Source organism: Papaver somniferum, chromosome 8, assembly GCF_003573695.1.
Source record: "Papaver somniferum cultivar HN1 chromosome 8, ASM357369v1, whole genome shotgun sequence".
Classification (NCBI taxonomy): domain Eukaryota; kingdom Viridiplantae; phylum Streptophyta; class Magnoliopsida; order Ranunculales; family Papaveraceae; genus Papaver; species Papaver somniferum.
In genome coordinates, this window is record NC_039365.1 from 18,388,518 (window position 1) to 18,460,606 (window position 72,089).

Below are 72,089 nucleotides of genomic sequence, written 5' to 3' on the forward strand. Positions count from 1 at the left end.
GAAAACAAATACTACGTTCCTCTTGATGTAGATCCGTATATGGAGTATTTGTTAGATGGTAGAGAGGTTTTAACCCAAAGTGATGGTCAATCTCAATCAATTGAATAAATTAACTAACAAAGTGAAGAACCAGTGGCTGAAAATGACCAGGTATACCTCTAAATTAGTTCCAATTAGTTTTTTGTTGCTCTGAATTATCTCGGACGTGATCTTATTGTGTTTGGTTAAGTCCGAACCTTTTTATCAAGTAAACATACTTTGTGTTGTATTGTCTCGATCTCATATCCATAGACGATCACACGAAGTGTGAACCGATTAGTTGTATTGTCTCGACTCAGTCCATAGACAATCACTTTCGGAGAAAAGACTTATCGATAGGAAAAGTTTTAGATTGAGGTATATTTGGGTACCCTCGTCTTTTTAGCGTCTATTATCTTGTCACTTATACTGAGTATGCTAAACAAAAAGGAAATCATTTGTGGTCACTAGAGTCTGTATAGGTTATCTAACGGTTATATGATATATTTGGTGTGTAACATAGTATGGGGCATACAAGATAACACTAGATACTTCGTAATTAAAGATTCAAGGGGTACAAAATGGGGTGAAGGTGGGTTTTTAAGAATTGCAATGAGCAGTGAATGGATTAAGGGAGTTGGGGACGTGAACTCTAGGTGTTGTTTCCTATTATCAACAATTAATTATAATTCTTGCTATCTTTGTTATTTGGCATCTTCTATCATATTATCACGTGCATTATGTTTGACTGCCTCCGCATATCTTACTGGAACTATATTTGCTCATTCATTAGTGTGAAACTCATATTTTTTCTCCATTAAAATTCGTTTTTTTCTCGTATTGAAGGTGAAAAGGCGAGGGTACACAAATATACCTCAAGCTAAAACTTTTCCTTCCTATAAGTCATTTCTCCGAAAGTGATTGTGTATGGACTAAGTCGAGAAAATACAACTAATAGGCTCATACTTCGTGTGATTGTCTATGGATACTAGGTCGAGACAATACAACAACGAAGTATGTTTACTTGATACAAAGGTTCGGACTTAACCAAACACAATAGGATTGCTTATCAAGTAAATAGGAATTAACGTTTGTGTAATTTACTTTATTTATAATAAAACAATTATAATGCGGAATATAAAGTAAATTACACGGCAAGATTTTGTTAACGAGGAAACCGCAAATGCAGAAAAACCCCGGGACCTAGTCCAGAATTGAATACTCTCAGGATTAAGCCGCTACACAAAATTACACTAACTTCGTATAGTTGAGACCAATTAACTAACCCTATAGTTCACCTAGTTCCTTCTGTATTCCCAAGCCTCCAACTTATAAATAAGTCACGTACTTGGAACAATTCCTTTGGTTCATTCCAAAAAGTAAAGGAACAACAAATCTGTTTGGTATCAACTCAATTCAACCAAGTGATATCAGTCGGACAAAGGCTCTTCCGCTTATCTCAACATAAACTCCTTCGTCAGGTCCTTAGATCTATCTTATGTTCAATCACCCAAAGGTAATCGTTTAAGATTAAGCCAACAACACCTTTAATCCGAAGAATTCTGTTGATGCTGATCTACTCAATTAATCAATCCAATCTACCACAAGGATAAACCGATTATTAATTGGATCCTCTTTTACCGAAACAAGTATTGTGCACACCAAAGATTATAAAACCCAAGTAATATCTTCGATATCTTCTTTGTCTTGAAATCTTCTTAAATCTTCAATAAAAAACCCGCACACAATCACTTGAATCTATTGTGATCAATCACGCACAGAACGGAGTTTGTTAACAATGGATGATCACAATATCGTCTTTAGAATTAACAACAGACTAAAGATCCCTGTCCAAACTCTGAACTAGTTTGAGTGAATCTTATATCAGAAGAGAAGATTCTCAAGAATAAATAAACTAGGTGCAATCAGTTTTCAACCACCGTTAATCAATCAAATCAATCGAAAACAAAAGATAAACTGCAATTATCTAGTTTCCCACCAACGGTACATGCTAGAGATTCTCAATCCCAAAGAAGACTTTAAACTGAGCGGACGTAAGACATTTCGCCTAATTAGGTTATTCTCCTCTCCGAATAGGCGGCTACACCAGTAACAACAACAAAAGAGTAAATCTGTTGTTATGAAGGCTTAGTTTGCTAGAAAGACAAACTTCGAGTATTTATAGACAAGGAAGTTTGGACACCAAGGAATTTCCAAAACCGAAAATTGTTAGAGCATTTCTCGGTCGAACTCGCATGCGTTGCTATCCCAAGCATGTTTGTCAGCGTTAATGATCAAAACTCTAAGTCTTGATTCCTAGTATATTATAGCTAAGTCTCGGACTAGGATAGAAAGTGTAGTTGAGCTCAAAGACTTCATGCCGATTCATCATACAAGAATAAGAACTACTCAAAGAACCGGTGGAACTTCTCGACAAAAAGGTATGCGAAGACTTGAACTTATCTGTCACTCAAAAGTCTATCTACTCTATCTCCTACTTCTTGAGACAAAAAGTCGCATGCTATATATAGACTTAGATTATATAGATTTGGTATTTCGATCCGAGTATACCTCGCCTATCTATATCTCGAAATATGTTGGTGAGCGTTTCACTTCGACCATGTTTATCTTTACTTAGTGACGAAAGTCATGATATATTTGAATCACTTTGAAAATTGCTTTGACGATAAATGGTGTAACAACTATATAACGTCCTCTAAGAATGTTTCAATGGTTGGAATGAGAGTTTATATTACATAAACAATGATGGACATAAGTATTTTTGTGGAAACAAATATGTGCATAAGTCATATTCCTTGAACCAAAGTTTGCGAACTTTAGTGATCAAGAGAAGACGGAAGAATGGCTTGTTGCCAAGTCTGCGAACTCAGTCCGCGAAATGCCGAACTTCTCATCTCGAGAAATTCTTCTGGAGTTGACAAACTTTTTGCGTGAGTACCAGTCCGCGAACCAGCGGAAAGTCTTTCCCGAAATTTTCTGCTGGAGTTTGTAAACTCTTCCCGGTTGCTTAAGTCCGCGAACCTAGTGTGCGAACTTAAGAAGGTTATATATCTGAAGATGATTTCTGAACTTAAACTTATAAAGACTAAGGAATGCAATTTGCAAACCGTGTCTATAAAGTTCATGAATCGATTCGAGTGAATCAAATCATCTTTGATTCAATTGTGTCTTGTGTAGTACATAAGATTTCCTTGCAATTGAACAACTCTCTAACTAGTTCAATTGAGTCATTTGAACTACTTATGGTGAAGAAGAATATGGTTGGTATGAAATGCTCATATGGCTAACCTTTTGGTTACCTATTGTTGAACCAACAATGTACACGTTTGGGTACGGTTAAAAAACCTAGAAGCGTGTATTTCATTTGTGTATAACAAGCTAAGTTTTTGATCTAACGGTTGAGAAGTATTAGCTTGAATCTAAATCAGGTTTTCATCTAACGGTGGATATTGTTTGCTTTATGACCAAGGCGAAACCCTGATTTGAAAGATTATATAAGGGGACATCTAGTATTGTGCAAAACTAATCCCCACACTTCACGTGTGATACTAGTTTGCATGCTAGAGGCGTTTCTCCTTTAACCTTTGGTTTTATTCTTTTAAAACCAAATTAACAACTTAAAGACTTCATTGGGATTGTGAAGCCAGACCGATACTACTTTTATCGTAGTTATGTGATCTGATCTTGGATCTTCTATCGTACGAGTACAATCAGATTTATTGGCTTGAGATTGATATCTCCGATAGGAAAGATATAAAAAGTAATCACAAACATCTTCGTCTCATTGTTTGTGATTCCGCAACATCTTGTTTCGCTACAATGCGATTAAGATTGTTGTGAGGTGATTGATTTATCTAGGCTGTTCTTCAGGAATATAAGACCGGATTATCAATTGGTTCCTGTTCACCTTGATTATTATCAAAAGATGAAACAAAAACTTTAGGATTTTTCTGTGGGAGACAGATTGATCCTTTGATATACTTGTCTGTGTGAGACAGATTTGTTTATTGCTAAAGCTTGCGATTTTGGGTCGTAGAAACTCTTAGTTGTGGGTGAGATCAGCTAAGGGAATCAAGTGCGCAGTATCCTGCTGGGATCAGAGGCGTAGGGAGTACAACTATACCTTGGATCAGTGGGAGACTGATTGGGGTTCATCTACAATCCAGACCGAAGTTAGCTTGGAGTAGGCTAGTGTCTGTAGCGACTTAATACAGTGTGTGTTCAATCTGGACTAGGTCCCGGGGTTTTCCTGCATTTGCGGTTTCCTCGTTAACAAAATTTCTGGTGTCTGTGTTATTTCTGTTTCCGCAGTATATTGTTTTCTCTTTATAATTGAAATAATACAGGTTGTGCGCTAGATCATCAATTAGAGTAATCCAACCTTTGGTTGTTGATTGTCATTGATTGATCCTTGGATATTGGTCTTTGGTACCATCCAAGTTATTCCTTGTATTTGATTAGTACTCGCAGTTTCTGTTTGAGGAAATCAAATCAAGAGAGAGAGATATAAACTCGTTGATGTTCTTTTAATTGATTGAGTCTAGTTGATTCTCTTAAAAGTATATTCGAGTTTGTCCATACAGATTGCTAAGCGAAATATTGGGTGGTGTTGTTAGACCCCCGCATTTTCAAAAATATTCTCAAGATATTCATTAAAGCACAGATTCGGTTTTCATAATTCCTGGAAATGCTCTGTCCAAAAATAACGATCGAAATCTCTCGGAAAATCTAATTAGTAAATGCACATTACTAATTCTGTAATTTCCCTACAAAATGAAATTAATAACCTTAATTAAAAGATTCTTAACTTACTTATGTTTCGATCCTGGGATTCTTTCCCCTTAGAAGGAATATCTTTGAACAATTAAAGAAATAAACATTCACAGCACGTGTTCAAAGTTTGTGACATCTTTACTTTGTAAGTTCTCTTTCACACTTACAACCTTGAAACCGATTTTCCACACTTCCAAACAAGTTTAGAATTGGTTCATCTGACTTTCAAGAACTATGTTATTGATCAAACCAACATTCAATCATAATTATGGGTTTACGGTTCTAACAAAACAAGTTTCGGTTCTACCTCCATGTGAGTACAGTGCATAGTCACACTAGCTTTCCAAAAATTAGGTTGACTAGGTACTAGGATCCGTTCCCCACATATATATGGTATCTAACTTATATGTGTTGCACATGTCTATAGGATCGGTTCCCCTTTTCCTAAAAACGTGTTGCACATGTCCATAGGATCGGTTCCCCTTTCTGCTATAAACCTTGCTGCACCCCATACAAGGATCGGTTCCCTTTGATGTACTGCACCGCTTACAAGGATAGGTTCCCATTTCCTTTTAATTGGTCATACATACAAAATCGGATCATACCACAGATGATTACTTAATATCGGTTTTACTAATAAAAGTTATACCAATACATAAGTCAGGCCTTTGTGAATAGTTCTACCAAGAACACAACAAGTTGTGAGCGGTTATACTCTATCACACATATTGGTTGTTCATAAGATATGAAATGAATAACAAAACCAATAACACCTGGAAATTTCCTTTTCGGTCCACAAACAAGTTTATGAACTTACTTCCTTAGAACACATGTAAACATTGTTCCCTAGGATGAAATCCTCACCTCATTCCCATACATAATCACAATAGCATTCAAATGATTATGGAAATGTCTTATCTACAAAGTTTAATGGTTAAGTAATAAACCTCGTATTGTATTCCTTAATTCTATGTCTATCTAGAGTTCAAATATGCTTCGCAGTTATGTTTTCAATATACACGACTTGAAATATACGTTAGGGAATGAAACAGTACAAGTCAAATATCACTAACCTCGAGTGGAAGGATGATTGTTGTCGTTGTAGCTCCTTGCTTCTTCATATCTTCAAGACTTCGCAATACTTGTAATGTCTCATATCCTAATACTTTCAAGCTAACCTATACGAAGTTGACTCTAGTACATAATCAAGCGACTTTTAACATGAGTTTTGATTCACTAAAATATGGCAACCAAACTTGACATACCAACGCTTGGTGGGTTCAACCGATCAATGCTCTAACAATATCCCCCTTTGTCAATTTTAGTGACAAAATTCTTACATCATATGGATAAACAAATTACAAGAATTCATTACAATCCGCTTGATTCCCGATTCAACATCACAGTAAAATTGCTTATATTCAATCCTTGAAAATACCGTTGTTGACATTATAATAACAAAGCTAATACTCCCCCTAAGAAACATAGGTAGATATTCAATCCGCACGTCTTTTTTATACCAATTTATATGACATGTCACTCCCCCTTAGTCTGTGCTTTCACTCTTTTGTTAGATAAAACATTCAAGTACCATTGTTCTTTTCCCTAGCGATGCCAATCAATATAAAATCAATGCCAGCATCACCTGTTTACTCCATATATTTCTCCCCCCTTTTGTCACAAAAATGACAAAGAAACGAAAAAATAAAGGACAACACGAAAAGAATCTTACAAATCTCAGAATAGACTTGCAAACCTGTAGAGTTAGACACGAGGGTTCCACACATCACGTTCTGATAACCAAAGTCAAAACCGAAACTATAAGTTGTCTTATTTTGATATGTTACCAAGGAAACAATTGTCCGAAACAATTTTTCCAATTTATTTTAGCAAACCAAAAAACAACTAAGCACATTAGTCCCTTCGCTAAACCGATTGTTCAAAAACAACCGCTTAATTCGATAAGACCAAAATAAAGATAAAATCCATTTTTCTCATCAGGTTATAATTATCCATAAACTTAGACCTTTCAATTTTAAACAAGACAAGTACTAGGTTAGTTAACTAGCATTCCTTGTTTAGGCATTCTATTAGACTTGAATAACCGAAACCTCACTTTGATAAGACAAACTAAGATCAGAATTAACTTAGTTTTTTATCCGGAATCGAATTGGACTAAACAACTCATCCCGTACAAAAATTATTTCGTTAAGCCATAAATAATTTATACAAACCAAAATAAATCAACTTGCATAATTATTCACCTCAACCGGAAGCAATTGAAACAACATAGACATTAAAAGCACAGAAATTGCACCGTAATTTTGTAAGCCTAAACAATTGATACCATACAAAATCAAGATAACAATAGTTTTTCTTAACCGGAACCAATTGAATCACACACACATCAATTGTACCGAAAATTTGTAAGCCTAAACAATTGATATCACACAATAAAGCAAGATAACAATAGTTTTTCTTAACCGGAACCAATTGAATCACACATCCATACACACATCATGGAATAAATATCAATTGAACTGAAATTTTGTTAAGCAAAAGCAACAAACATATATATATAAACTCAGGCTTTTCTTAAATAGAAAAACAATTAACTAACAAGATTGTTACCTCAAATTTCGCATCCACTTCTCCAATATGATAGCATCTTCGTCCAGGGAAAATTGATATCGAAATATCACCATGTTGTCATCCTTATGCATAAACAAAAGAATAACAACACACCTCAACCTTTACCAGAGAAAGGTTGAAAACCGGTTTTAACAATTGCAAGCAAAAGTTGAAAATCGTCGAAACACATATGCTTTTATGCTAAACCAAAACCGATTCAACATATTGTTTCTACCAGAACCCCTCAAGATCCTTTGATAAAGCCTACCTACTAGGGATAGAACTTAATCCCGCTAAATCAAAAAATCACCCAAACCATAAGGGTTCACAATATATGAGATCGAATATTTAGGTAGTATAACCGAAATCAAACATCCCATAAACATACATAGCAATAAGATAAAATCTATTAACCACAGGCTATGTAAACCGAAAACTATCACAAGAAAAATTACTAATTAAATAATTTTATTCATAATAGTTTTATTCATAATAGTTTTATTCATAATAGGCTTTACATAAAATAACCTAGTTTCAAATAAGAATCCATTTTCATCTTTGCATTGCATGCTTTACTAGAGAATTCTTTTAGAAGAATCTCAATTTTTGTTTCTTCTTCTTTAGAGAAATCTAAATTTCTTTTCAACTCTCCAAGGTCTCCAGGCCATCTATATTTTGCGATAGATTCTTTGTATCCAGCGATATTTTACTTAGCATAAAGAAGATCATCCTTGAGAAAATCTCTTCTTCCAATGAGTTCTATTGTTCCCTCAAACAAATTTTGAGCAAAAATTGTTGAGAGTGTGGTCTTGATAGGAAAGGAACAATAATCGGAACAGATTCCATAAATTCTTTTCTCATAATATGTGCAGCTAGACTCAAGAGTCCTTTCAATCTTTTCCACAGATAACATCACACTGTTCTTTTTCATCTACCATGAAAGGAATTATGTAAAGAATTTTTGAACAAGGCAAGATAATACAAGAGCTAATTATTTTCGAAACTTCTTCTGTCAAGTCTTCCTTATTTTCTTCAAGAGGTGAAAGCATTGTAATACAATATTACAAGGTGGCTAAAATCGGACCTACTTATATTCCTTGATTTAGACCAAAAAGTAAAGTTTTTCTTTTTTGATTCCGAAGAATAACACTTTCCTTATAGAAGGGAGGAAACAATTACTATAGTTTTATTTTGGAACCCTGTTTGGTCCCTCTCTTGTTTTTCTACTTTGTAGTAAATCATCAAAAGATATTTTCATATTGATATCACTGGATATCTTTAGATCCTGTTTGAGTCTAACTACTAGACTTTCATAGTCATCTTTGTTTAGGATTAAAACAGGATTGTCCCTTTTGGACTTTGTTCTAGATGACTTTCCTTTTGATACCTTTTCAAATTTTGGTATCAATTTGTAGGTAGATTTTGAATGAATGTTCTTTATTTCTAGAGACATTGCATCTTTCCAGCTTGAAACATCAGATCTCATATCCTTATTGAAAGAGGTATTACCCTTTACATTATTTCTCCTCTTAGGATTGTTTCTTTTTGAATATGATTTTGAATTTTTGTAAAATTTCGTTTGTCTCATCGGACAACGTTGATCTGAGAGTTTTTTTAAAAGGAAGTTATCTAACTCTTTTGAGACATATGATAGAGCATTCTGCATCTTTCGAACCATACAGTCCCTTTGCTTATGACCTTTTTCTCTACAATGAAAACAATGCTTATTGAAAGGCGTGTAGTTTTTAGGCTTACCTTTATGAGAATTTCGGTCAGGATACTGTTTATTAGTTGGACTCTTCTTCTGTTTGTATTTGGAAACCTTTTCTGGTGGAGTCTCACTTGAGCACTTAGGTGAAACATATACTTGTACCGGTGGATCTTCAGGAGTAGGAAGACAGAAAACCTTTACGAATTTTACTTCTTTGTTGATTGATGAAGTATCAATTCCATCACATCCTAAACCTCGTTTGTCACCATGATATCTACCTGAGTCTAACATGGAAGATAAGTTAAATGTGCTATCATTAAGTCTTCTCAGCCTCACAACTTTTTCATCTAGCATCTTGATTTTTTCAAGAGCCTCAGCTAGTTGATCTTCAAGAGGATTTCCTTTCACAGAATCAGACTCATGTTGAACATTACTTGTTGTATGTTTAGAATTAATCAATGCTTCTGTCTCAAGAAGTTTTTTATTCAACAAGAAATGTTTCCTGTTGAGATTCTCAAACTCAAGGGTTTTTGAGTGAAGACTTTATTTGTAGTCTTTAAGAAGATATCTGGAGGTATGATATCCATAGAATAAGCCAGAAAAGACTTTTCTCAGTTTTCTGTTTTCTCTGCGGAGAGGAGCAAGAAGTCCAATCACATTTGAAGAAGATAGTTTCTTTGTAGAGACAGCCTCTAGTAGTGAAGAGTATTCAGATAGATCTTCTTCAACATCTTGATCAATTTCTGAATCACCATCTTCAGAAATATCATAAAGTTCCTTTTGAAGGAATGTTTGCCAATCACCAGAGTCTACATTGTAGAGATCAGCTTGATCAGTAGATTTACACAGTGTGTTATCTTCAATATCGGACTTATCATCTTGACTTACGTTAACTGAATCATCCTTTGGATTCATTCTTATAGGTTGGATCGCACCAACACATATTGTTATATATTTTCGTGTTTTCCTGCTCTGATACCAATTGAAAAGGTGAGGGTACCCAAATATACCTCAAGCTAAAACTTTTCCTACCTATAAGTCCTTTATCCGAAAGTGATTGTCTATGGACTGAGTCGACACAATACAACTAATCGGTTCACACTTCGTGTGATCGTCTATGGATACTAGATCGAGACAATACAACAACGAAGTATGTTTACTTGATACAATGGTTCGGACTTAACCTAACACAATAGGATTGCTTATCAAGTAAATAGGAATTAACGTTTGTGTAATTTACTTTAATTATAATAAAACAATTATAATGCGGAATATAAAAGTAAATGACACATCAAGATTTTGTTCACGAGGAAACGGCAAACGCATAAAAACTCCGGGACCTAGTCCAGAATTGAATACTCTCAGGATTAAGACGCTACACAAAATTACACTAACTTCGTATAGTTGAGACCAAGTAACTAACCCTATAGTTCACCTAGTTCCTTTTGTATTCCCACACCTCCAACTTATAAATAAGTCACGTACTTGGAAAAATTCCTTTGTTTCGTATTCCAAACTGTAAAGGAACAAAAAATATCTTTGGTATCAACTCTATTCAACCAAGTGATATGAGTCGGACAATGGCTCTTCCGTTTATCTTAATATAAACTCCTTCGTAGGGTCCTTAGATTTATCTTATGTTCAATCACCCAAAGATAATCTTTTAAGATTAAGCCAACAACACCTTTAATCCGAAGAATCGTGTTGATGCTGATCTACTCAATTAATCAATCCAATCTACCACAAGGATAAATCGATTATTAATTGGATCCTCTTTTACCGAAACAAGTATTGTGCACACCAAAGATTATAAAACCCAAGTCAGATCTTCAATATCTTCTTTGACTTCAAATCTTCTTAAATCTTCAATAAAAAACTGCACACAATCACTTGAATCTCTTGTGATCAATCATGCACAGAACGAAGTCTGTTAACAATGGATTATCACAAGATCGTCTTTAGAACTAACAACAGTCTAAAGATCCCTGTCGAAACTCTGAACTAGTTTGAGTGAATCTTATATCAGAAGAGAAGATTCTCAAGAATAAACAAACTAGGTGCAATCAGATTTCAACCACTGTTAGTCAATCAAATCAAGCGAAAACAAAAGATAAACCGCAATTATCTAGTTTCCCACCAACGGTACTCGCTAGAGCTTCTCAATCCCAAAGAAGACTTTAAACTGAGCGGCCGTAAGAGATTTCGCCTAATTAGGTTACTCTGCTCTCCGAATAGGCGGCTACACCAGTAACAACAACAAAAGAGTAAATCTATTGTTACGAAGGATTAGTTTGCTAGAAAGGCAAACTTCGAGTATTTATAGACAAGGAAGTTTGGACCCCAAGGAATTTACAAAACCGAAAATATTCTCAAGGTATTCATTAAAGCACATATTCGGTTTTCATAATTCCTGGAAATGCTCTGTCCAAAAATAACGATCGAAATCTCTCGAAAAATCTAATTAGTAAATGCACATTACTAATTCTGTAATTTTCCTAAAAAATGAAATTAATAACCTTAATTAAAAGATTCTTGACTTACTTATGTTTCGATCCTGGGATTCTCTTCCCTTAGCCGTTAAGGAATATCTTAGAACAATTAAAGAAATAAACATTCACAGCACGTATTCAAAGTTTTGACATCTTTACTTTGTAAGTTCTCTTTCACACTTACAAACTTGAAACCGATTTTCCACACTTCCAAACAAGTTTAGAATTGGTTCATCTGACTTTCAAGAACTATGTGATTGATCAAACCAACATTCAATCATAATCATGGGTTTACGTTCTACCAAAACAAGTTTCGGTTTTACCTCCATGTGAGTACTGTGCATAGTCACACTAGCTTTCCAAAAGTTCGGTTGACTAGGTACTAGGATCGGTTCCCCACATATATATGGTATCTAACTTATATGTGTTGCACATATCCATAGGACCGGTTCCACTTTGCATAAAAACGTGTTGCACATGTTCATAGGATCGGTTCCCCTTTCTGCTATAAACCTTGATGCACCCCATACAAGGATCGGTTCCCTTTGATTACTGCACCCCTTTCAAGGATCGGTTACCCTTTCCTTTTAATTGGTCATACATACAAAATCCGATCATACCACAGGTGATTACTTAAGATCGGTTTTACTAATAAATTTTATACCAATACATAAGTCAGGCCTTTGTGAATAGTTCTACCAAGAACATAACAAGTTGTTAGGGGTTATACTCTATCACACATATTGGTTTTTCATAAGATAGGTACTTAATAACAAAACCAATAACACCTGGCAATTTCCTTTTCGGTCCACAAACAACTTTATGAACTTACTTCCTTAGAACACATGTAAACATTGTTCCCTAGGATGAAATCCTCACCTCATACCCATACATAATCACAATATCATTCAAATGATTATGGCGATGTCTTATCTACAAAGTTTAATGGTTAAAAAATAAACCTTGTATTGTATTCCTTAATACTATGTCTATCTAGAGTTCAAATATGCTTCGCAGTTATGTTTTCAATATGCACAACTTGAAAGATACGTTAGGGAATTAAACAGTTCAAGTTAAATATCACTAACCTCAAGTGGGAGGATGATTATTGTCGTTGTAGCTCCTTGCTTCTTCACATCTTCAAGACTTCGCAATACTTGTAATGTCTCATATCCTAATACTTTCAAGCTAACCTATACGAAGTTGACTCTAGTACATAATCAAGCAACTCTTAACATGAGTTTTGATTCACTAAAATATGACAACCAAACTTGACATACCAACGCTTGGTGGGTTCAACCGAGCAATGCTCTAACAGAATGATCTTTTGTTCAATCAATATAAACTCATTTTTTCAAAGAAAAAATTAAAACGAACATTATCGAAATAATCGATCTCAGTGAACAAGCTCCGTCCATGCGACTCTACGGGGAGAAGCAACTAGACAGTTTGTTCGATCTTTACAACTATTCTAAAGTGTTCAAATGTTTGGATCCCAGAGAATCAAGCGTGTAGGAAGAATCACAATGATCAGAAACCATAAAACCAAAGATCTTCAATCTTCAAATTAACCATTGCACAAACAAATTTATTACTACTAATGATCAACACATACATAACGAAAATTGTTAACTTTGCTTGATCAAGAGTTTTATCAATATAGCTTGAATCACTAAAACTGCAATAGTTAATTCTCGAACAAAGTTGAATGGACTCATATCAGAAGGGAAGGAACTTAGGATAAACAAGTTTGATCTATCAAGGATAACTATATCGTTAGTCAATCAAATCAAAAATAGAAAACTAAAATAACTATACAATTTAGTTTCCCTCCAACAATACTACTAAAAGATTCTTGATCCCAAAGAAGAATTTAAACGAAGGCAAAGAAAGAGATTTCACCTAATTATATAAATTATGAAAGTTTCTTAAAAAATGGTGTATTTTTCTCTCACCAATTCTAAAAAATGGCGATGATCACTAAAGCAAAGCATTCACCATCTAACATGCTATTGTACAATAACGAAGCATGGGTTTCTATTCTTTACAATAAACCATTACCACAAAACGGATTTTCCATGTACAAACGATATTTTTTCAATTGTAGTTTTAACCTATCAGTTTTTTTTTTATTGTTGATAGTTGATATGCTCAAACGACTTGGCTGACTCGGAGCTCTGCAAATCGGTGATCGACTCAGTCAAATTTTTCCTTCATCTTCATCGTTTTCTGGGTACTAAACTTTATTAATTCAGGTGGTTTTCTTACAAACTTCTCTAATGATTGAAGTTATATTGCTCTATCCTTGGTAGTTGTTATTTTTTTCCAGGTTAAATCAATTTTTATCATGGAAAATAAAAATGTGGGTGAAATGGATTCCTCAGTGGTAGATCTGGTGAATCCTTACGAAGGTAATACATCAATTGATATTGTTCAAGATATCAATGGTGATAGATATGGTTCCTGGAAATTTTCGTTAATTGGTAGTCTCGATTTTCTTCAAATCAAATTTGCTTATGTTGTAGTTCTTTTGAAGAAACAATGAATCAGTCCGAACAGCTATCTTCACCGTTATGTTTCCGCCTTGAAATGAGGTTGCCTTGACTACCATGTCTCCAATTTGAAACTTTGGGCGTCGTGTAACCGCTTGACTCTTGGTCTTGTCATCTTCGATTGCATCTTCAAAATCCTTGGTGAAGCACTTGAAAGGCCCAGCGTCCCACTCACATCTCTTAACAATGTCCGTACTGATAATCGGACCAAGTCCCCATGACGGGATAAGAGAATAAGTGACTGGTTGTAGAGAAGGTTGTTTGACCAGGCTTACTTGTGTTTGGAATCTATGAGCAAGCGCCAGCGGGCATTCTCCGGGTGATCGAGATCCATTGGTAAGTTGTTGATACAGCAGCAGGTTGGACGGTTTGTTGGAAACTCTTTCGGGTGTCGACACTGGAAGAGGGGATGCTCCCAAGTTTTCTTCATTGTCAAATACCCACGAGCGCCCCAGGATCATGTCATAACCTAGTTCATTGATAATATGGAATTTGTTATGCGTTATAACGTCTCCCACCTTGATTTCGAGGTTAATGTAGTTGTATGCGTTCATTGCTTCTCCTTCCGAATTCTTGACCGTGGTTTGGTAGTGGGTAGCCTCTTGCTTCAAAATTCCTGCAGCTCTTAGAGTCTTGATGGTAATGATATTGAAGTCAGAGGCTGCATCGATCAATGATTTGTCAAGCTCAGTGCCCCTTAGGTAGGTCGTGGTTAGCAGTCCCCAGTTGTGTTTTTCAGCGTTGTCTCCTAAAAGATCCGGGGATTCTGGCATAGGTTTCGTAACTGGAAAAAGTCGTTTGCCCGACACAACACGATTGAGGGCCGTGAAGATGTCTTGACGCTGCTTCTTGTAAAGGTAGATAATTTCGCACACATGTTGCATCATGGATTGTACAATTTCGTGCACAGAGTCCCCAGAGATCCCGCAATTTCTGACTGGAAGTGGATCTCTATGTACTCCCTCATTTCCCAGCTGAAGTTCCCCTGCCTCTACCTTCTCCTTGAAGATATGTTTTAGTCTGTTTCATGTCGCTGGTCGGGTGGTGAACAAACTGGTGATAGCGGCAGTATTTGGGGTGCTCCATCTCTGCCTCGGTCGGTGGGCGTCTGGGGGTGGTAATCTAATGACATCATCCTGGATCCATGCCTCTAAGAGTTCGATCACTTCCTCGAGAGAACGTGAAACCCAGGACGTTTCCTTCAGCTTCATGACGATGCATGGGAGTCTTATCGGCGGTCCTCCATGACGGAGCCGCCCGTTGTGCTGGTACCGCGCGCTTAGGCTTAGAGCTGGCAAACGGGCGGGCCGGGGCTGGCTTGTGACCAACCCGCGGGTTACGGGTTAATACAAGCCTAAGCTTGCGGGTTGAAATTCTTCACGGGTGGTCATTTCTCCAACCCGCGTCCGTCCCGGGTAAAGCTTGCGAGTTCACGGGAGCTCACGGGTTAGCTGGTTTTTGTTGAGTCAACTCGCCAGAAATCGATTTCTGGGCTATTTCCGGCCACATTCATGCCATCTAAAGCTCCTTCCCAACCTAAGTACTTAATTTAACATTCATCATTTCATCTAATTCATTTGATATTTCGATTCAAAAACTCAAAATTGCAAAACTAAACTACTTTTGCATTTAAAGGATTAAAGGAACACAAATACTAGTCATTAGTAGTTTAATACTTTAGTTACAGTACTTCATCAGTTCATGATGATATTTTCAACAAAGAAAAAAATCCTCCGAGACTGTAGCAATACCATTGTTTGTAATTTGTATCACCAAGTGCGACAATAAAGATATTAACAACCACTTCCTGCACAAAATATATATTGTGTGGTTAATCAAAAAAAGTGTTAACTGTCCAAAAAAACATCTCCAATCTCTTTTCTATGCAATATTTGGAGACACTGGTAAGTGATAAATAACTGTCTGTCCAAAAAACATTCTCATATTCCATGTCTATCTTTGAGTTGCTCCAACTATTCAATATGAATATGTAATTTCAAGAAAAAATAAACCAAAAAATGAAAAGATTCGAGTCAAAAACATGGAATTTGCATAATTACCCCGCTTTATATTGAAGAAGTACGCATACTAATTAGACACATAAGAACTTACTTCCTCCACATCCTCCACTGCCCCATCCTCCACTGCATCAGGTTCAAATCCTAATACATCTTCTTTAATAATCCCATTGTTCTCATCCATATCTTCTTTCCTACATGGATAAAAACAACCAATGTTATATATAAGATTTAGACATTCAACTAAAAAAAATATTACTGATTTTCTTACCAATTCCATATTCCCAATCACGAGTTGTTATCAACGCCTCAGCATTTTCAGGTAATAAGGAACTGCGAAATCGATCAATTACCCTTCCTCCAATGCTAAATGCAGATTCTGAAGCGACATTTCAAATAGGAATTGACAAAATATCCTCTGCCATTCTTGAAAGTACCGAAAATCGTTGTTCATGGTTCTTCCAATAGTTTAGGATGTCGAGTGGTGAATTTAGACAACCCCTGTACGACTCGCCAAGATATTCATCTAACTCTGACAAGTCAGTAAGTACATCACCACCACGTTCCTGTGTTGCAACATATTCCTGCATGAAACAACCTAGAAGTGAGTGAACTATGAATATAACTGGGCACCACTAACATGAATTAGAGTTAAGTAAGCTTTAAAATTACCTGAAAAAAAATCACTCCCTTCTTCGGCAGCAGAATTCCCACCATTTTGAATACCCAAATTCTGAGTTGCACAACTATTGGAAGCTCTTGAACTTGACAAGGTGTAATACTCATTAAAAAGTGCTGTCATATTACTACGCACTTTATTAACTTCACGTTCTAATTCTCTCACCTCAGGATACAACTTGGAGTAAGTAAATTTCACAAAATTCATTTTCGATCTAGGATCTAACACAACTGCCATAGCCAATATAGGACTCAACTCCTTCCAATAACTATCAAATTTTGCTTGCATCTCTTTTACCATGTTCCTAATGAATTCAATATCATTTCTACTTTCTTTCTTTAGTAACACCTGAACTTGACAAATTCTTTCAAAATACAGATTGGAAGTAGGATACTTACTACCAGAAAATATCTTTGTGAGATCATGAAACACCTTGAGAAACTTTGTGTCTACTTCAATTTGTTCCCATTCTTCATCAGTTGGACAGTCTTCATAGTCCGAATCTACCAACTTCAAATGAGAGAAAACTGGCTTATACAGGATACAACTATCTAACATAAGATAAGTTGAATTCCACCTGTATAAAACAAACATTCAGTGAGTATATAATAAACATTAATACAATTATCTAACTTCATAAGTTATAACAGAATAGAAGTGGAATCCCACCTTGTCTTTACGTCTTGACGAATACCCCTTTTTATTCCAGACATTCCTAAAGTATCAACAATGTCCAAGAACTTTTGTTTTCTTACTTGGGACTTTTTAAGGGACTTCACTGACACTCTTATCTTAAGCACGGCTGGATCAATCTTCTTAAGTCCTTCTTTTACAATAAGAGCTAAGATATGAGCACAACAACGCACATGAAAGAATTTTCCATCGTTCAACAAGATCTTCTTTGCAACAAGTCTACTCTTCATAATTCCAGCACAAGCTCCGTTATTTGCAGTATTATCCAAGGTGATGTTGGATACCTTGTCTTCAATTCCCCAATCTTCTATCATAGCAAATAACTTAGCAGAAAGGTGTTCACCTGTTTTGAGGTAGTAGAAAGGAGAAAAGTTAACATGAATCTATATTGAAGATAAATAAATAAAAGTAAGTGCTTTACCTGTATGAGGTGGTGGAAGAGGACAGAAATTCAGAAGCTTCTTTTGCAACACCCAATCTTGATCAAGATAGTGCAAAGTTAAGCTTATATATCCAGTATTTGTTACAGAAGTCCACATGTCTGATGTTAGACATATCCTACCTGTAAGGGTGAGTCATACACATTAGCACATCATATTAATAAATTACTCATACATAAAAGTATAAACAAAACATATGGGTCATTAGGATTTGAAATTTTGAATCATACCTGGAGCAAGTTTCAATCTGTTGCGAATAACTTCTTTTTGTGCTTTATGTTTCTTTACTACATCGGCTTTCCCAGTATTCCTTGATATTGGTTTGGCATCCTCATTTAAATAAGTACATATATCCCTAAATTCTTTCCACTCCACCAAAGCAAATGGAACATTTCTTGCAATGAGTAGTGCTGAAAACAGATCTCGTAATTTCATCTGATCAAATTTGCGTACGCGGGTAGACAACTGGCCATTGTTTGCAGATAATATCATCTTCCCTACGTCCATAGACTGATGGTTAGGGCACTTATGCCTTTTCATGGCTGAGGTTCCACCTTTTTGGCTTTCATATTTATATCCTACATTACAAGCCTTGCACACTCCCTTCTTTGTTCCATCTTTATATTTAACAAGTTTAAAAAATTCCCAAACTTGGGATCTAAGTTTGTTTTTCTTTCCACGTGAAACTGGTGCAGGACAGGCAGGTGCACAACCAACAGTTGGATACTCATTCACAGAATCTAGCATCTCAACATCATCATCCTCACCATCACTACTCGTAACATCATTATAATGGTCTTGTAACTCTTGTTCTTGTACACTTGACATACTGGAATTGATGGAGCCACAAAGAACAGGTCAAAGAGTCATTCAGAAACGTGAAAAATGCATAAACAAAAAATATAAGCAAAACATCTCATTTGCAAATTACAAGTAACAAGGTACATCATACATGTGAAGAAATTCCAACAAAACTATTACAGTACATGTATTTGCAGTCATGGACTTGGAATGTTGGATACTCAACAAAGAAACATCAAGCAAGGAAGTTCACATAATAAACCCCCACTTTGTTCTTTCAAGGTAGGAGGTAGCACACTAGCACTAGTCAGTAGTCACTACTCACTACTCACTAGGTCTTGCCAAACATATCATACAAAATTACAAATATACAATCATTGGAGAATGGAGAATTGAGATGAATGAAAATGTAAAGAAAGAACCAACTGTAATTGTGTCTGTAACACTGTATCCATGCTCTAATTAAAATAAAATATGCACAATCATGTATTCACATACATAAGCAAATCCCTAATTAAAACCACATAGTTTGAGCCTTTGAGGCTTTGAGCTAATAAAAACATCCATCCAAGATTCCTAATAAAACATAAGCAAATCCCTAATAAAACCACGAATGAAAGTAAAATATGAAACGCTATTCAAGATTCTAAAACCATAGAAAATATTAAATTAAAACCAATCTTTAATCAAGATGTTATACCTGAAGATCTTTGAGAAATTACTGCACCTGGAGGCTGGAGGTCTTCCACACAATATTAAAAAGAAAGGAACTTCAATTGAAACCTTAACAGAGAAATTGAAGAAAGGAGTTACTGGAAAATCTATGAAGAAATTAACCTCTAACAATTCAAATAGAATCAAAGTGATGGAGAAATTCAAATTACCTGAAGATTAATTTGCACCTGAAGGACTTCTACATTCAAAAAAAAAACAAAAATTAAATTCAATCCCTAACATCCGAAAAATTGAAAACAAAACAAAAAGAAATTAACTTTCGAAAACCATAACATTACCTGATGAGAATTGAAATCAAAAATAGGGTTTTGAAGAAAGGGGATTTTAAAGATACGAAGAGAAATAGGGTATGAGAAAAGGGGTTTATAGATATAGAATAGAATAGGGTTTTGAAAACATGGATTTACAGATATAAAAGAGAAATAGGGTTTTCCTTTACGGATTGGATTTTCCAGTTCCCCTCTTTCACTTTCAGTCTTTCTCCCACACCCACAGTCCCGCTTGCTTACACAGAGAATACTCAAGAGTCAAATGACTCAAATCCTTCAATATCGAAGTAGTAGCAGACGGAGAAGACGAAAGAACTTTGTCTGTGAACTGACAACTGAGGCTTCCGCTGGGAAGTGCGGACGGAGAAGACGAAGTAAGTAGGGGTTTTTTGTTTTTATACCATGGATGCATGGCAGATTGGCAGGAGAGGAGACACGTATAGACATTAGTGACACCCGGAAAAAACGAAGTGCGGGTTAACCCGTTAACCCGTGATTGTACGGGCCGGACCGGGTTAACCCGTTTTTTGACAGGTCACCATTTCTCCAACCCGAACCCGGCTTGTTTAGAAACCAGCCAGTCCGGGTTCGGGTTTTCACGGTCCGGGCACGGGTTAACCACGTGTTTGGTGTGATGCTGTTGTACCACGTGTACGCTCTTCCGGTAAGCGACTTCGAAAAATCCCTCAGACGGAGGACGTGGTTGTATTCTTGTTCGCATAGGGACTCCAGAAATCGAGAGATATGTTCACATGCATTCACGGTGTCGTCGTATAAGGTGAATTGAGGAGAAGCGTATCCTCTTGGAAGAGGAATTCTTTGTATTTCAGGCGGATAAGGGGGTTGATGCTGATGCATGTATACATCATCACTTTTGATTCGATTCCGAAGAATTTGTTCTAAATCTTCTCGCGTGACGAAATTGGACGGTTGGTTTCTCTCCAATGGGGTTCTGGCGTGAGTTTCTTCGTCTACAAAGGTATGCCCTACTGAGGTGCCGGCGCCAGGGGTATTGGAGGTGTTCCTCATTGACTCTGGATGGCGCGGCTCCTGTGGTAGCCGCTCCGTTAGGGTCTTCAGAAAGACAAGTACGTTCTTTCTGATTCGAAGCCATGTCCGTCTGGGCTCTAGCAAGAACCTCATGTCTTTCTATCAAATCAGCAATGGTGATGTAGGGGCGGCTTCCTCTGGCTCCTTCGGTTTCTCGTCCTAATGGTGGAGTAGTTGTAGTCCTAGTGATGGTCGGAGGTGCCATACTCGATGAAATATTAGGGGCGGCAGCATCAACTCTGGCCCTAGTGACTGGTGGGGTAACACCTGAAAGAGCACTTTCTGTGTTACAGGGATTAGTAGGTGGCGTAGAAGCGTTAGGGGTGGCAGCAGCTCTGGCCCTGGTGATTAGCGGTGTAATACCAGAAGGAGCGTGTTAATGCCGCTGGGAGGAGCGTTAGCAACAGGGATGGTTTCCGCGCGGGTGTTCTCAGGGTTCGTTGCTGACCCGGATTTAATTTCTACTATATCGAGTTTGGAATTGAAAGACGAAATTGAAAGCTAGAAGTTGATATTGCAACCGAGAGACTGATCTCCCACTGTGGTCGCCAATTGTTTGAGGGTGAAAGCAGTTTCTACTGATTTTGGTAATTTCGAGTGTGTGGGTGAGAAACGAGTCTAAACCCTAAACAATGTACTGCAAGGGAGTACTGATAATGTTTTTGATGATGTTGTACTAATGAGGTTCAAACTCTCGGACTTGTGAAGATTAAATTTAAAGATTTGATAAAATTATATATACAAAAATATTAACAATCGGTGCGAGAGGTAACCAAGACACTAGATTCCACTATTATGCAAAATTGAATGATAAATATTTCAAAACTCTATTCAATTCTTAAGTCCTCTTTTATCTTTAATTCACTATCAATCATACAGATTCTCAAATATTATTTGTAAACCTTAAGCATAGATTATCAAGAGATTAAACCAAGCATAACCTATCAAACTTAATAACAAATAATTAAGACAATCATTCAAATAATTTAAAACTCTGCAAAAGCAGCGATTAGGTGAATTATATAATTAAATGAAATAGTTACCCATTTATGTTGCGTGAATAGCTTCCTCCATTGCCTTGGTTACGAGGGAATTAGCCGCTCATCATGTTGGAAAACCTCTCAAAATATTTCATTGATGCTCAAAAATGGTTTACAAATGATGAGAATATGAGAAATACAACAAAACCGGGTTTGTAACAATTATATTTGTTACAAACCAGAGAACTACGACCCTCAGTGACAAAATAAGACTGCTTCAGCTGTGTCGCAAACGCTGTAGCAAATAAGTCTGCCTGATGTAGGTGTGAGTCGTTATTACTGTAGAAAAACGACTGCTGGTGCAGGTCCGTTCTTCGTTTTCTTCATGTTCATCATCAGCAGCAGCAGAAACCGAGTTTGGGAAAACTCGAATTTTTTCTTCTCTGGCTCTCCTCAGCCCCCTAGACTCTCGACACTCTTTATACTCAACCCCAGCAACCTATTTATAGCCAACAGACCCATCGAATCTCGCTCATTCACTCCATATAATTCTCTTTAACTCGGCAGTAAATAAAATATTTCTGGGAATATTTTCTTTCCTGTTTCATCTTCTCACGCATTTTCAATCCTCCAAATTACCATATTTAACTCCTTCACGCTCCAACATGCTGTGAGGGTCTTCCATGCACGCACAAAACACGTTGAATCTTCTCCAAATCACGTGAAACCCGTGATATACACGAACTGCCCTGTTTTCAACCCGTGAATTGTTTAGCTGATTCTAGCCAATTCTGGTCGAACCAAACGCCCACAGTGTGTTTAATAGGCCATATCACAACTATCTACCAAAAATCAGCCATTGAATCTCCCTAGAACAGTTCAACAATTCGATCAAAAATCTTTGAAGTGTTCTCCATTTTCCCGGCAAAAACAAAATTCAAATGGAGAAGATGACCTCCCCCTAATCCTGTACTGGGGTGAGAATAGCAGATGCCTTTTGGGGTGACCTGGGGTGCCCCTTAGTAATTGAGGTTCCCCTTATCCAACGGTGAGAGTCCGAATAACACGTGTCCTCCGGGTCTTTTACCAACTTTTCGAGCCGAATTTTCCAAAAAATGTTTATTTTCCAAAGGTGCCTACAAACACATAAAACACCAAAATTAGTACAAACTCGAGTGCCAACAATATATAGTATTGAGATCAAATTAAACACAAAAATGTGTCTATCAAGTACTTTGATTCGAGATATCAATCTGTACAAATCCGTCCTAAACCAAGAAATGGTCATTCCAGACTTGCTTCGGTCACAAAGTGAAGGAGAAGGGTTGGTCTAGGGAGGGAAGCGAAGAGAGTGTTGAGACCAGAATAGTTGATTCGTGAAGAGTAGTTGTTTGACGACTTGTATCAGAAAGTGGAAAGCTAACAGATGGGAAAGCTAACAAGTGATTTCTGAGTATTGTATTCTCCTGACCAAAACTTGTGTTTGGTGTAAATAGGTGAGACCTATTTATACAAATCGCAATGAAACGAACCCTGGTCTCGTAAAAAATGGAAACGGTTGAGTAAATTGAAGAAAATGGTAACGGGTAATGCCTGGAATTGATGTTTCCATAATTAAGGAAACGTTTCACCATTACTTCTTGTATTTACTAACCGCCTCATCCTTATGACACTTTCTTGTAACGGGCGTAGTGTACGCCGCACACTGTAGACCGCCAGACCAATACCCTGATGAACATCCCCAAGTTTATGACATGTTTTGGTCCTCATTAAATCAGTTCTTTTTAGCATTCCTATATACAATATGGCAGTTTATAAGTGGCCTGCATCAGTAATTAAAATCTGTGAGAAAATCATAAGAAATTTCATGTAGTCAGGTGATGGTGAAACTAGGAAATGCATGATTCTATCATGGAAGAAAGTTTGCACACCTTATCAGGAAGGAGGTTTAGGAATTCAGTGGCTTGAAATTATCAAGAAGGCATTACTAATGAAGATGATGTGGAAAATCATAAATTCCAATGAAGAATGGGCACTTTTCTTTAAAGAAAAATATAAGGATAAAAATCAGCAATGAACAACCAATTGGAAACTTTCATCAGTTTGGTCAAGCCTAAAATGGGATTGGGAATCTCCCAGGGATAAATTAGATGGTGTTTAGGAGATGGAAAAAACATATCTTTGTGGTGTGACACTTGAGTTGGAGATTCCCCTTTAATTCATCAATATGGTCTGACAGACCATGTAAAGGAAAATATCCATAAAAAGGTTGCTGATATTATGCATAATGGTGCTTGGAAATTCCAGTAGAACTGCAACAAATACTTCATCCTTCCAATCTACCAACTATTAGTGGAGGGAAATATATAATCATTTGGAGTGGAGAAGTAAGAGATAATTTCACTACTTTTTCTGCAATTAATACTTTAAGACATAAAGAACCATTGCAACAATTTTCGAAATTTGTTTGGAATTCTTACTTACACCCTAGCATAGCAGCAATGTATGGAAACTGGTGCAAGGTGTTTATGTAGATTGTGCTAAAATGGTAGAAAAAGGGTATAGCATTGCATCTAAATGTTGTATTTGTGAAGAAGACCAAGACAGTATGGAGAATCTGCTATGGAATTGCACATTCAGTAAGGGGATCTGGAACTGGTTATGTTCAGTTTTTAATTTCAGTTCACCTAAGTCTTTTCAAGTAGCTGAGTGCAAAGAACAAAAGTCCACTTGTTAAAGAAACTTGGATAACAGATGCCTGTGTTGTAATCAAAGAGCTCTGGTTTCAAAAAAATAAGAGAATGTTTGAAAACATATCACCAAATTCTCAGAGCTTCAAGTGTAAAATCAAAAAAGCAGTTTTTGAAGGTGGTTTCCGAATAAAAGGCAACAGATGGAATCAGAATTATGATCAACAGGTAATTGACTTCTTCAATTTGGGAACTAGAATGCCTAAATTTCAGAAAATTACAACTTTCTTTTGGAATCCGCCAAATAGAGGATATGTCTTGTTTTGTTGTGATGGTGCATCTTTTGGAAATCCTGGAGTTGCAGGTTTTTGTGTTGTAGTTAGAAATCACCCGTGTCAAGTGCTGGGGACTCTATCAGGAGGAATTGGTGTTGCTACTAATTATATAACTGAAACCTATGCAGTATAGCTGGCAGTAGAGTGGAATATAGAGAATGTGATAATCAATTCTGATTCAAAAAGCATTGTTGCAGAATTTATCAAAGAAGAAGTTCCTTGGTTTGTAAGGACGAGATGGAGGAAATCTCTAAGAAAATCAATTCATTATTCTTTTGTCATTGTTTTAGGGAGATTAACTTTTCTGCAGACACTATGGCAAAAAAGGGAGCTTGCTTGTTGCAGGTGAGAGGAAAATATGTTTAGGGAGACCAGATATCCTTGTTAGATAGAAATGCCAGAAGTTGAATACTATAGATTCAGTTAAGCAAAAGTTTGATTTTGAGTTCTGTAATTTTTAGTGAATGATTTGGTCATGGGCATATATAGTTGGCCTGATTTTCGATTTTTCTTTATTGGGCTTGTAATAACTTTTGGTTCTCTTTTTAATAAAATTGTGTGATTAAGAAAAAAAAATTATTTCTTTTTTCTATTGGTTATGCAATATGAGATGTAATATTTGGCATTATGGAAATTTTAGCTAATGTGGTTTGATCTATCTCGCTGATTTAAACAGAATGGCATGGATCATAAGTTTATAAGAAACCTTAACCATTAAATAAGGTTTTCTCTCCTAAAGATCTATTTGTTTCATCATCAACCACAACATGGATTCTTTCTAAAAAAGAGTATAACGATAACGATTTAATAATTATAATTTTTTAAGTATTTTTTTTCTCTCAATCCTTAAAGGACGAACTATCAATACCTGTAAATAATGAAGTTTTGCCTTTCTGAGGGATATTAAGCCGTTTAATATTTCATCCTGGTATATTATATCCAAAATTCGGAACCATTCCACTAGTAGTTGGAATGCAGTAGGACACTTAAGATCAATTTAGGTGCACCGGCCCTATAGGTCACGATTTTTATTTTTCCGGAGATTTATTTTATTTGTGGTTGTACCTGATAAAATCCATGGTTGTGACAATTATTTTATTTTTATGGAAATTTTATTTTATTTTATTTGATGTTCAATTTGTATCTCAAGTAAATTACAATTTTGGGACAATTTTTTTATGGCTCTTGGAGTCAGTATCTATTGTCCAACCTGGTATTCTTAACATACAGAAATTATTATGAGTATATGTCATCGACTTAATCGGGTAATACTTTGCTGAATTTCTTTTCATTTTTATAAGATGAAAATATTTCCACCATAATCAGGGGGAGACTATATACTACAAGCAAAAGTTGATGTTAATGAACTTGAATATTTCTCTCCCATCATGATCAAATTGAAAAAAGGCTGCTAGTGACTAGGAATGTCTCATTCGCTTTTATACAAGTGTTTGCATGTTTAATAGGATAATACAGTCACATCTAGTAAAATAAGTAGCATTCCATAAGAGGCTACTGGTAGTGCTTCAATTGAGTGTACCAAAAACACGATTCACATTCTCAAAGTTATTACCTCCTCATTTGAAGAAGAGGAGATTATAATGCCCGTTGGAGCTGGTACCGACAATTCTGCAAGGATATCCCCGTGAGCGCTAGTACACGGAAAAAAAAATCAAGATATACATATGCTTGAGAATTGTGTGGAATCGTAATTAGTTAATATGTTGTCGAATATTCATATAAAGTAGATACTGAAATAAATGATGGTGGTTGTGAACACCTCTGCAGAGGAATATCGACATATGTGATTGGTACAATTATATTGGATTGAAATCTCTTGAATAACACAATATTTGGATCCAAGACTTAAAACCTTAACCGTGCAAGTCTAAATTCTAAAAATTACAGGTTGGTGTAGTCTTCATGCGTTATATGAGAAATACGATCGTTGTAAAAACAATTTGAGGGTTTCACTTTTTTCCTCAAACCCTAGGATTGATTCAATAAAAAAAATTCTCCGTGTATGATGCATTTGGCGTGGTAGTCCTTGAAGGACTCGTATTGCATTTACATAAGAAATGTGATTGAGAACATATTCAAATTTGTAATCCTTGTAGGATTCAAATTATATCCAGGCAGCCACCTGACTCGATTATATCAGGTTTACAATTCTTTAAGTGTTTTTTTAAAAAGTTTTGCAAATTACCAAAACCCGGATTAGTTGATGTTGTCAACTTTATTGGTCTCTTTAAGAGTCCTTAAAAACACCAAAATCCATGTTTTAGCAGCATAAATTCTATTTTTTATTTTCTTTCTTAAATCTGCAGTTAGAATTATTCTAGCATAAACTGGTCTTTGAGATAGACCGGAGTTATTATTTAGATGCTTGTTATATGTAAAACTCATATATTGGGTTAGCATCCATATTTACGTCAAAAGTGGTACTTTTTTCCCTTTATTTCAGGTTTTGTCCCACGTGGTTTTCCTGATAAGGTTTAACGAGGCAACATCTTGATGATGTTGAATTATTTTTTCTTTTTTTTCAAAATGTTGATATATGTGCTCTTTTTCCTTCGTCCAAATTTTTCCCATTGGGTTTTACTGGCAAGGTTTAGTAAGGAAATTTAATTCAACATGGTGGTCATCCAAGGGGAGTTGTATGAATTTAGGTTATTTGGTGGATTCGAACCATTAACTAGGTCATTTTGTTTGACCAAATCAACATAGAAATCCCTCATGAATTTAGATGTTAATCTGATCCACATACGATATCACCACAAATACAGTTTTGTTCACTTATGGTAATTTATCTCCATCTTGGCACTTTGTTAAAGAAACTACATCAACAACTTCTGCAAATCACCTCGGGAAGCTAACAATCCATGACACAAGTTCTCAAGAATGGAGATTAGGGAAAACTACTATGAGAAGACTAACACAAAATAAGACTTCATCAAGTAGCAAATTTCTTCACGAAAGAACAAGAATCATCTGCATTCAAGGAATTCATTTATCGAAATTGGGAAATCTCGACTCGAAGATTTGCAAGCCAAGATTTAACTGAAGTACTTATCAGGGGGATTATCAAATTAGAAGGTATTTTACTGGACTATCACGTTGTACTCTTTTTCCTTCATCAAGATTTTTCCAACTGGGTTTTCCTTGTCAAGGTTTTAACGAGGCAACATATGCATGTCCAACTCTGGTATAAGTTTTCAGGTAATTTTACTCTTTTCCCTTCAATCAGGTTTTGTCCCTTTGGATTTTCCTGACAAGGTTTTAATGAGGCAATTACTTAGATACAGTGGTCATCTAGGGTGTGTGTTATAAACAAAAGGTTACATGTAGATGCCCACTTTAGTGGGACCCTATTACTTGGGCACCAAGTATTTAAATTCTATAAATAGATTCCTAAACCTTTTTATTCTATATATGAGTAGAATTTCTCTCTGCTTATTCTCCTTATTTTTTGTCTCCTTCTCTTTCCACAAGATAAATATATAAAATCTCTTTACAAAGTCTCTAATCGTATATTGTTTCCTAGAAAATTTAATCACGTAAAAATAATTTATTTGTCCAGTGTCTTTTATTTCTCTTATTCCAAACCCTCTCCAACCAAATGGCCAGGGGTACATGCAATCTAACTTGAGGAAAAGGATTAATTTGTTTTACCCATATCTGCTACAGTCAATCGGGAGAGAACATGACGGAGCACTTATTGCTGCAATATATGGAAAACTCGGCTGGCCAACTTCAAATTCACCACCCCGTATTCCCTACCACTGTTCAGGTTGGATAATTTCATACTTACTCATCCTGATTTTGTGACAAATCTTAAATTCTGGTGGGGCAATTTATCTTTTTTTGAAAGACGAGTTTTATCTTTGCCAAAAAATTGCAAGCACTGAAATTCATTATTAAAAAGTGGAAAAATAATACTTTTGGGAATTTGCAGTCTCATTTGGATAATCTGGAGCTCACAATATATGTGCTTGGTCATTTAGAAGAGATCCAAGTGTTAAGTGATCATGATGTGGTGGCTAGAGAGCAGGATAAAGTGAAGCATTCTTCTTTGTCTCTTACTTTAGCTAGAAGAATGGCTCAGAAAGCTAAGGAAAGATGGATGAAGGATAGAGAATCAAACTCTAGTTATTTACATCATCTTGCTTCATTCAAATATAAACACAACATCATAAATTGTTTAAAGATTGAAGGTAACTTGTTCTATGACAAGAAGAACATAGCTGATGAATCTAAATATTTTTATACTTTTTTATTCACTAAACAACATAAATCTAGGTCTGGGTTTGAGCAACTAGAGGTGCCTTCCATTTCTGTTATTGAGAGCATAAATTTGGAGTTTTATTTTTCTGAAGAGGAAGTTAAGAAGGTGGTGGATAATTTTGGAGAAAACAAAAGCCTTGGTCATGATGGCTTTACAATGGAATTTTACGAACATGGTTGGGAGGTTATTAAGAAGGATTTGATGTTGGTGGTAAAAGAATTTGAGAAATCCAGTGTGTTAGATTGGATATTAAATTGCACAAATAATACTTTAATTCCTAAGTGTAATGGTGCAGTTTCTTTACACAATTTTAGGACTATAAGCTTAATATAAATTGGACTTGGACTTGTGTACAAGATAATCTCTAAAATCCTTGCTGAAAGAATGAAAAAGGTTCTACCATCAATAACATCAGATTTTCAAGGTACTTTCGTTCATGGCAGGCAAATTCATGAGGGTATTTTGATTGCTTCAGAACTCATTGACTCTAAACTGATACAATTTGAATTAGGCATTATTTGTAAAGTGGATTTTGAGAAGGCTTTTGACAATATAAATTGGGGTTGTGTGGATATGGTGCTAGATATATTTGGCCTTGGTCATAAATGAAGAAGTTAGATAAAATGGTGCATCACTACTCCAAGATTTGTTGTACTACTAAAAGGAGAAGCTATTAATCTGTTTAAAACAAAAAAAAAGGTATTAGAAAGGGAGATCCTATCTCCCCTTTTATTTTCATTTTGGTAGTTGATATTCTTTCCTTTATGTTTAAGAAAGTTGCAGCTCAAAATTTAATTATTGGTTTCAAAGTAGCAGAACAGCGTACTGTTATTACTCATCTACAGTTTGCAGATGATTTGATTGTATTTCTCAAGGATAGTGAAGCTCAAATTAACAATATAAAGAGTATTCTAATTTCTTTTGAGACTATATCTGGTTTGAAAGTCAATTTCAAGAAGAGCATAATTGTGGGTCTAGGACAATTACATAATGGAGAGGTATGTACTGATATATTTGGTTTCCGACCAATGAGCCGCAACATTAATTTTTATCCTATTTAACACATATTCAACAAAATCTTTCCTCTTTTATGCCTTTGATGACTAGTTAGCAAACATTTTAACTTGTAAGCACCTGTTGATACATGAAAAATATTACCCCTTAGTCGGGATAGTGTGCCCTCCAAGAGGAGGCAAGTCCAACATGAGACATGGGGACTAAAGCCCAAGTCTTCCAAGAAAATGTCCATTGGATGGAAAGGACAAGGGAGGAATTAATAGGAAAGAAGGAGGTTTTATTAGAGAAGGAATGACATTAGTAGTAATTAAAGAAGTCTTAGACACATGGCATGATGTCATGAAAGGAAGGGACTTTTGGAAAGTTTATATAAAGAAGGACAAGGTACAATGGAAAGACAACTATCTCTCTTATTATTCTTAGTAAAGTAAGGTCATTTGGCTAGCTAGGGCGGGTAGAACCTCAAACCTAAATTCACCCCTCAATATTTGGCGACCACACCGGGAGGCTAGTGCCTAGATAACCAACCCAGGAGGCGCTAACTCAAGCGCGACAAAGAGTCCACCGAACGTCCCACCACTTAACACAGAGAGAGAAAGAGTAGGGATAATATCTGATCCCATCACACAAGCAAAGAAGCTAGACGACACGCGCGAAAAGGATAAGCAACAGGAAATCGAGGAAACACCACTCACCCCAACCTTCCCTCAAAGATATCAGGAGGAATTGGAAAACCACATATGAAGAGAACAAGAATTGAGAAAACTCGTGAATGTAGCGAACGCCGAGAAGAATGCTAAAGAGGCGGCAAAAGTTATAGAAGAAAAGGAAGAACCTATATCCATGACGCAAGAAGCGATGGCTAAGTACTTAGAAATGAACTACAGAATTGTCAAATAAGATAATTACGATTTCATGTCTTGCCCCTACTCCTCGGAAATTAGAGAGTATCAATACCCGGAGGATTATATTTCACCAAAGTTCAAAGTCTACGATGGGCAAAGAAATGCGAGGGAACACCTTGGTCGATTTCTGTCTACCATGAACGACCGTGCAACCAACGGAAAACTATATCTAAGGGAATTCCTAAATTCGCTAACTGATAAAGCGTTTACCTGGTACGATAACCTAAAGCCGGGAAGCATTAGCTCATGGCCAACCATGTCCACTCGTTTCCTTAGAAAGTTTTATTCAGCAAAAAGAAAGGTTACGATTATAGATCTAAGCAAATGCAACCAGCGCCCAGGCGAGGAAATAGGAAAATACATCACCAGGTTTCGGATGCTCACTCTAGATTGCCATGAAGACGTTATGGAGTAGGCGCTAGTGGAAATATGTTTGCAGGGAATGACTCCGTCCTTTAAGAAAATCCTGGTCAATTTTCACTTCCCCACGTTCGTTGAGCTAGAAGAAGCGGCGACAAGAATCACTGATTGTGTTGAGGAAAACAACTCAGATTATATCTGGCACAACACAGTTAACACCGTATCAACCGTACCAAGAAACACACGCGCCAACAATAACCGAGAAGGTTGGAGTACCCAGTCGCTTCCTCCGTCCCTACCATGTAGCAAGGAACAGATCTTAGGTCTGTTGGAGCAGTGGATATCAAATCAAGAGACTCAACTGCCGCCAACAAAGACGGACCTCAGCACCATTGAAAAAAACAACGCCAGGTACTGTCACTTCCACCGAAGAATACTACACCCTACAATGGACTGCTACAATCTGCGGAGACTGTTCCAGAAAAAGTTAGAGATAGGCGAGATCGAGATGGGAAACCCGGAGAATGGTAAGGCAGTCCAGCAACAAGTCATGATGCTCTCTGTTAGAGCATTGCTCAGTCGAACTCGCATGCGTTGCTATCTCAAGCATGTTTGTCAATGTTAGTGATTAAAACCATAAGTCTTGATTTCTAGTATATTATAGCTAAGTCTCAGACTAGGATAGAAAGTGTAGTTGAGCTCAAGGACTTCATGGCGATTCATCATACAAGTAGAAGAACTACTCAAGGAACCGGTGGAACTTCTCGACAAAAAGGTATGTGAAGACTTGAACTTATCTATCACTCAAAAGTCTATCTACTCTATCTCCTACTCTTTGAGACAAGAAGTCGTATGGTATATATATATACTTTGATTATACACATTTGGTATTTCGAGTATACCTCACCTATCTATATCTCGAAATATGTGTTGGTAAGCTTTTCGCTTCGATCAAGTTTATCTTTACCTAGTGACGAAAGTCATGATATGTTTTAATCGATCATCTTGAATATTGCTTTGACGAGAAATGGTGTAACAACTATATAACGTCCTCTAAGAATGTTTCAATGATTGAAATGAGAGTTTAGATTACATAACCAATGGTGGACATAAGCATTGTTGTGGAAACATATTTATGTATAAGTCCTATTCTTTGAACCAAAGTTTGCGAACTTTGTTGATCAAGAGAACCGGAAGAATGGCGTAAGCCAAGTCCGCGAACTCAGTCCGCGAACTGCCGAAGTTCTCAAAACCGAGAATTTCTGCTGGAGTTGACAAACTACTTGCGTGAATCTAAGTTCGCGAACTCAGTTCGCGAACCGGCGAATATCTCATTCCCGAGAATTTCATCTGGAGTTTGTAAACTCTGCCCGGTAACTTAAGTCTACGAACCTAGTCTGCGAAATTGAGAAGGTTATATATCTAAAGATGATTTCTGAACTTAAACTTAGAAAGACTAAGGAATGCAGTTTGCAAACCATGGCTATTAAAGTTCATGAACCGATCAAGTGAATCAAATCATCTTTGCTTTAATTGTGTCTTGTGTAGTACATGAGATTTCCTTGCAATTGAACAACTCTATAACCAGTTCATCTTGAAGTCATTTGAACTAGTTATGTTGAAGAAGAACATGGTTGATATGAAATGCTCATATGGATAACCTTTTGGTTAACTATTGTTGACCCAACAAGTGCATATGTTTGGGTACGGTTAACAAACCTAGAAGCGTGCATTGTCAAGTGTGTGTAACAAGCCAAGTTTTCGATCTAACGGTTGAGAAATATTAGCTTGAATCTAAATCAGTTTTTCATCTAACGGTGAATATTGATTGCTTTGTTACAAAGGTAACTTAATTGCAAACCCTGATTTGAAAGACTATATAAAGGAGACATCTAGTAGTGTGCAAAACTAATCCCCACACCTTACGTGTGATACTAGTTTGCGTGCTAGAGTTGTTTCTCCTTTAACCTTTGGTTTTCTTCTTCTAAAACCAGGTTAACGACTTAAAGACTCCATTGGCATTGTGAAGCCATACCGATACTACTTTTATCGTAGTTGTGTGATCTGATCTTGCATCTTCTATCGTATGAGTACAATCAGATTGATTGGCTTGAGATTGATATCTCCGATAGGCAAGATATAAAAAGTAGTCACAAAAATCTTCGTCTCATTGTTTGTGATTCCGCAACATCTTGTTTCGCTACCATACGATTAAGATTGTTGTGAGGTAATTGATAACTCTAGGTTGTTCTTCGAGAATATAAGAACGGACTATCAATTGGTTCCTGTTCACCTTGATTATTATCAAAAGACGGAACAAAACCTTTAATTTTTATCTGTGGGAGACAGATTGATCATTTGATAGACTTGTCTGTGTGAGACAGATTTGTTTATTGCTAAAGCCTGCGATTTTGGGTCGTAGCAACTCTTAGTTGTGGGTGAGATCAGCTAAGGGAATCAAGTGCGCAGTATCCTGCTGGGATCAGAGGCGTGGGGAGTACAAATGTACCTTGGATCGGTGGGAGACTGATTGGGGTTCAACTACAGTCCATTCCGAAGTTAGTTTGGAGTAGGCTAGTGTCTGTAGCGGCTTAATACAGTGTGTGTTCAATCTGTACTAGGTCCCGGGGTTTTCCTGCATTTGTGGTTTCCTCGTTAACAAAATTTCTGGTGTCTCTGTTATTTCTATTTCCGCATTATATTTGTTTATATAATTGAAATAATACAGGTTGTGCGTTTGAATCAATTGATGTAGTTTTGAAAGTGGTAGTAAAGTTCATTCAACTCGGACTTGATAAGATATGGTTCTAGACTTAAAATAAAAATAGAAAATATATATACAAAAGGTTTGTCACAATGTCGAGAGAGACTGAGACTCAGGATTCCACCAAATTCCATTCATGTGATTCAAATAATAATTCCAATCAATTATAGATCAAATATTAAAAATATGGACTCTTATTCTTTGTCAAAAAGTAGATTTTTGAAAAGAAATGATTGTAAATCAAAAGCATGATGTATCAAAAACACATAGACCAAGCATACACCATCAAACGAAATCACACCCATTCAGTAAAAATCATAAATCAATTAAAAATCATTGCAAATAGTCATAAAAGAATTATTATAATTACCACATGCGTGAAATAGGGCTTCCTCCGTCATCCCAGTGTCTGGGTTTAGCTCCTCATATTAATCAATTGCTCAAAATACATGTTTATAGCCCAAAGGTTGATTAAAAGATGAAATAGTGCTAAAGCAGTGAGTTTAAGACTGCCAGAAAGGGTTACAGAAGAACGATAAATTAAAAGTTTTGCTACGCTGTTGTTTGAGGACCGTCAGCCGCTGGTCGTAGTCACTGTTGAAGAACGACTGTCAGTGAGGGTCTGTTCTTCGTGTTCTTCAGCAGCAGCAGCAGCAGAAAAATATTTTGTTCAAACTCTGATTTCTTCTTCTATGGCTCTCCTAAGGTTCCCAAACTTTCGACACCTCTTCTATATGACCCAACCAATCTATTTATATCAAAAATACCGATTAAATCTCTCCAGAATCTTCCAAAATCTCTTCCTTTCTCTTCACGACAAAGTTGCGGCAATTTCGTGTTTTAGAGTTTATACGCGTTTCTGAGCTTTCCTTTTGATTCTAAACTCTTCCTTATATATATATGAATCTTTCGGAAGGTTTATAGATCTTTAGTCTCTCTAGAATTTCCTAAAACAAGTCACACACGTGACTTTCCACTGGATAAATAAATTTATCAACCTCAATCATAACATCCTCTATGACACCACGAGGTATTTTGACAGACCTATCAGCTAATTTCAATGTCATTTTAATCGGTTTCAACTTACCAAGACCTAGCTAGTTGTATACATGATAAGGGAGTAAGTTCACACTAGCTCCTAAGTCAAGCAATGCCTTATCTACTGAATAATTACCGATCACACAAGATATGGTGGGGCATCCAGGGTCTTTATACTTAGGGGATGTTTGGTTCAGAAGGATTAAACTTACCTGACCAGCTAAAAAGGCTTTCTTATGGACATTAAGCTTACGCTTTCGTGTACAAAGTTCCTTAAGGAACTTGGCATAAGCAGGCATTTTCCTGATTGCTTATAATAAAGGGATGTTAATGTTTACCTGCTTAAATATCTCTACTATTTCGTTGAAAGTCGACTCTCTCTTTGTTGGAGCTAACAACTGTGGATATGGGGCTTTGGGTACAAAATGAGACATGTCGGGAACCACATTGGCATCACTAGAAATTTTATCGGTTTCTTCAATTAGTGGCTCCTTCTGGGGCTCATCTTGGGAACTAGAAGGTGGATCTACAGTATGTCCACTATTAGGCATGGCTACCTTATTGTCTACCGTTTTACCACTCCTAAGGGTTGTGACAGAATTCACTTGATTAAATGGTTTTGCACCTACTTCATGAACTCCTCTATGGTTGGGGGTAGTCTGACTATGGAGCCTTCCGTTATCTCTCTCACTTAAGGTCTTAGCTATTTGGACGACTTGAAGTTCTAGCTTAGCAAGGCTCTGAGCATTAGTTTGAAAGTTCTGCTTGGTTTCTTGCTGAAAACTAATTTGGCTCTGTACTAACATATCCTGAGTTTTTGCTAACATCTTAATAGATTCCTCTAAGCTAGTCATTTTATTTTCTGGGCCTGATGAATTCTTAGTGTAACCAAAATCTGGGGGAGCATTAGAATTACTAAACTGACCTAGACTCTGGCCCTTAGACCATGAAAGGTTCGGATGGTTTCTCCAACCAGGACTATAGGTTTCTGAATATGGGTCAAACTTCTGACGGTTATCAAACCTAGTGTTATTATAGAGAGCATTGGCTTGCTCTTCATTATTATGGCCTTCCCAAAAAGGCTCCATTCTACCACTAGTATGACCCAATTCTAAGGCTTCTAACCTTTTTGCTATAGCAGCAATTTTGGCATCTGATTCATAGCCTCTTTCTACCCTATTAACGTTTCCTCTACCTAGAAGAATTGTTTTCTTGGGTTCCCTACTATATTCCCATTGTTGGGTCTTTTCGGCGATTTCATTCAAAAATTCCATCGCCGCATCAATAGTTTGGTTTTCAAAACCACCAGTGCATAGAGACTCAACCATGGTTGTTGTCGAATAATCTAAACCCTCATAAAGGATTTGAACTAGCCTAAACTTTTCTAAACCATGATGAGGACATTGGGATAATAAGTCATTGAACCTTTCCAAATACCTATATAAAGACTCTCCCTCCTGTTGAGAAAATGTGCAGATTTGCGTCCTAATAGACGATGTTTTGTGCCTAGGGAAAAACTTGTTCAAAAAGGCAGATGTAAGTTGTTCATATGTTTCTATTGAACCGGAAGCCAAACTATATAGCCACGATTTGGCTTTATCTTTTCAGGAAAAGGGGAATAACCTGAGTTTCAAAGCATCATCATCAAGGTTTCTAATTTTTAGGGTACTACAAATTTCCTCAAAGTCCCTAACATGGAAGTATGGGTTTTTATTTTCTTTCCCTAAAAATATTGGGAGCATCTGTAGGGTCCCAGGCCTAAGTTCATAATTTGCTTCAGTTTCAGCTAACCTGATATAGGAGGGACGAGTAGTCCTAGTAGGGTTCAACAAAGCTTTTAAAGTTGCCATTTCTGGAACTATCGGGATATTTGGGATTCTATGCAATCACAAAACAAGGCTGACTCAACCAAATCAAACCTAATTTTCTAGCAAACAAAAAGCATGATGGTTCCACTTAGATTGTTTCTAGACCAGCTTCTATTCTTTCGAAAAGGAACTCGTTACAATCTGAGCAGACCCCTATGGAATCAATCCGATTCAAAGTAAGTTAAATCGAGGCGAGAAAAGCTCAGTAAAGCTTTGATACCCAAGGCCTCACCGGTTACAAGGCGGCGCAGTCACGCATTCAACTCACAGAAACTATCATGAACTTCGAAGTATGCTCAAAAGAGTAACCAATATTTTTCGAACGACTTTCCTATTAAGCTCGTTACCCTATAGGTCCCGTTCTAGTCAAAATTTTAGGCTTAGGTTCGCGTTTGGTTTCGTTTTCCTAAGGCGGGCAAGAAGAGAACGGTGATGAAATCCGAACCCTTATCTTGTATGGCCAGTCCTTGCCCTTTACTAGGAAATTAAAGCAGTTGTTTTCAAGTCCTCAGCATATATGCAAACGAAGGAATACAGTAAACCCGCTGACATGGGATTCGCGGGTGTTTCGAAAAACTTACCTCCCGTACCAGACAGGCGAAGAACCGCTGAAGTCGACTCGGGCCACGACTCCTATGTCATGTACGAACCCGAGCGACCGAGGCGATATCGTAATCACCGTCCTTCTCTGCACACAGTTTTTATTTAAACCAACCCTTCTGTAGGGTTTAAAAATAATAATGTCCCAGTCCAAAAATAAAGTCCAAAAAGTGTCCAAAAATAAAAAGAAAAATTACAAAAAATAAAACCCTATTTACAGTTTCTAAAAATAAACCAAAATAACTATATACAAAATCTTCTTCTTCACTCTTTTCGGATTCCTCTTTTCTTTCCTTCTTTGGCGATGCTTTCCTTTTATAGCACTTTTTCTTTCCTTGTAGCTTCGCTCGAAATCTGAAAAGAATCAAAAAATACCAAAGGCGTAAAGGAGAACAAAAATTCTAAAAGAAATAAAATAAACCTAAAACCTAATACAAATCCGCGTCGGCGGCGCCAAAAATTGATGTAGTTTTGAAAGTGGTAGTAAAGTTCGTTCAACTCGGACTTGATAAGATTGGTTTCTAGACTTAAAATAAAAATAGAAAATATATATACAAAAGGTTTGTCACAATGTCGAGAGAGACTGAGACTCAGGATTCCACCAAATTCCATTCATGTGATTCAAATAATAATTCCAATCAATTATAGATCAAATATTAAAAATATAGACTCTTATTCTTTGCCAAAAAGTAGATTTTTGAAAATCAATGATTGTAAATCAAAAGCATGATGTATCAAAAATACATAGACCAAGCATACACCATCAAACGAAATCACACCCATTCAATAAAAATCATAAATCGGTTAAAAATCAATGCAAATAGTCATAAAAGAATTATTAGAATTACCACATGCGTGAAATAGGGCTTCCTCCGTCATCCCAGTGTTTGGGTTTAGCTCCTCATATTAATCAATTGCTCAAAATACATGTTTATAGCCCAAAAGTTGATTAAAAGATGAAATAGTGCTAAAGCAGTGAGTTTAAGACTGCCAGAAAGGGTCACAGAAGAATGATAAATTAAAAGTGCTGCTACGCTGTTGTTTTAGGACCGTAAGCCGCTGGTCGTAGTCACTGTTGAAGAACAACTGTCAGTGAGGGTCTGTTCTTCGTGTTCTTCAGCAGCAGCAGCAGCAGAAAAATATTTTGATCAAACTCTGATTTCTTCTTCTATGGCTCTCCTAAGGTTCCCAAACTTTCGACACCTCTTCTATATGACCCAACCAATCTATTTATATCAAAAAGACCGATTAAATCACTCCAGAATCTTCCAAAATCTCTTCCTTTCTCTTCATGGCAAAGTTGCGGCAATTTCGTGTTTTAGAGTTTCTACGCGTTTCTGAGCTTTCCTTTTGATTCTAAACTCTTCCTTAGATATATATGAATCTTTCGGAAGGTTTATAGCTCTTTAGTCTCTCTAGAATTTCCTAAAACAAGTCACACACGTGACTTTCCATATTTTGTTGTTGAGGTAAAAACCCGTCTATTGAGCCCAAGTTAATCGTTTCCGACACCCATATTAGATTCCTAGACCCATAAGGAGTCTATCCTATGAAAATCAGAGGTTTAGTCGACCTCAAACTCCTCCAATTCGCGCACAACAAATCTGCCAGAGATGTTTCTCTTTTCCCGCCAATTTCAAAATTCAAAAGGTGAAGGTGACCTCCCCCTAGTAATTAGGTTACCCCTTATCCAGGGTGCTGGGGTCCGCATAACACTTGTCCCTTGGGTGCCTTTAGTAATTTTTCTGGGATGTTTTCAACACTTTTTCGGGGTTCCTCCGGGGTATTTCTGGGGTGTCTCTGGCATACTTCTGGGGTGCTTCTAGTACGTTATCTATGGAGGTTGAAATGCCACATTTTGAGCCAATTTCGCCGCAAAAGCTTATTTCTCCAAAAACACCTACAAAGACATAAAATAACCAAATAAGTACAAAATCGAGCACTAACAATATATACAATTGGGACAAATTAGACACATAAATGCGTCTATCATCAATCAATTGGAAATCTGACCTTCCGTTGTTGATTGATATTGATTGATCTTTGGATATTGGTCTTTGGTACCATCCAAGTTATTCCTTGTGTTTGATTAGAACTCGCAGTTCTTGCTTGAGTAAATCAAATCAAGAAGAGAGATATAAACTTGTTGATATAATTTTAATTGATTGAGTCCTGTTGATTCTCTTAAAAGTATATTCGAGTTTGTCCATACATATTGCTAAGCTAAATATTGGGTGATTTTGTTGGACCGCCGCCTTTTCAATTGGTATCAGAGCAGGGAAACACGTTCAAGACCTCAAAAGTTTGTGTTTGTAGCGATCTGACTATATGGACCATAAAGTCTCAATTGACGCTTCACCAGGTTTAAAAACCAACCGTAGAAAAAAGTCTGATAAACTGGTTACTCGTCAAAAAGGGTTGGATGAACAAACCCGGATCAACTCTGGTCTTGTTGCAGAAATTGCAATTCTTAAGGATTTGATATCTGGTAATAGTCCCTTGGTGAATCTGAGAAACTCCAGTTGTTCCTCTTTAAAGAATAGTCGTAAATCATATAGTAATCAACGACCGGTTGTTGTGAAAACTGATATGACCAGGAACCACTCAGAAAAAGTTCAAGGTTTTGGCCCGTATGTGATTCTTCCAATCACCTTCAACAAGTTTTTATGTCGTTTCCAAAGAGTATGAATGTTGCAAGTAATCTTTGTAAGAAAACTAAACAACTTTTTGATACTCTGAAAGGACATACAAAACTATCAGGAAACTCTAAACAGAGAAGTACTAATAGTATGGGTTCCTTTGCTTTAAGATATACGTTTCATTTTCAATGGTTTCTTGATAGTGTATGTAGTATACATATGACATGTGATCTCACATGGTTTGTTTCGTCTATTGACTATGAAAGAGGTCATGTAACGTTTGGAGATCGGAGTTGTTGCTACATCAGCAAGAAGGGAACGATCAAACTGCCCAGTGTTCCAGAAATCCATGATGTAGTATACGTAAAAGGTATGACTGATAATGTTATCATCGACGACATTAGTAACTTTCGTCATGATAATCCTCCTGCTTAATTGCCTCCAACAGAGATAATTGAGAAAGTCAAAGAAATTCCAGAATCAGTTGAAGTTATCCCAACGGTTACTGATCCTGAAATTTCTAGTGACGAGGAGAAGAGCATTGATCAAGCCATTCCTGACGAACAACAACGTGTCCCTCCACGACATCTCTGGGTTCAAAGGAATCATGATCCCAACAGTATTATTGGAGGAAGATATTCTACATCCAAAACAAGAGGACAACTTCAAAATATGTACAATTTTGGTTGTTATCTTTCACAAGTAGAACCAAGGAATATTAATGAAGCTCTGAACGATCCCTTTTGGGTGAATGCAATGCATGAAGAGTTAAATCAATTTCAAAGACAAGATGTGTGGGAACTTGTACCTTGTCCCTCCAATATCAATATTGTTGGTACCAAATGGATGTTCAAGAATAAGTCTGATGAATTTGGCAAGATTGTCATAAAAAAGCTAGATTTGTCGCTCAAAGATATTCACAAATTGAAGGGATTGACTTTGATGAAACCTTTTCTCATGTGTCACGCCTTGAGTCCATTCGTCTTTTGTTAGCTCATGCTTGTTTTTTTAAGGTTAAGATGTTTCAAATGGATATAAAATCTGCATTCTTAAACGGAATTTTAAAGGAGGAAGTCTATGTCTCTTAACCTAAGGGGTTTGAAAACCCTGATTTCCCAGATCATGTGCTAAAACTCAAAAAAGGCATTGTATGGGTTGAAACAAGCACCTAGAGCCTGGTTTGAAAAACTTACCACTTCTCTCATTAGAAAAGGTTTTTCGAGAGGCGGAGCTGATAAAACTTTGTTTACCAAATGGAGTGGGAAAGATGTGGTTACTGCTCAAATCTATGTAGATGATATCATCTATGGATCAACTTCTGAAAATTTTGCAAAGGACTTCCAAGTCTCTCTTGCTAAGGAATTTGAATTGAGCAATGTTGGTGAATTAAAATTCTTCTTAGGATTACAAAATCAACAACATAAGGATGGAATTTACTTATCCCAAGAGAAGTATGCTCGAGACCTTGTGACAAGGTTCGGTCTGGATAAGTCTTCCCCAAAATTGCCCACTACTGGTAAACTACATAGAGATGAGAAAGGAGCAAAAGTGGATCAAAAATTGTATCGATCTATTATTGGTAGCCTTTTGTATCTTACAACTACTAGACCTGATATTTCTTTTAGTGTTGGTTGTTGTGCCAGGTTTCAGGCAAATCCAAAGGAATCTCATCTTGCAGCTGCAAAAAGGATCATTCGATATATTAATCACACTGCCGGGTATGGTTTATCTTACACTTTTGGTACTAACATTGATCTATCTGCTTATTCAGATGCTGATTGGGCAGGATATGTAGAAGATAGAAAAAGTACATCAGGGGGTTTCTACTTTGTATGACTAAATCTTGTAGCTTGGCATAGCAAGAAGCAAAATTCTCAATACCTGTCTACATGTGAGGCAGAATATATTGTTGCTGGATCATGTTGTACTCAACTCCTATGGATGAAACAAATGCTAGCTGATTATGGAGTTGATACTAGAATAATGAAGATCTTTTGTGATAACTCTAGTGCGATTCGAATCACAGAGAATCCCGTTGAGCACTCAAGAACAAAGCACATTGACATAAGGTACCATTTTATTCGTGATCTCTATGAAAATGGTATCATAAGTATGGAATTTTTTCCTTCCGAACAACAATTGGCTGATATTCTTACCAAACCATTAGACACTGCTACGTTTCAACACTTGCGGCAGTCTATTGGTGTTGTTTTGGTTCATTAAAACATTTTTATAACTCTTGCCCCTATGCTTATCTCTATCTTTTGGGCAATTGAGTTTGAAACTCCAGTAGGTTTACTCCAGTTCAGTTTCTGTAGAGTTGTTTTTATCTTGTTAGTGTCATTTTTGTTTCAAAATCCTTCTTTTGTTTCGAAATTAAGGTCGCTCTTGTTGTTCTTTCGGGAATGACATCAAATGGGGGAGAGTCTTTTTGAATTTGTGCTTAATGGTCATATATTGAGGGGTGTGCGGCTGTGGAATTTTAGAGGGGTTATCTTGTATCTTTAAACTCCTTGATGAATTCGTTTAGCTTCGGCTTTATGATTGCATCTAAATTAGTTGGTATGTATTTTTTCGTTTTGTCATGAAATGTCTTTCTCGGAAATTTCATTATGATCCCGTTCTTGTACCTTTGCCAATTTTATTGACAAAAAGGGGGAGAATTAATATGTAGTTCGCACTACAAATACATATGGTTTTCGGATCATTGTGTAAGTGGGAGTGGTTTCCATGTGAGATGGAGTACTGACTAAGGGGGAGTGATACATATCACCATAGTATTGTTGTTGAAGTTGTGATACAATTGAACTTCGACGCTGTGTAATAATACTATGACACAATATAACAATGATCTAGAACTACGTTTTCCCATTGTTATAGCTACGGATCTTCAACAGCGGTGATGTAAAACTTACAACCTTTGGGATCATTGGAGTACTTGGAAGTGACGAATATTTCGAGGAATGTTGAAGATTAGACATGTGGAATAGGAGCTACTAAAGTTTCTTTATATTTTTTGTATTCCATATGTATTGATAGTTTTGTCACTAAAATTGACAGAGGGGGAGATTGTTAGAGCATTGCTCGGTCGAACTCGCATGGGTTACTATCTCAAGCATGTTTGTCAATGTTAGTGATCAAAACTATAACTCTTGATTTGTAGTCTATTATAGATAGGTCTCGGACTAGGATAGAAAGTGTAGTTGAGCTCAAGGACTTCATGGTGATTCATTTTACAAGTAAAAGAACTACTCAAGGAACCGGTGGAACTTCTCGATAAAAAGGTATGTGAAGACTTGAACTTATCTATCACTCAAAAGTCTATCTACTCTATCTCCTACTTTTTGAGACAAGGAGTCGTATGTTATATATATATAGACTTTGATTATACACATTTGGTATTTCGAGCCGAGTATACCTCGCCTATCTATATCTCGAAATATGTGTTGCTAAGCTTTTTGCTTCGATCAAGTTTATCTTTACCTAGAGACGAAAGTCATGATATGTTTCAATCATCTTGAAAATTGCTTTGACGAGAAATGGTGTAACAACTATATAAAGTCCTTTAAGAATGTTTCAATGATTGACATGAGAGTTTAGATTACATAACCAATGGTAGACATAAGCATTGTTGTGGAAACACATTTATGTACAAATCCTATTCCTTGAACCAAAGTTTGCGAACTTTGTTGATCAAGAGAACCGGAAGAATGGCGTGATCCAACTCCACGAACTGCCGAAGTTCTCAAACCCGAGAATTTCTGATGAAGTTGACAAACTACTTGCGTGAATCTAAGTCCGCGAACTCAGTCCACGGACCCAGTCCGCGAACCGGCGAAGTTCTCATTCCCGCGAATTTCTGCTGGAGTTTGTAAACTCTACCCGGTAACTTAAGTCCGCGAACCTAGTCTATGAACTTAAGAAGGTTATATATCTGAAGATGATTTTGAACTTAAACTTACAAAGACTAAGGAATGCGGTTTGCAAATCGTGGCTATAAAAGTTCATGAACCGATTCAAGTGAATCAAATCATCTTTGCTTCAATTGTGTCTTGTGTAGTACATGAGATTTCCTTGCAATTGAACAACTATCTAACTAGTTCATCTTGAAGTCATTTGAGCTAGTTATGGTGAAGAAGAACATGGTTGATATGAAATGCTCATATGGCTAACCTTTTGGTTAACTATTGTTGAACCAACAAGTGCATAGGTCTGGGTACGGTTAACAAACCTAGAAGCATGCATTTTCAAGTATGTGGAACAAGCTAAGTTTTCGATCTAACGGTTGAGAAATATTAGCTTGAATCTAAATTAAGTTTTCATCTAACGGTGGATATTGATTTCTTTGTTACCAAGGTAACTTAATTGCAAACCCTGATTTGAAAGACTATATAAAGGAGACATCTCTTATTGTGCAAAATTAATCCCCATACCTTACGTGTGATACTAGTTTGCGTGCTAGAGTCGTTTATCCTTTAACCTTTGCTTTTCTTCTTCTAAAACCAGGTTAACGACTTAGAGACTTCATTGGGATTGTGAAACCAGTCTGATACTACTTTTATCGTAGTTGTGTGATCTTATCTTGCATCTTCTATCGTACGAGTACAATCAGATTGATTGTCTTGAGATTGATATCTCTGATAGGCAAGATATAAAAAGTAGTCATAAATATCTTCGTCTCATTGTTTGTGATTCCGAAACATCTTGTTTCGCTACCATACGATTAAGATTGTTGTGAGGTGATTGATAACTCTAGGTTGTTCTTCGGGAATATAAGACCGGATTATCAATTGGTTCCTGTTCACCTTGATTATTATCAAAAGACGGAACAAAACCTTTAGGGTTTATTTGTGGGAGACAGATTGATCCTTTGATAGACTTGTCTGTGTGAGAAATATTTGTTTATTGCCAAAGCCTGCGATTTTGGGTGGTAGCAACTCTTAGTTGTGGGTGAGATCAGCTAAGGGAATCAAGTGCGTAGTATTCTGCTGGGATCAGAGGCGTAGGGAGTACAACTGTACCTTGGATCGGTGGAAGACTGATTGGGGTTCAACTACAGTCCAATCCGAAGTTAGCTTGGAGAAGGCTAGTGTCTGTAGCAGCTTAATACAGTGTGTGTTCAATCTGGACTAGGTCCTGGGGTTTTTCTGCATTTGAGGTTTCCTCGTTAACAAAATTTCTGGTGTTTGTGTTATTTCTATTTCCGCATTATATTTGTTTATATAATTGAAATAATATAGGTTGTGCGTTTGAATCAATCAATTAGAAATCCGACCTTCGGTTTTTGATTGATATTGATTGATCCTTAGATATTGGTCTTTGGTACCATCCATGTTATTCCTTGTATTTGATTAGAACTCGCAGTTCTTGCTTGAGTAAATCAAATCAGGAAGAGAGATATAAACTCGTTGATATAATTTTAATTGATTGAGTCTTGTTGATTCTCTTAAAGGTATATTCGAGCTTGTCCATACAGATTGCTAAGCGAAATATTGGGTGGTGTTGTTAGACCCTCGCTTTTTCACTCTCCCATGATCCAAGTGGGGATGTTTGGAGGCCTTGGGAAGATAACGAGGAAGCATGTGAAGACGAGACGGAGAACCCAGTGTTCGAGAATACAGAAGGCATAGCTAATCAGTTTTCCAATACGATGTTGGCTCAACAGTTCTTCGACTCCCTTGGTTTCAGTGAAAATTAGATCAAAGAAGCATCTAGGGATATAGTGGCTATCGCGGAAGGAAGTCCATGTGGTCTCCTTCCCAAAGAGGCGATCATATTCACAGATGAAGATATCTGCTACCCAGGGGAGCACCTTAGACCCTTATACCTGACAGCGTACATTAACAAACAGCCGCTAAAAAGAGCTTTTATAGATGGAAGCGCGTCCCTGAGCTAACAAGCATCCTAGGTGTGCAAATATCTGCGATCATAATGCGAGCCACAACAATGAAATGATTCAGAGGACATGCTCAGAAAGATATTGGGATTGTTAACCTGGTCATGAATATCGGACCTATCCGAGCGCCCACGCCATTTTATGTGCTAGAAGACGACACCACGTTCCACGTATTGCTAGGACGAGGATCGCTACTCCATCACAAGGTAGTAGCGTCAACGTACCACCAATGCGCCAAGACTAACACAGGAGGCAAGCAGTCTCGGATTCCAGCCACTAGCAATCCTTTTGACCCAGAGAAAGCTTACATGGAAGACGCGATCTTCTATGACAAACCGAAGAAAGCATATGAAGTACCTGAAGTGCAACTCATCCCGTTACCCAAATGGGGGGAAGAAGAAGAAGAACCGAAACCAGCAAAGTCCGTGTTTAGCCCATCCAGGATGGTATTCCCCGCCGAAAAAAAGAGGAATCAAGAGGAACATCCCAGGTTCCAGCGCTTCTCTAAGCCATATGGGGGATATGTATATCTATTATAGCAACTAACTGGGGGAATGACCGCAGATGAACAAGATTACGCAGAAATATCAAGAAATAAAATAGAAGCTCCCTCTGAAAGTACAGATTCAGGATTGGATGAGCTACCTTATATCATGGTTGATGACAAGGGATTGAGAGATGAGATTACAGACGCAACTAATAGAACCATAGAAGAAAGAACGCCCAGAGACCTCACCATGGATGGAATAGAAGAAATTGATATAGGAATGGAAGAAGAAAAGCGCCCTTTCGTGATAAGAAAAATCTAGGACAAGGAATAAAGGGAAGCACTAATCGCTCTACTGAGAGACTACAAAGATGTCTTCGCATTCGATTATGATGAGGTACCAGGACTCAATAGCGAGCTCGTAGCTCACACCCTCGGAGTGTCACCTGAGTTCAAACCAGTAAAGCAAAGGAGTAGGGAGTTCCCCAGGGCCACAGCTCTTGCAATAAATGAAGAGGTGGAGCGCTTAATGAAGGCTAAATTCATCAAACTCATCCAACATCCTACCTGGTTAGCCAATATCGTGCCTGTGACGAAGAAAAATGGAAAGATCAGGTGTTGCGTTGACTATAGGGATCTAAACCGAGCGTGCCTAAAAGACGACTTCCCTTTGCCTAATATCGATATGACGCTAGACGTGACTGGGGGCAAGTGGAGAATCTCCTTCATGGATGGCTTCAGTGGGTATAACCTGATAAAAATGGATCTTTTAGACGCAAAGAAGACGGCTTTCCAAACTCCGTATGGAAATTTCTACTACGAAGTAATGACATTTGGCCTGAAAAAATACGGGCGCCACGTACCAACGCGCTATGACCTATATATTTCATGATTTACTACATCAAACAGTAGTAGTTTACGTTGGTGACATCGTGGTCAAGACACAAGCAACCGAAAATCACATCTCCCACCTAAAGACGGCTTTCGAGGGGTGCAGAAAGTTCAAGCTCAAAATGAATCCTCTCAAGTACGCCTTCAGCGTGGAATCGGGAAAGTTTTTAGGCTTTGTGGTAACCAATGAAGGAATCCAGGTAGACCCGAGTAAAGTCGAGGCAATCATGACCATGGCGCCCCCAAAAAATGCAAACAAATTACAAGCCTTCATTGGACGGATATCGTACATACGACGCTTCGTACCAGGTTTAGCGCAACTAATGACTGTGTTCCTTCCCTTACTAAAGAAGGGAGTGGCCTTTGTATGGGGAGAGATACAGTGTTACACATTCGAAAAATTGAAGCAATGCCTTGTCATCCCTAAGGTTGTCAAACCGCTAATTAAAGGAGCTCCCCTCTACCTTTACACAGCGTTCACCAATTCGGTAATAGGCGCAGTCTTGGCACAAGACATGGGAGGGGAAGAGTTATCACCCATTTATTATGTCAGTCGAGTCCTAAGGGATTCGGAGTTGAGATATCCGCGCGTGGAGCAAACATGCCTAGATTTTATCTACGCAACACAGAAACTAAGACCCTATCTCTTGACACATGAGACCATCGTGGGTAGCCGCGGCAAACCCCATCTTGTGTCCAAAACTGTCCTCGCCGTAATAAATGCTCGATGGTTGCTACAACTTTCCGAATTCGAACTCAAATATCAACGACCCAAAGCAGTAAGAGGACAAGCGATCACCGACTTAATGGTTACGTTTCCAGGAGAAGGGGACGATGAGGTACATGGATACTTACCTGGAGAAGTGGCAGTCGCGGATACTAACAAACCTTGGACCATGTTCTTTGATGGGTCATCGTACGGCACCGTCGGGGGAGCCGGAGTAGTGTTTGAATCCCCAGAAGGCGAGTTACTCTTGTATTCGTTTAGACTGGATTTCCCGTGTAGTAATAACGTCGCCGAGTATGAAGCATTAATCCTAGGACTCCGAATGGCTAAGGAACTCAATATAGGAAGCGTGTAAGTTAAAGGTGATTAAAATCTTGTGACAGATCAAGTGAATGGCGATTTCTACGTCAAAGAACCACACCTGGCACCTTACCGGGCAGAGGATCAAAGGTTGATGAATCAAATAGGGTTAATGCTCGACCATACTGGCAGTGGTGGGAATAAACATGAAGACACCTCGGCAACCTTAGCAAGCAAAGTGCAATTAAACAGTGAAGAAGAGGGCACAGTCACAATACAGAGAAAATACCTACCCATCACATGGAAAGAAGATTTGGCATTCAAAGAGGCAGACGACTGGAGGCGAATATATATCGAATACCTTACCAGGATGGATGAAGACCGGTAATGCCCACCCAGGCCTTGAAACAGTTTGTGATGATCCAAGGGGCGTTATACTATAGAGCTGCCGAGGGATCATTCGCAAGATGCGTGAATAAGAGGGAGGCAGGAAAATTACTCCAAGAATTGCACGCGGAGACTTGTGGACAAACTTTCGTTGTTCACATGTACCGAAAACTTCAGAGATTAGAGGTATACTATCCAAGCATGTCCGCACAAGCAGCATCCCTCCAACACAGTTGCGTCGACTGTCAGTCTCCACCATAACCGGAAGAGGTCTGTACAGACGAGGGAGTAGATTGGAGACAACCTTACATAGATTTCATTCAACATGGAAAGTCGCCTAATGAAAGTCAAGCGGCTTTGAAGATCCAAAAGAAATCCGCGCGTTTCTTCGTACGCGACGGTATCCTTTATCGAAGAAGCTACAACGGGTCCATATTACGATGCCTGTCAGATCATGAAGCAGCGGAGGTAATGACGCGATCACATGACGCCGAGCATCAAGGAATGTGGAAGCTGTTCCTCCAGCTTTATGAAGGTGGGTTTTACTGGCCAACCATGGAAAGCGATATCGCAGAACATGTCCGTAAATGTTTGAGTTTCCAAACGCATGGAAATATGATCCAAGCGCCCCACACACAGCTATACAGCATAGTGACGCCATTTTCGTTTCATAGCTGGTGGCTTGATCTTATAGTACCAATTAATCCGACGTCATCGAAGCGCCACAAATACATTATAACGGCTACCGAGTACGCATCGAAATTTGGGTAGAAACGATACTTCTCATAGACTACACTGGAGCAACCATGGTCGCGTTCATCAAAGAGCATATCATTTATTGGTTCGACGCTCCCATGATAATTAGAGCGTATAATGCCAAGTCTTTTGTAAATAAGGATGTACTCAATCTGCTCCGCCAATATAACATAAGGCTTCATACGTCGACCTCTTATTACCCAAAGGGAAATAGGCAGGCTGAGGCGACAAACAAGACGCTCATCTGAATCCTCGGCAGAATAGTGCATGATCACCATAGGGTGTGGCACCAACAGTTTCCGTTAGCACTCTGGGCATACAGAATCTCGAAGCGCAGCTCCACCGGGGCATCACCCTATTCACTAGTCTACGGAGAAGATGTGATACTTCCAACAGAGATAACGATCCCATCGGCAAGGGTAGCGATGGCCAGCCACAACACGCCAGACGAGATAAGTCGATTCTCCCACCTGGATACAATAGACGAACGAAGAGCGCGTACGAACGATTTGCAGAAGCTTACAGGAAGCGTGCAGCCAACTACTATAACCAGAGCGTGAAAGAGAGAACCTTCAAGGTAGACGACCTGGTACTAAAAATCTCCCCTCACGTACAAAAAAACGCTAGCGCTGGTAAGTTTCCGCTAACTGGGAAGACCCATTCAAAATAAGAAAAGTAACATAAAGTGGATATTATAAGATCGGGCGCATGGACGGAACCAAGGTCAAGAATCCCATCAATGGCAAATGGCTGAAAAAACTCCATGCCTAAATCCCTCAATGTATAAACATCTTCTTCAAGCAATAAAAGTAAGTTATCAAAAGTGATGTGAATCTACAAAAGGTCTCAGGTTAGCTAAAGGCGCCTGATCGACTGACAAATCTACAAAAGGTCTCAGGTTAGCCAAAGGCACCTGATCGACTGATAAATCTACAAAAGGTCTCGGGTTATCCAAGGGAGCCTGATCAACTGACAAATCTACAAAAGGTCTCAGGTTAGCCAAAGGCGCCTGATCGACTGACAAATCTACAAAAGTTCTCGGGTTAGCCAAAGGCGCCTGATCGACTAACAAATCTATAAAAGGTCTCGGGTTAGCCAAAGGCGCCTGATCGACTGACAAATCTACATAAGGTCTCGGGTTAGCCAAAGGCGCCTGATCGACTGACAAATCTACAAAAGGTCTCGGGTTAGCCAAAGTCGCCTGATCGAGTGAAAAATCTACAAAAGGTCTCGGGTTAGCCAAAGGCGCCTGATCGATTGACAAATCTACAAAAGGTCTCGGGTTATCCAAAGGTGCCTGATCGACTGACAAATCTTCAACAGGTCTCAGGTTAGCCAAAAGCGCCTGATCGACTGACAAATATACAAAAGGTCTCAGGTTAGCCAAAGGCGCCTGATCGACTGACAAATCTACAAAAGGTCTCGGGTTAGCCAAAGGCGCCTGATTGACTGACAAATCTACAAAAGGTCTCGGGTCATCCAAACGCGCCTGATAAACTGACAAACTTACAACGGGTCCCTGGTTAGCCAAGGGGGCCTGATTGACTGACAAATCCAAGAAGATAATGCTAAGGCCAATCCATAAGAGGTGAATAATAGGCGCGTTTCACTAACTCCCACCCCACCCATCACCCTTTCAACAAAAAGAAGGGGGAGTAGGCGCGTTTCACTAGCGCCCAACCCACCCAACACCTCCTCAATAAAAAGAGAGGGGAGTAGGCGCGTTTCACTAACGCTCACCCCACCCAACACCCTTTCAATAAAAAGGGGGGGAGTAGGCGGGTTTCACTAATGCCCACCCTACCTAACACCCTTTCAACAAAACGAGGGGGAGTAGGCGCGTTTCACTAGTGCCCACCCCACCCAACACCCTTTCAACAAAAAGAGGGGGAGTAGGCGCGTTTCACTAACGCCCACCCCACCCAACACCCTTTCAAAAAAACAAGGGGAGAGTAGGTGCGTTTCATTAACGCCCACCCTACCCAACACCTCTTCAACAAAAAGAGGGGGAGTAGGCGCGTTTCACTAACGCCCACCTCACCCAACACCTCTTCAATAAAAAGAGAGGGGAATAGGCGCGCTTCACTAAACGGCCACCCCACTCAACACCCTTTCAATAAAAATAGGGGGAATAGGCATGTTTCAATAACGCCCACCCCACCCAATACCTCTTCAATAAAAAGAAGGAGGAATGGGCGTGTTTTACTAACGCCAACCCCACCCAACATCCTTTCAATAAAAAGGGGGAGAGTAGGCGCGTTTCACTAACGCCCACCCAACCCAACACCCTTTCAACAAAAAGAGGGGGAAGTAGGCGTGTTTCACTAACGCCTACCCCACCCATCACCCTTTTAACAGAAAGAAGGGAGAGTATGCGCGTTTCACTAGCGCCCACCCCACCCAACACCTCTTCAATAAAAAAAGGGGGAGTAGGCATGTTTCACTAACGCCCACCCCACCCAATACATCTTCAATAAAAAGAGGGGGTAATAGGCGGTTTCACTAAACTTCCACCTCACCCAACACACTTTCAATAAAAAGAGGGGGAGTATGAGCGTTTCACTAACGCCCACCCCACCCAACACCTCTTCAATAAAAAGGGGGAATAGGGTTTTACAAGGGCATTAACCTTCTTTTATTAGTGGTAACCCCCTCATAAAAGAGGGAGGGAGTACGCATACCCTTCTCACAAAAAAAAAAACAAAAAAACAACAGAGAAACATGAGAGAAAGGGAGTAATAACATTGAAAAGAAAAGAGAGAGGAGAGAAAGGGAAGAAAACAACACTCCAACTCAAAAAGCAAAAACTATTCATACAGACTCGGAACAAACATTAAAGGGAAACCAAGCGTCAAAATGAAAATACAACCCTACAGAAGGACACACAACCTAATCAACCGTTAACGCCCGATAACGAGCAATATACGCATCCAAAGCTTCCACCATCAAACGTCCGTCATCACACTGGGCAGTAGCCAAGCGAAGATCCTGATAAGCTTCATGCACTAAATGATAGATGTCTTGAATAACTTCACCCTCAGCCCCGGCTTCACGAGCAAGCGAAAGAGTGTCTTCATGGTCATCGTACTTTTTACGAGCCTTATCTTGACGAATGAACCGAAGCGTCCATAACAAACCCGCTTCTTCTTTCAAGACTAATAAACGTGCCAACTCATCCTCAAGGTAGGGGTGAGCTACAAACGTAGACGCAGCCGCCAAGGTCAGTTTATGCCCAAGAAGCAGTAAGGTTATCTGATCGAAAATCCAGAGATGGCAATCAGAAATGACGCGATCTATAGTAGCCATCAACATCACAGAATCTGCGAATAATTGATTAGCCGCGTAACGAGCGGTAGTAGCCTCGTCTAGTGCTCGCTGGATCTCCAATGGCATACGACTTGATGGTTCAGCTTGTCGAGAAGTCTGGTACGCCTCATGATGCAACCTAAAGTTCTCGCGCTTGGAATCTCTATTTACCTTCCTCTGCTTTAGAAGTTCCTCGATTTCAGACTTCACAAACAGAAGTTGTTTCAATTCACATCGCCTGAATCTCGCCGAAACCAACATGGGAATAGGCGCCAAAGATAACACATACCCATGAAGAAAGTTGGCCATGCAGACAATACGATTTACCAAGAGAATGAGAAAATGAAATTAAAAAGAAACTAGTAAGCATACTAGGGAGAATAACTGTATATAAAGGTAAAGGGAGTGACTCACGACGCAGTTACCGTCCATACCCCCTTTTCTTTCTCTACACGTGGAAATAAGTGTCGATTCACATTGACCATGAAGTACAGGAGAGGATTCCCCCCTCAGGCAGCACTGAGGTAACCCCTGGGGGGAAGGAAAACTTGAAATGAGTCCTGGGGACTCAGACAGCAAAGACCAGCAGGGAAATATCCACAACACAAGAAGGGTAGGGAAAGTAGTAACAGGGAAGAGAAGCATAGAAACAAGCAATAAATAGTATTAACATCAAAAAGAAATCCACAAGACACGGAATCCCAAAACTAGTACATGAAAGAAAAAGCTAGCAAAATAAGTCGCTCAAAACGACATGCAGCATTAACCGACTGTCAGCTCGCGACAATCGGCGATGTCCATATCCACGGCTTCCGCCATAAAACGCCCCTCGTCACACTGAATGGCGGTCTGAGACAATTCCCAGTTAGCCTCGCTTATCAACTTGGGATGTCCTGCATAACTTTGCCCTTACCTCTTGCATTACGAGCAAGCACAAGAGTGCCTTCGTATTCATCACACTCCCCGCGTGCTTTGTCTAAGCGGGTCCTATTGAGAACCCACAGTACCTCTGCTCTTAACGCTAGTAGACGCACGAGTTTATCTTTGGGATAGAGCAAGTTCACGAGCGCTGAGACAGTCGCTAAGGATAGAGTGTACCCCGGGAGCCGCGGAGTCACTTGATCAGAGGTACACGAACGACAATCAGCGATAGCAGGATCTATAGTTGTTGTCATTAGTGAGGACTCCATAAGAAGCGAATTGGCAGCGTACCGAGCTATGACAGCGTCATCTAAAGCATGTTGAATGGTAGATGTCATATGTCCATCCCTCTGAGCCGTTCGATGCACATCATGACGTTCCGCAAACTGGACACGCATGGAGTCCCTTTTCGCTAATCTGTACTCACGAAGCGCTTCAACTTCGACTTTCACTAACAACAGGCGCTCCAGTTCCGCCTCTTTGAACATCGAGACCAGAGCAGGAATAGGCGCTAAGGTTAAAAATTACCCATGAAGGGAATGATCCATTTAAGTAAAGTATCCTACGAGAAGAAGCAAAAATGGAAAATGAGGTGTTTGAGGCAGATAAACGAATATAAGGAACAACATCTATATATAGAGGAAGTATCATCATAAATGACATGACAACCGTCCCGCTGTTTGTGACGCATGGTAATCGAGAGTAAAGAATGATTTGACTATCGGGTCATTTGACAATTGATCCAATAGTCAGGGGACTAATGTTGATACATGAAAAATATTATCCCTTAGCCGGGCTAGTGTGCCCTCCAAGGGGAGGCAAGTCCAACATGAAACATGGGGACTTGGGGACTAAAGCCCAAGTCCGCCAAGAAAATGTTCATTAGACAGAAAGGATAAGGGAGGAATTAATAGGAAAGAAAGAGGTTTTATTAGAGAAAGAATGGTATTAGTAGTAATTAAAGAAGTCTAAGACACGTGGCATGATGTCATGAACGGAAGGAGCTTTTGGAAAGTCTATATAAAGAAGGACAAGATACAATGGAAAGACAACTCTCTCTCTTACTATTCTTGGTAAAGTAAGGTCATTTGGCTAGGTAAAACGGGTAGAACCTCAAACCTAAATTCACCCCTCAACAACACCAAATAGACGATTAATGATATAGGATACTTACTTTGATTACCAATACTGTAATTATACTTCTCTTGATTGTTGATTATAACGAAGTAGAGAAGGGAAAACCTTACCTAATAGCATTCGATTCCATCAAAAACTAAACTTCATCCACGGACTCACCTTGTTTTCTTTGTTTCGTGTTCAACACTAACAAGCACCTACCATACTTAAAAAATTGGAATATGGAAGTGGAAGAATAGCTTGGTTAGACGCGTAGTTGGGCTAAGACGCTGGGCTTGGACAGCTGGGCGCTTGGTCTCTTGACAGACTTGGTGGACTAAATTGATTGAGGTGGTGGACTAAATTGGTTTGGCAGGTGCAGTAAATAAAAAAGATCTCAAAACTATCATAATAATCTTTCTCCACAACTATGTTTTTTGAGAAGAGAATCTCCAAGTCCATTTTGCAAATGGCTGGACGAAGTTGGTAAAACTTGTATGGCCGTTCATTACAGTAGCTAATATTTGGGCTTATCTTGAAATTTAAATCTGCAACTACAATCTATATTTGGGTAATATTTGGCCAAACCAAAGCTCTTTTCCAGTAGCAAGTACCAGGTTGAGCAGGGATATTGTATCATAAAGACCGTATCTCCAAGGTTGTGACTAAGCTTTTACACCGGCTGTCTGCTAGCCGAGATGCAACTTACCCGAAGGTAAGAGTAATCCTTAACACCTTCCGTGTCTTGTTCGTTTTCGACACAGGGATAGTGTCCCATCACTTCCATGGGATTACGCATTCGCGACCATGTAGGTGATGAGGTCACGTACTCCATGTCCCGGCTGCAGGGCTACGGGGTGATTATTCCCCTTCACGATCCTGCGAACTGCAGAGCTACTGAGGGATTCCCTTTTCACAATTCTGCCATGACGGTTTACTTATTTGCGGTTTACACAGTCCTACTAAGAGAGAAAGCTTGAAACGAATAATCAAAAATAAAGAACGGTCTAGTCACGCACCTCATGTACATACCTCTTTCACGTGGATCGCTGTCCTCCACGCTGTTCTGTCGAGCGCCAACTCTCTCTCCAAGCCTCGGTCTTTCAGGTCCCTCTTAATAAGTTCATCCCAGGTTAATTTCAGTCGTCCTCGTTTTTTCCATTCTCCCTTCGGCTAGTCCGATGCGTCCTACTCGTACCGGGGCCTCAGGTGGTCTCCGTTGGAGATGCCCGAACCAACGCAGCCGGTGTTGCGTGAGTATCATCTTCATCGATGCTACCCCAAGCTTCTTATGAATAAAATCATTTCGAATCTTATTGTGTCTTGTCAGCCCACAAGCCCATCTTAACATCCTCATTTCCGTCACATGTAGCCTTAAGATGTGTGGGTTTTTTGTCGCCCAGCACGCCGCCCCGTGCAGAAGTGCGGGACGAATTGTCGTCTTATAGAACTTTCCCTTCAGTTTAGTCGGTACCTTACGGTCACAGAGGACTCCCGTTGCAAGTCTCCATTTGGCCCATCCTGAGTTAATTCTGTGACGGATATCCTCGTCAATGTCTCTGTTGCTCTGGATCATAGATCACAGATAACGGAAGGTTCTTTGGTATGATCTGTCCATCTAACATCAGTTCACCCTCGTCCGTTCTTGTTTCGTTGAAGTCGCACTTCAAGTACTCAGTCTTGGTTCTGCTGAGTCTGGAGCCCTTCGATTCCAGTGTCTGTCGCCACCACTCCATCTTGTGTTCTACATCTTGTTTTGATTCCCCAATGAGGGCGACATCATCCGCAAAGAGCATACACCAAGATATTTCCCCCTGTATGTATTTTGTGACTTGGTCCAGAACCAACGCAAATAAGTACAGGCGCAAGGCCGAACCTTGGTGTAGTCCAATCTTGATGGGAAAGTCGTCCGAGACACCGTCGGACGTCCGGACCCTGTGACAGCTCCCTCGTATATATCCTTAATGAGGGATATATATTTAGATGGTACCCTTTTCTGTTCGAGTGCCCACCACATTACCTCTAGAGGGACTCTGTCATAAGCCTCTCGAGGTCAATGAATACCATATGTAGATTTTGGGCATCAGAGTCAAATTTAGTTAAGCTGGAGTAACGAAATTTAGATTATGATTTATTTTTATTTTTGAAGCAAAATTTTGATTATGATATGTCCTAATGGTGGATTAAGTTAATAATATTATTTATATGCTCACACTGGTTCTTATTTAATTACCAACATGTTTTTTCGATCAACTATGCATGCACCCATTTAAAATGGGGGGAAAAGCCAAAGCAAAAGCACTACTTCAATGAGTTTGTTCACTTAGCTTCATGAGGGAACAAAATCAGAATCCATTATAAACCATAAAACCTTGAAAAAAAAAAAAAAAAAAACACACAGAAACTAAAGCCTCTCTTAATTTCTCTCTCTCTCAATGTTATTTTTGTTGTTGTACTTATCTTCTTCTAGCAGCAGTTTCCCTCTGACCAACGAAGTAAACAGCAGCAACAGGGAGACCTAAACCATTTTCCTGGGAGAAACTTCTTGTGTTGAAACCATCTCTTGATTTTGGTGGTGCAGTAATCACTGTTTGCCTTCCTTTTTGTTTGAATAAAATGAACACATACCTGTGGATCCCAATAACTGGCTTTGGTATCTCATAACTCACTATTTCTTTTCCTGCATGCATTACATATATCATATATGTTCAGTATCACTATGCATGTAATGAAATTCTCAAACAAAACTTCAGATTATTTAGTACTCACCAAATGAGGCATCAGTAGTGCCAGGAATATCAGTAACAATCCTGAAAAAGCAAAAAGCAAATGTTTAGGCATATGACCCCATGCAGAGATGACTATGTTGCTATGAGATTAGGATTGATATTAGTAGCAAACCAGTGAAGATGTTCTCTTAGGTATGGATCACTTGGCCCTGGAGCATCAGGATCTGTCATGACCTAATTTGAACACAAAGAGAAAAAGTTTATCTAATTAGCTAGCTACATTAGAAGTACAAAACTTGAAACATTTAGGTGTAAGTTAAAAAGAAAGAAAAGTTATTACAAGTGTGTAAGCAGCCCTCATATCAAGGCCACCGATCTCGACTCGAGGTTTCATGGAGAAGGAAGCTGGCATAAATTCATGACCATTAGAAACTTGCTTTGTGTTGTAAATAACTTTCATTTCTACGCTAGGGTTAAACTCATCTACTACCTCCCCTACAACTCCACCTACTCTCAGTGTTGCCATGGACTTCACCATTATAAGAGAAAGTGAGAAAGTGCTGAATGTTTTTGTTTGTGAGAGATAGAGAATGAGGCAGTCAAGTGTTGGAGATTTTGATTGAGAAAATACAAGCATTTTATAAGGAGAAAGAGCTTAGAATTGAAGCTTTATAGATTCTTCTACAATGTTATATAATCCATGCAAGTCTGAAATTAAGGAAAAAAACATGCTTGAGATTTTCCATAGTTGGTATAATGGGGTGTTAAAAGATTGAAGAGACAGCCAATAAGATGTCTTTGGAATTTCTTTTGAATGGGTTATGGCCCTTATGGGTATCTGTCTAAGGTTGATTGGCAAAATGAGAAATTACTTTTGCTTAATTTATTTGAGTAATTTTGGTACTAAACAAGCTGTAAGGTGGGTACTCTCTCTTAATTTGAGTATTTTAACAGTTATTGGAAGTACTTTGAAAAGCCAAAAATGGCATGTACCTCCAAAGTTGAAGAAAAGTTTGTTCCAAGTGTCGTTTTTCAGCCGTTCTGATATGAGTTATTGTTACACCCGGGAGAAAAAAAACTCCTACATTTCTCTGGTGAGAACCCTCTTGGGACTTGTGGGTCAAATCCAAGCTTTAAAAGGTTGCAACGTGACCAATCTAGAATGTAAATGTTATCGATTTCAAATCCAAGCTTTAAAAAGTTGCAACGTGACCACGGAATTCTCACAGTTCTTTCACGAGTAATTTAAAATTATCATATTCATTTGTGCTTTTGGAATCGCATATGATTGAGTAAAATGAGTAGGTTACTTCTGAAGTGTAGTCCATAGACCCATAATTTCTGATATAAACAATCTGATAAAGCCATATCTCATCAACAACATTCACCACTTTAGAATATGTGTTTACAGTTACTGAAGAGTTTTATTCAGTTAACAATTAGCTAAGATCAAGCCAAAGGCACAAAAAGCAGAAGAACCTTTTGTGCACTTGTCTCAGATTGCACCAGGAGGGAGCTAATTGATCACAACTGAATTTATGCTTAAAGGAAGGGTGAAATGGTGACCTAAGTGATCACAATTGAAATTAAAAAAAAGAATCAAGAAAGATGAGCTCAGAAGGCACTCTTAACTTGTAATGATAAAGAGTTCATGACAGAAATTCCCATGCATGAGCTTTTATAGAATATAGTTGTTCAACATATTGTTTAGAAACCTATCCAGGGCTAATCCAAGAATGTCAAGGGTTCAAATTCATCCGTAGATGCAAAAAAAAAAAATTAAAAAAAAATTATAGGGTATATATGTCAGACTGCAGGAGGAGGGGGAGCTAGTCTTCACTCATTGATGGTGTGGGTTAACAGGCTAGTCTACCTAATCAGAATCCCTAGCCTGCCACCTTAAACAAACATAGGGGGTTTAGTATAGCTCAATTAGCATAGCATCTCTTTTACTTTAGTTACAACAAACCTTGACCAGTGACTAAGATATGATCATCAGCAGAACCATTACAATAGTGGAAAAGTGGTCCTGTGTGTTCTCATTTGCTCAGCAGCCACCTCACTCAACTAGGGATTTATGGAATACCCCTGTAGAAAGGAAAACAAGGGCTGGGTATACAGTGGTTTGACCTAATCATCCTTGGTCTGAACTGTTAATGCAGGTCCTGCTATTTGCTTGATGCCAATCCAAGACTTGGCTTCATGTGACAAACCAACCTACATGAATTCATGGCATGTGCAAAATCTACTATCTGACCCTCTAACCATAGTCTAGATGATGACGACTTAAAAATCCATCAGGTATTAGTGTATCGACGAATCATGAGAATGAGGTCGGTCAGTTTTTGTTCAGTTACGCGCAAACAATGGTGCAGGGCGTATAAGGGCAAGTAATGGATTAACCCAAGCAATGGCTAGAATTGAGTGAAAATGTTTCCATCAAAAGATCATAAGGTTATATTCATAGTTACATGATGCATTAAGTCTCACATGTTTGGAGATTAAAAAAAATCCTTGTAAGGGGTCATAACTCATAGCTACAGATAACATAAAACATACTAGTTCAGTCTCGCTGAGGAAACAGTGTGCATAAGTGAAGGTAACAAACAGAAACCAAACAACATGTAGACACCCAATATCCAGAAGCGAAAAAAACCTAAATACTCTAACCAATACATATACTTACATGGCTTTTGCTGTTTCACATACTATGGAAAACTTAGCAAGAAGACCACATAGTTGAAGCAAAGAACCAACTCCATCACAGATTCTCATATGAGCAAATCCAGTCTCCTGCAGTACATGCCCAAGTTAAAAAAAAAAAAAATTAGGAGTTGCAATAAGGGTGACACCTTGCGGAGAAACATATCAACTTAACCTCAAAATAGCCATATATTTCGTTTATACCTTCAAAAACTCTAATTTCAGATACTCGGGCATGTCGTAGTTCTTAATTATTCTGAAAAGGGTTGTTATCACATCAGTTGGAGAATAGCCCATATCATACAGTTGCTTCAAAGCAGCACATGCATCATCAAAGTTCCCCTCGAGTATATTGCGAACCATGTTCTTAACATGTAAAGGGTGTGGCTGGTCACACACCTGTACATACAAAAAGATCTCACTCAGATACCAGAAAAACATGAACAGAATATCGACGTGAAAAAAGTAAATAAGATGTTTCGACACCTGACCTTAAACACATTCTCTTGATTGACAAATCGAAACCCACTGAAAGTAGCTTGCAAGTTATTCAGTGCCTGTCTCATATCACCATCTGCAGTGAAAATGATGGCTTCTAGACCTTCCGGCACGTAAGGAACCTTCAGTCATTAGAAACAAAGATCAAATTAAATGCTTAAATACATGTGTCAAGACATGTGGCGTATGTAACTTAGGGTTCCCAGTGATAATTCCCAGGGGCAATTTTGAGGGTGGTAGCCACTGTAATCCGTGGGAGCACATGTTCTGTTCAAGTCATGTTGTCTATTATCATACAACTAGAAAGATAGTAATGCATTTGAATATATGGCCCACAGGTCATTACGGTAACCCTAGGGCACTACGTAAGCACGAATGGGGAAAGCAGATAAACTCCCTTTTACTTGGATTAACCAATTCATCAAAATAAGGCATACCATGCTGTGAATGATTCAAGGTCATATCACCAGAGCTAAAAAGTATTTTCAATGTCATGCATAATAGCATTTAGAATGTGATAAGGTGTTGTGACAGTCAGATAGTTGTTACTGGGATAGACCTTGCTATTTGAGTATCACATGTCCTTATCAGAATGTTTGCCTATATTTTGATGTATGTGACGTGCACCAAGCTTTCTGTTCCAACTAATGTTCCTGTCTAAGAGCCTCATTGATGCTTCATTGTTTTCAGGCTTAAACCAGTGACGATTGAAATGCATCGCATCCATGGATTTCCGAACAATATAATTCAATGAGACATATATCTCTAAACGAGTTTGTTCCCCAAGAGAACACATTATCCACCCTAAGATCCCAATGCAAATGATATCCATAAATAGTAACTTCCATTCGCATATTCTCCACCTTACGGGGGGTTAAGAAAGAAGTGGTTAGGACTAAAGAAGATGCAAATACCTTTTCAGCTTGGACCACTACCATAAGACGACCAAGGATCTCCTGGTCCGACAATCTTGAGAAACGAACCAAAGCACATCTACTCTGAATGGGCTCAATAATTTTCGAAGACATATTACAAGCAAGACCAAAACGCGTGGAGTTTGAATAAATTTCCATCGTTCTCCTCAAAGCCTGTTGTGCTCCTGATGTCATGCTGCATTTTTTTCAAGACAACGGCATATATATCAACTATCGTGAAGCTTAAATATATGAAACAACACAAAACAAAAGGAATCAAACACTGTGCCAGTGTGACAAAAAGAAAATGCAAGAGCTTCTTGGTAACCAAATGGGTGAATTTACCTGTCGGCTTCGTCCAGAATAATAATCTTATGACGCCCCGGTGGTAAAGTCACTTTCTTTTGAGCAAACATCTTGATTTTGTTTCTCACAACATCAATTCCCCTAAAACAAGAAACCGGGTACTCATAAAATTATCAATACTAACAAACCCAACAGCATAATTCTCAACAATCAAACAAATTCGACGAACACACTGGAGAGACAAAACCCTAATACCTGTCATCTGATGCATTTAGCTCTAAAACAGCTTCCTTACAATTTGGCCCTAAAAGTTCATGTGCAAGAGCCAATATACTTGTAGTTTTTCCAGTTCCAGGAGGACCCTGCAATCACAACAACATTGCCGTTACAATGAATACAAAAATTTGCCCTAATTTTTCATGAAAGATGAATTTAACAGAAATCTTCAAAATTGATCAAAATGTAAACATGGGTTTTGGAAAACAACTGGATTTATTCGTATAGACAGAAAAAAGGTGAGATTTTTTACTTACAGCTAAGATGAGATTGGGCATATTTCCATCCCTAGCGATGATTTCAAGCCTTGAAACAGCATCTTCGTTACCAACGATGTCTATGACTTTGTTAGGTCTGTACTTCTCTACCCATGGCATCTCATAACCAAGGGTTGTTGATGAAGCCGATGATGAAGCCATCTTTTTTTCTTCTGGGAGGTTTTCAGAACCAACTGTGACGCGAAATAAAAACCCCGAAAACCCCATTGTGGGGGGAATTTGGAGGGAATTTTCCGTGCCAAGGTTACGAGATTGGACCGTGCCATCTTTTATATCCGGGCTGTCTCGGTAAAGCATCGAACTGTGATGCCGGAAACACACATCGGGCAGCACGACATTAGTGGGGGTCTTGTTGTGAGGAGGGGTCACCCTCGTGACAGCTTCTGTAAGGGCGCTGTAAGGACGTGTTTTCTAACATTTGGATCTCATAGCCTAGATGTATTTAAATTTCGAAGCAATGTTTGAGATATTATTTTTAAATTTTTTTCATGTCATATAATTTTATTTAATTTTATTATATCATTTGTCCCTCTAACCAATCAAATTTAATGTACAACTGCTCTTTTGGCTCTTTTCTCTTTCCTAAAATTTTTTCTTCGTATAACTCACTAATGACTTTCTAATAATTCCTTATTATGTCTGTCCTTAGCTTAATAGAATGATAGAGATGAAGGGGGAGAGATTTTTATCAGTTAGTAATGGACTCATCATTCTGTGTAATATCAGATTGATTCTTATCCTTTTGAGATATAAAGCTTTTTCTTCGGCAGTTTTTAAATTTTTATTTCGCTATGTTTTCCGAATGATTTGCTCAATCTGCATGCCTCTTATCTGTGTTATTTATTTGTGTCCCTAATTATTATTTTTTCTCTAATTATCTCCTTATCTTCTAGTTTTCTTTTAAGTAACTTGCTTTCTCCGTCTTCCTCATTTAGGACTTAACAAAGATATGAACTTTAATAGAACTAGTAATTTAAGTAATATTGTTAGTTAAAGGATGAATTAGGATACATTTTCCAAAGTACTTTGAGTTATTATCCAATTTTCAAAACTCCTAAACTGTTTGCCCTCTTTCTAAATCACATTGGAATCTAATCTCACAATCTTTTCGCTCTGTTCTATCTCTTTGTGATCCATATGAGCTCATCCTTCTATAGAAATTGTTAACCCTGGCTATAGGCCTTAAACTAAGATCTTGGATGTATGTTTAGGTTTCTTTGTTTCATGGGTAGAAGATTGCATGCTTCGGGAAATTATGTAATTCCAACTCTAGAAAAAACAATTTAGAGGTTTGTGCCACGATAAATAAGTTAAGATTTCTCGACATTCTTTTAGATTTTTCCTTTAGGTTCTAGTGTCGAATTTGATATCGTCTTTTCTTTTCAGCCTAATATGAATTTTATTTCTCAGTCATTCTCTTTCTAGATTGTATTTTTTACATCTCATAGCATGCATTTTATAAAATCTTCAATCATCTTTAGCATAACTTAATCTTGCAAATAGATTAGCATAACATTCACTAGATACGGAGATAAACATTCATCCAATTTAAACTTCAAACATAGTTCAACAACAATCATAATCCGTATGTTCATAAAAACTTAGAAACATATGTTCATAAAAACTAATAAAAATATATCCATTTTAAAACGAAAATCAAAGATAAGAGTAGTGCTAAGTGCTTTAACTTCCGGCCGATAGTACTGCAAAATATTCATATCTAGAGATACTACACTATATTTATCGTTTTTAAAAAGAGAAGTTAGGTATGCAGAGATGGGGTGCGATCTTTTCTTAATGGAAAATCAGATATCTTATTTTTCTCTTAAGCGTCTATATGAGGGTACATGTGTAACATGCATGAAACATTAACTTCGTAAGCTTCTTCACCCAATCCTTCCTAGAATTCACCCGCTAAAAAACTTACCCCGTGATACCTTGGTTTGCATCATACCCGTATTCTTGACATCATGTGATCTACACCACATATATTGGGAAAGATAATGATGGTGATAGTACAACATAAAGAGCCATGGTTCTCATTAAATAACACTACAACTTTAAGAGCCAGAGGTATGAAAATTGTATTCAAGCATGCCCATTCTCTTGATGTGGAGTTGGAAGGAAAAACCTTATTTATTCCTCCCGTTCGACTGAACCTCAACTTTGTTGAGAAAATATTTGGGAATTTCATGGACTTAGAAGCCAACAAGGATAAGGAGCTATTGCACGGATACTTTGTACATCGTGTATATGAAAAAATATATATCCAATTAGCTTGATACACATTATGTTAACAAAAAAAAAAGATTATCAAAAAATTAATCTACTCCTATGTTTTGAGATATTATCTTCAGTAATAAGTAACATTAATATATTGAAGCTTATGATAACAATAGAACTAACTAATGTTACCTAATAACAATCTCAAAAAGAACATGACAGCCGACACAGAAAGCTTCTTAAAAAAATACATCGAAAAAACTAAAAAGTAACATGACAAAAAAAAGTAACCCAATAAACTTTACCTTTTTTACAAACTCGACAATAAAAATAATGAACTTAAAAAAAAGAAGGAAATAACTCGACTAACATAAGGAAATCTTATAGATAGACTTTGTACCAACTAAGCACTAACAAAAATTGTATTCTTTAAAAATACAAGGGAAAATAACTAAAAAAAAGAAAAGAATCTAGCAAGATATAAACTCAAACTTTCGTACTAACTCAATGAAAAAAAGAATGAAGTAAACTACCAACTCAACGAGATAAGCTGAGTTGAAAAAGAATTTGTAATGAGTTTTGATTAATAAGCATAGAACCAACTAGCTATGCAACAAGATAAACATATATATATTTTTATCAAAAAGAAGATGAAGAAATAAAATAGGTTAAAATGAAAAAGTGACAGTAACTTTTCCAGAAACATATATGGAGTAATTTAAAAGAAAAATATTGTTTCTTTAATGTACACTAGTTCAACTATATGTGCGATGCACGGGCTTGAATTTTACTCATTTAACAACACCAAATTTGATAACAATGATATTTTTTTCGTAAAATAAAATTTAGTGTTCTTATTTGTACTCATTACGTAGGTACTTCAAAGAGCTTTCTAAATATATTAGTTTGACAAAAATAAGGTGTGTATTTTGAAAGATACAAGTTTTTAAAAGTTTTAATATATTTTAAAACAGTGCCATTTTTGTAAATATGTAAATATATGATTGAATATGGGATCATTAGTTTTATACGTTTTTACCCTTGAATACATATATAGTAGTGGTCGATATTAAAGGTCATATTAGTAATATCAGGGTTACACGAAGATATTTTTTCCTTTTGTGACCAACCAAAATACCACTTTTCTTTATATTATTATTAATTAATTAGTTATTATTAACATTTAATTTTTTGTATCATGGTGCTATCTTTTACTTGTAAATATTGTGAAACTTCTGTTTCCTTAGACCACCTCCTTATTATTGCTAGAAATGGTTAAAAATGTCATAATCACATATACAAAAATGGGGACCAACTGAGGATATCACGGCCTGAAAATTTGAATAATAATTTTTTAGAAAAAAACACACTTATAAATCATATTTAACTTGATGTTCTAATAGATGATCAATGGCTCTATATAATTTTTATTTGTTTGCCAAATGTTGATATTACCGAAAGAAATAACTTTCATCTATAAGAAAAGAATATATAGAATTTCACTTGAGGTAAGCTAGAATTTGAAGGTTCAAATTTGATGAAATGAGATGTTATCTTTGACCCACTTCCCACTGCACTTTCGACATTAAAGAAGTCATGATTGTTAGCACATCCTTCTCTCAAAATGATTATGGCATCTCTTAACGAAGACGAGGTACTTTTATTTTTGAAAAACATTACTGGGAAGTGTTTATTTGGAAAACAAAATAGGATTGAACAATGAAACACAAAGAAAATTGATTGTTGTACTTTTGACTTCAAAGATGTAATCAATTATCTTATAAAATAATGTGTTATTTAACGTTTGGTACCCAATAAATGTCCAACACCTAGCCTTGGTACCCAACATTTGAAATATTATCGGTTGGTACCTTGACCAATTATAGATCGTTAAATCAATGCGTTACCTGAATAATTAAATCAAAAGAGAAGTGAAAAATACATATATATATATATATAATGATAATGGTCAGCGATTTGACTCGGTGCGAGTCAATGGAACATAACATTAACTCAACTGTTCTTCTTTTGAACCATTACCTTGTTGTAATGAAATTATGAATACACCAAGAGATTTCGATCTTCAATCTTCATCTTCTTCTACGTACTCGGATCTTCATCATCAGCAACATTTTTATAGAACCCATTCCATTACAGTGATTTTATATCAAACTTGTTATAAAAATAATGTAAGAACATGACAACAATCTCAAACCCCAAATTAAAAATTACTGCAATCTCAATAATCGTCTCGATACATGTCGTCTGTACATCATCCATTCATGCTCAGCTCAGCTCAGCAATTACAAACTAAAATAGAAAATAAGAACTACAACCATGACAGAAACAATCAAACTCATTATCCAATGTTCACTCTATCTTTCCCCTTCTCTTTATCTATTGTTGCTGCAATAACTGATTTATCACAAAGTTATTCTTATGGAATCGATGGAGTTGATGACTCTAAATCTAACGTGAAATTGCATTATTATCACCAATTAATTAACCCCCACCCACCCACCCCAAAAAAAAAAAAAAAAATCAAACCTAAACCTAAACCTAGTATAATCATCAAACTTGTTATAAAAATAATGTAAGAACATGACAACAATTTCAAACCCAAAATTAAAAATTACTCCAGTATCAACAATCGTCTCGATACATGTCGTCCGTACATCATCCATTCATGCTCAGTTCAGCAATTACAAACTAATATAGAAAATAATAACTACAACCATGACAGAAACAATCAAACTCATTATCCAATGTTCACTCTAACTTCCCCCTTCTCTTCATCTAGTGTTGATGCAATAACTGATTTATCACCAAGTTGTTCTTATGGAATCGATGGAGTTGATGACTCTGAATCTAACGTGAAATTGCATTATTAGCACCAATTAATTAACCCCCTCCCCTCTCCCTAAAAAAAGAAAAAAAAATCAAACCTAAACCTAGTATAATCATCACTAGTAGAACCTAGGATTTAAATTTCTTCTTCTAGATGACGAATAGAATAATCAAGACCTACAACTTCTGCCATGAGATTTTTTGGGAACCAGGATTGTTTTCTGACCTTAACAAGTCTAGTTTCTCAAAGACCGAAGAAGTACCTTAAATGGTTTATCAAAACCGATAGTACGAGATATAGAAGAAATGGATAAAGTAAAATTGGGATAAATTAAACCCATCTTCTTCATTTACATTTCTATCTAATGACTGATTCTGATTAGAGAGGAAGTTATATAAAGAGATATCACAATCATAATAAAATGAAATCAAAGGAATTAGTAGATAAAGGGAAGTAATTGGGGAAGAAGATAAAGGTTTTCCACAATATGTAAATATATGAATTCAATTTTTTTAATTAATTTTAATTATTCAAGTAATGGTTTCATTTGACGGTCTCCAACAGGTCAAGGTACCAGCCGATAATATTTCAAATTGAAATGACGAGGGTACCAAGTACACCACAATCTTTTCCATGTCAACTTACAAGTCTGATACCTCGCGTGATCTGATATAGACATAGCATGTCAAGAAGAAAACACCCAAAAGGTATACACTTAGTATATAGTATAAGTCTAAAATCGAACCTTAAACTATAAGGATCAACCCAAGTATTGGATTAACATACAAGTGCCATTACTTTAATTATAATTTAAGAAAATTATAATGTAAAAAATAAAGTAAAAGCACACAACAAGATTTTTTTAACGAGGAAACCGCAAATGTAGAAAAATCTCGGGACTTAATCCAGTTTTGAATACTCTCATAATTAAGCCGTTATACAAAGACCACTACCGACTTCGTATAGTTGATACCAAGTAAACTACCCTTAGTTACCTAGTTTCCTCAGTGTTCCTGCGTATACGACCAATCTTCCGAAGCACGTGAATCCTAAGATAGTCCCCTATCTTAAGTTGCTTCAACATCTTTGAATACTTTAAGCTCCCAACCCTTTTGATCGTCTTCCAAATAGTAAATGACTAATCTTTTTGGTAACCACTCTTCTTATCGCAAGAAGTTAATCAGAGATATTATAGTTGAGCTTGACAAAGCCTTTTCTGTTTAAATCAATAAACTCCTTTGTCAGGATAGATCTTCCAAGATATGGATTAACAAGTTAACCAGATCAAGTCAAACAGAACTCCCACATTCGGATACTGAAGAGTACCCCAAATGATATCTTATCGACCTAAATACGACTAACAATAACAAGTCTATCAAAAGATAAACCAGATCTAGTCGGATCCCAGCCGATCATGTTTGTGCACGAAGAAAATCACAAAGATACGAAACCAACAAGAAAATCTTCTTGTCTTCAGTCTTCAATAGTCTTTTGTACCTGCACAATAACAAACTTGATTTCAATTTATGATCGATCATTCACAGAACAAAGTATGTTAACAATGGATAATCACAAGTCAACGTCATATCTGAAATACCACTAGTCTCTTGATCTAGTTTGAGTGACCTTATGTTAGAAGATAAGGCTCTCAAGAATAATAAACCTAATTGCAATCAAGAGTCAACAACCGTTAGTAAATTAATTAAATAATCGAAAACTAAAATAACAATGCAATTCTAATTTCCATCAGTGGTACTAGTAGACGCTTCTTGATCCCAAAAAAATATTTAAACTAGTTGACGTAAGAGATTTCTCCTAATTAGGTTACTCTGCTCTCCAAGATAGTATTACAAGTAATACTATTAGTCGGCTACAACAGTGACTACAAAATTAAATGCCTGCCTTAGGATAAGTTTGTAAGAAGAACAAACTTCATTATTTATAGACCAATGTAGTTTGGACACCAAGGAATTTCCATAACTGAAAATATATTCAACATATGCAATAAGCCCCTAGATTCGGTTTTGTCTAATACCTCTTGGACAACTCAATATTAGTGAAAAAACGGGGGTCTAACAACCACACCCAATATTTCGCTTAGCAATCTGTATGGACTAACTCCAATATAATTCTGAGAGCACCAACTAATAAAGCAAGCTCAATCAAGAAATATATCAAAGGGTTATATCTTTGTTTCTTAATGTAATCAGCAAATAAAACAGATAGAAATCCGTGATCCTGATTAATATAAGAAACAACTTGGAATGTATCAAAAAACAATATCCAAGTGTCAATCAATTTAATCAACAACCAAAGGTTGGATTCACAATTGATTGAACTTACGCACAACCTGTGATATTTCAATTGTATAAACAAATATAATGCGGAAAAGAAATAACACAGATACAAACCGCAAATGCAGAAAAACCCCGGGACCTAGTCCAGATTTGAACACCACATTGTATTAAGTCACTACAGACACTAGCCTGCTACCAAGCTAACTTCGGACTGGAATATAGTTGAGCCCTACCAATCTCACACTGATCAAGGTACAATTGCGTTCCTTACGCCTCTTGAACCACTCCGTATTCTGCGCACTTGATTCCCTTAGATGATCTCACCCACAACTAAGAGTTTATGCGACCCAAAGTCGAAGACTTGATAAGCAAATTTGTCTCACACAGAAAAGTCTATTGAATAGATAAATCTGTCTCCCACGGGTATACCTATGAGTTTTGTTCCGTCTTTTGATGAATCAAAGTGAACATGAACCAATTGATAAACTAGACTTATATTCCCGAAGAACAACCTAGTATTATCAATCACCTCACAATAATCTCAATCGATTAACAAACAAGATATTGTGGAATCACAAACGATGAGACGAAGATGTTTGTGACTACTTTTCAATCTTGTCTGTCGGAGAATAAATCTCGAGCAAATCTTAAAGAAGATAGTATTCAATAACAATATAAAACAGCAAGATCAGAACACGCAACTACAGAGAAAATAGTTGGGTCTGGCTTCGCAATCCCAGTGAAGTCTTCAAGTCGTTAACCTACAGGGTTTCGTGAAAAACTTAAGGTTAAAGGAGAATCGACTCTAGTCGCAACTAGTATCACACAAGAGGTGTGGGGATTAGGTTTCCCAGTTGCTAGAGTTCTCCTTTATATAGTCTTCAAATCAGGGTTTGCAATCAATGATACCTTGGTAACAAAGCATTCAATATTCATCGTTAGATGAAAACCTGATTAGATTCAATCTAATATCTTTCAACCTTTAGATCGAACTTAGCTTGTTATACACAAATGAAATGTACCATCATTTAGATAAAGGTAACCGTACCTAAACGTGTACACTTAGTTGGTTCAAAAATATTTAACCAATGGTTAGCCATATGAGCACTTTCATATCAACCTTATTCATCTTTATCATAACTAGTTCAAATGATTCAAATGAAACTAGTTAGAGAGTTGTTCAATTGTTTATGTTCTCATAGAAGTATACAAGACACAATTGAAGAAAAATCGATTTTGATTCACTCGAGTCATTTGATGAAAATTATAGCCAAGGTTTGCAAAAGATTGCATTCCTTATTATATAAATGTATCAGTTCATGAACAAACCGATTTTAGAACATAACCTACTTAAGTATGCAAACGGGTACGCATACCTAAGTAGCCGGACTGAGTTTGGTTATGTCTGTACGCGTACGGGTGTGCATACCATTTTACACTTCCAAACTCTAGCATAAATTCACGGAACTTGAACTTCCGCCAGTACGCGTACGGGTACGCATACTTAGTTCCCGAACTTCCAATAACCAATCAGTACGCGTACGGGCATACCATGGTTCCCGGTTTTGGATACTACACAAATGTGAATACACACTATGTTTATATCCAATCATGGTTACATGTTCTAAACCCTCATTTGAAATCATTTAAACATTCTTGGAAGACGACAATAGCTGTCTCACACAAACTATTAGCTTCAAAGAAATTTTCAAGTGATCAAATGATCAATACGAAACATTCCAAGTCTACATCAAATGACCGTCTCACACAAATCATGTAAGATGTTACAAAGCAATTTTCACAAGATCATCTTTTGACTTTCGTCAAGAATAAAAGATGAACTTGGTTAAAGTGAAAGCTTACCAACAC

The 72,089-nt window shown here is 37.6% G+C and overlaps 3 protein-coding genes across 3 annotated transcripts; all 3 read right to left on the reverse strand.

Annotated features, from left to right (window-relative positions):
* Nucleotides 1-16,605: 16,605 nt before the first annotated feature.
* LOC113305204 (zinc finger BED domain-containing protein DAYSLEEPER-like) lies at nucleotides 16,606-20,944 on the reverse strand. The gene is made up of 8 exons (XM_026554289.1): nucleotides 20,923-20,944; nucleotides 19,711-19,739; nucleotides 19,527-19,609; nucleotides 18,373-18,854; nucleotides 18,007-18,147; nucleotides 17,562-17,733; nucleotides 16,854-17,469; nucleotides 16,606-16,797 (listed from the first exon to the last, which is right to left on the reverse strand). The coding sequence occupies exons 1-8, from the start codon at nucleotides 20,942-20,944 to the stop codon at nucleotides 16,606-16,608; spliced, it is 1,737 nt and encodes a 578-aa protein (XP_026410074.1).
* A 36,303-nt stretch (nucleotides 20,945-57,247) lies between these two features.
* Nucleotides 57,248-58,476, reverse strand: LOC113301145 (CEN-like protein 1). Its single transcript, XM_026549914.1, has 4 exons — nucleotides 58,218-58,476; nucleotides 58,050-58,111; nucleotides 57,918-57,958; nucleotides 57,248-57,828 (listed from the first exon to the last, which is right to left on the reverse strand). Exons 1-4 carry the CDS (start codon nucleotides 58,413-58,415, stop codon nucleotides 57,605-57,607), a joined length of 525 nt encoding a protein of 174 aa, XP_026405699.1. The 5' UTR covers nucleotides 58,416-58,476; the 3' UTR covers nucleotides 57,248-57,604.
* A 1,894-nt stretch (nucleotides 58,477-60,370) lies between these two features.
* Nucleotides 60,371-63,025, reverse strand: LOC113301144 (replication factor C subunit 2). Its single transcript, XM_026549913.1, has 7 exons — nucleotides 62,832-63,025; nucleotides 62,554-62,660; nucleotides 62,338-62,439; nucleotides 61,993-62,188; nucleotides 61,072-61,200; nucleotides 60,785-60,979; nucleotides 60,371-60,670 (listed from the first exon to the last, which is right to left on the reverse strand). The coding sequence occupies exons 1-7, from the start codon at nucleotides 62,991-62,993 to the stop codon at nucleotides 60,560-60,562; spliced, it is 1,002 nt and encodes a 333-aa protein (XP_026405698.1). The 5' UTR covers nucleotides 62,994-63,025; the 3' UTR covers nucleotides 60,371-60,559.
* Nucleotides 63,026-72,089: the final 9,064 nt, after the last annotated feature.

Bases quoted from the DNA above. Each gene is read 5' to 3' on its own strand.
- LOC113305204 (XM_026554289.1), bottom strand. From the start codon at position 20,944: ATGGCTTCGAATCAGAAAGAAC. The intron at 19,610-19,710 runs GTAATTTGAATT...TTCTCTGTTAAG, and splicing joins AGGTGCAAATTAATCTTCAG to GTTTCAATTGAAGTTCCTTT. The intron at 17,734-18,006 runs GTAAAGCACTTA...CTCATATCTTAG, and splicing joins TCTTCCACCACCTCATACAG to CTCTTATTGTAAAAGAAGGA.
- LOC113301145 (XM_026549914.1), bottom strand. From the start codon at position 58,415: ATGGTGAAGTCCATGGCAACACTGAGAGTAGGTGGAGTTGTAGGGGAG. The intron at 58,112-58,217 runs GTAATAACTTTT...TGTTCAAATTAG, and splicing joins TGAGGGCTGCTTACACACTT to GTCATGACAGATCCTGATGC. The intron at 57,959-58,049 runs GTTTGCTACTAA...TTGCTTTTTCAG, and splicing joins CTAAGAGAACATCTTCACTG to GATTGTTACTGATATTCCTG.
- LOC113301144 (XM_026549913.1), bottom strand. From the start codon at position 62,993: ATGGCTTCATCATCGGCTTCATCAACAACCCTTGGTTATGAGATGCCA. The intron at 61,201-61,992 runs GTATTTGCATCT...TAATGACTGAAG, and splicing joins TAGTGGTCCAAGCTGAAAAG to GTTCCTTACGTGCCGGAAGG. The intron at 60,980-61,071 runs GTCAGGTGTCGA...TTGTATGTACAG, and splicing joins ATCAAGAGAATGTGTTTAAG to GTGTGTGACCAGCCACACCC.